This window comes from Thunnus albacares, chromosome 5 (assembly GCF_914725855.1).
Source record: "Thunnus albacares chromosome 5, fThuAlb1.1, whole genome shotgun sequence".
Taxonomy (NCBI): Eukaryota; Metazoa; Chordata; class Actinopteri; order Scombriformes; family Scombridae; genus Thunnus; species Thunnus albacares.
The window spans coordinates 25,726,408-25,778,894 of NC_058110.1; the positions used below are offsets into that span (position 1 = coordinate 25,726,408).

The 52,487-nt window shown below is 37.7% G+C and overlaps 5 protein-coding genes across 10 annotated transcripts; 2 read left to right on the forward strand and 3 right to left on the reverse strand.

Moving 5' to 3' along the window:
• Positions 1–4,047: 4,047 nt before the first annotated feature.
• Positions 4,048–9,227, forward strand: LOC122982587 (chitotriosidase-1-like). The gene is made up of 9 exons (XM_044351988.1): positions 4,048–4,120; positions 4,798–4,844; positions 6,527–6,558; positions 7,010–7,036; positions 7,168–7,372; positions 7,469–7,525; positions 8,357–8,522; positions 8,628–8,752; positions 8,840–9,227. The coding sequence occupies exons 3-9, from the start codon at positions 6,534–6,536 to the stop codon at positions 8,982–8,984; spliced, it is 750 nt and encodes a 249-aa protein (XP_044207923.1). The 5' UTR covers positions 4,048–4,120; positions 4,798–4,844; positions 6,527–6,533; the 3' UTR covers positions 8,985–9,227.
• Positions 9,228–16,203: 6,976 nt separating this feature from the next.
• Positions 16,204–21,006, reverse strand: pm20d1.2 (peptidase M20 domain containing 1, tandem duplicate 2). The gene is made up of 13 exons (XM_044351539.1): positions 20,706–21,006; positions 20,487–20,573; positions 18,994–19,229; positions 18,802–18,888; positions 18,558–18,691; positions 18,318–18,437; positions 18,091–18,166; positions 17,925–17,986; positions 17,763–17,841; positions 17,607–17,678; positions 17,352–17,517; positions 17,169–17,268; positions 16,204–16,779 (listed from the first exon to the last, which is right to left on the reverse strand). Exons 1-13 carry the CDS (start codon positions 20,923–20,925, stop codon positions 16,650–16,652), a joined length of 1,569 nt encoding a protein of 522 aa, XP_044207474.1. The 5' UTR covers positions 20,926–21,006; the 3' UTR covers positions 16,204–16,649.
• An 874-nt stretch (positions 21,007–21,880) lies between these two features.
• On the reverse strand, positions 21,881–28,795 carry lemd1 (LEM domain containing 1). Of its 4 annotated transcripts, none has more exons than XM_044351547.1 (11): positions 28,708–28,795; positions 25,027–25,135; positions 24,713–24,859; positions 24,562–24,626; positions 24,250–24,315; positions 23,982–24,137; positions 23,708–23,788; positions 23,492–23,584; positions 23,272–23,361; positions 22,873–22,946; positions 21,881–22,655 (listed from the first exon to the last, which is right to left on the reverse strand). In XM_044351547.1, exons 2-11 carry the CDS (start codon positions 25,106–25,108, stop codon positions 22,346–22,348), a joined length of 1,164 nt encoding a protein of 387 aa, XP_044207482.1. In that variant the 5' UTR covers positions 25,109–25,135; positions 28,708–28,795; the 3' UTR covers positions 21,881–22,345. The 4 variants fall into 4 exon arrangements, with proteins under 4 accessions (XP_044207482.1, XP_044207481.1, XP_044207479.1 ...); XM_044351546.1 differs by having other exon boundaries at positions 25,027–25,138; XM_044351544.1 differs by lacking the exon at positions 28,708–28,795 and adding an exon at positions 27,460–28,668.
• Positions 28,740–48,701, forward strand: mfsd4ab (major facilitator superfamily domain containing 4Ab). Of its 3 annotated transcripts, none has more exons than XM_044351541.1 (11): positions 28,740–28,827; positions 45,690–45,739; positions 45,852–46,050; positions 46,265–46,507; positions 46,658–46,820; positions 46,985–47,100; positions 47,229–47,402; positions 47,517–47,664; positions 47,758–47,828; positions 47,969–48,089; positions 48,215–48,701. In XM_044351541.1, the coding sequence occupies exons 1-11, from the start codon at positions 28,825–28,827 to the stop codon at positions 48,307–48,309; spliced, it is 1,383 nt and encodes a 460-aa protein (XP_044207476.1). In that variant the 5' UTR covers positions 28,740–28,824; the 3' UTR covers positions 48,310–48,701. The 3 variants fall into 3 exon arrangements, with proteins under 3 accessions (XP_044207476.1, XP_044207477.1, XP_044207475.1); XM_044351542.1 differs by having other exon boundaries at positions 45,693–45,739; XM_044351540.1 differs by lacking the exon at positions 28,740–28,827 and having other exon boundaries at positions 44,950–45,739.
• Positions 48,702–48,754: 53 nt separating this feature from the next.
• Positions 48,755–52,046, reverse strand: LOC122982514 (acidic mammalian chitinase-like). Its single transcript, XM_044351859.1, has 10 exons — positions 51,888–52,046; positions 51,568–51,769; positions 51,362–51,418; positions 51,118–51,283; positions 50,726–50,850; positions 50,444–50,567; positions 50,124–50,309; positions 49,814–49,933; positions 49,352–49,493; positions 48,755–49,253 (listed from the first exon to the last, which is right to left on the reverse strand). The coding sequence occupies exons 2-10, from the start codon at positions 51,699–51,701 to the stop codon at positions 48,961–48,963; spliced, it is 1,347 nt and encodes a 448-aa protein (XP_044207794.1). The 5' UTR covers positions 51,702–51,769; positions 51,888–52,046; the 3' UTR covers positions 48,755–48,960.
• Positions 52,047–52,487: the final 441 nt, after the last annotated feature.

The window sequence follows — 52,487 nt, forward strand, 5'->3', positions numbered from 1 at the left end:
GGTATGTGGAAACAAACATGAACGGCAACTCAATTAGAAAAGGAATGACCTAAATTATACCCTTGCAAAGGTATGTCACACTCACTGAGCAGAATGACCTAAATCTTCCTTATCTTGTGGTTTTCCTTGTATCACTTTTGCTGCACCTTTGATCTGCTTTTCCCTGTAACACAGTCACACAAGTGCTGAGCGATCAACACCCAACATTCGAGTTCAACAAGGACACTGAGAGGGAGAGAAGTGAAAGAGATAAATTTTATTCTTAATGTCTACACATTCCCTAATAGTTTCAGGTAAACACAAATAAGAAGCACTGAGTCCAATATATAAATTTGGTTTAACTGTATTTAACAGTGAAATACTACTCAAACTGTTTGGTACTTATTTTCCATGGGTATTTTGCACCCACTCAAATTATTAATTCTGTAAATTCTTTTTAAAATGCATGCATCCATGTACATAATGACACATCAGTACTGTATTAAGACAGATTTGAAAAAAAACAAACCTATCCTTTAATTATGACAGAAAGTCAGACTGATCTCATACAAAGGCCTTCAGGCTACTAATGATAGACAATATATAAAGATTGACATAGTGTGGTGTGATGTCACCCTTTGGTTTGTATTGGAGCCACTTTGGAGCCTGGAGTTGCAGCTTATGGTCACATCTTATCTTGCCTTTTACACTCTGGAAACACATCTCACTACCTCAGCACAAAGCTAACACTAGCTTACTGGAGACACCAAGCAGTGCACACTTGGGCTAACAGCTACTTTAGCTAAACTGTGTTCACAGGGCAGGGTATCGTAATCAAGTAACATGAAACTGAAATCTGTGACAATAGTCCGACTCAGTGCGAGTACCAGAGCTGGGGGGAGCAGCAGGTGAGTCAACTGTCAATCACAGCTGTCAATCAACACCCAAACGGCAGACATCAAAGCTGCTATAAGACTTCAAATCTTATTAACGGAGCAATAATTTTCTAAATGACCACCAGCACACTTTTTATGAGGGTCCAAATTTAGTTATTGAGACCATAATGACTCGTTGAAAAAAATTATTGGCGTAGCATTTCTAGAGAAAAGTTGATGCTTTTTGAATGGGAGTCAACTGGTGCCAGCATTGCACTTTAAGGTATTTCCACATTGGCTGTAGCCTCAGGCTGTGATAGTTACTGCTTGCTACTAATTAATCATTTAAAATCCAGGGCAGGTGTCTGTACCTATTTCATTCCTACAGTGGAAATACCTGTTCATGTCACTGCGTAAAATACCTTACAGGAGGAAATGTGTCTAATTTTCCTGGCCACATGACTCAGAGGAGTAATTTCCTAAGCTATGCTATTGAGCAAACTGCATAGAATGGACATCATACATGTGCATTTCCTGCTCTGACTTAGTTAGATTATTTCACACTGTAAATTATAGGTCCCCTTTTCTTAACTCAAATTAATCAAATTTAAGTTTCTCTCCATATGCTGTTAAAGCCACGATAGATAACCACCAGTGATCTACCATCAGCACCTCCACTGTGGATCCAAGAGGATGTAAACTGGATTTAATCCTAAAGGTATAACTGCATATTCAGTATGAATGCCAACTGCACCTCACAGTCATCAGCAGTGAATAAAGGTGACTCAGGTGACCTTTGAGTTATGATAATTTTACAACACTACTGATTCCAAGTTCAATAATGAACTTCTATGTTCAACACTACAGTTCATGTTACTGCTGTATATGGCTAAACCATTGTTATCATTTCTTCTTAGTCATATCTCGCACTGCACTGTAGCTGCACTGTAGCTTTTATTCTCCTTTTTTATTATTTATTCTATTTTAGCTTATTTTTATTTTCTATTTAATTCGTTTTAATTCCATTAAAATGTGTTTCTTTATAATGTAATGTGCTTCTTTTACATTTTGTCTTGACGCCTTTTATGTTTTATGTAAAGCACTTTGAGGTGCGCTGTTGAAATGTGACTACAGTGTAAAAATTAAATTCATAGACTTATTGCTTAGTCAAGTACTTGGCAGAATTCCAGATGTGAGGTATTGTTTGCAAGCTGAGGCTGCCAAAACACACAGGATTTCTAGTGCATCAGCAAGTAGGTCACAATACCTACAATACCTAGTCTACAACCACACTAGCTGTGCTTTGAGCAAAAACCAAACATCGGCATGCTAACGTGCTTACAATAGAGTTGTGAAGTGGGAGAGGCCACTGGTTCCCCAAGTGATTCTCGCCATTCTGTATTCCCCTTTCAGATTTTTCTTTAAACAATATTCTCAATGTTACCAAACACAGGACTATCCCAGTTGTTACTAATGTAACAATGCTATAGGTTTAAGCTATGGTCATCAGTTTTAATTATTAAAATACATATACAAACGTAGCATACACACACCTCTTCAACAGTCATTAAATAATAATTTTGGTCAGTTAAATCCGTACAGAAGCAGAATGCTGTACTGATTCATAAAGGAAAAGCAGCAACTTCATTTAATTCCAGTCAATGCTTGCCAATACATAATACTATTTAATATTGTATGTTAATGGAGAGTAATAACAACAAATATACTGAAAAGCTGTTGTTTGTCAGTGATGTTTGTTAACTGTGCAGTAGATGTTTCTAACCAGGGTGTGTGTGTGTGTGTGTGTGTGTGTGTGTTATTTGTGCAGTTTACACCATTGTTTCAGACCATATCTCATTTGATGACACCGTGACTGATTATATTAATGATCACTTTGTTTGTCTGAAGTTAACCTTTTGTGTGAGTGTGTTATTGTTAGTTTATTTTTAACCACTGTGTAATTAGATATATTATAAATATGCCTTACAGTACACGATGATGCTGCTGTAGCTTATTTCTTTTTTCTTTTTTTTGACATAAATGTAGAACAGGCTGGATTAATGGCTGCATCAGTTTATGTGAACCTACTGGTTATGTTTATTATTTTTGTTTGCAGAGCTGTAGACATCAGACTAGACTTGATTCAAACTTAAAGGTGCTCTGTGGAGTTTTCTTGTAAATAGAGCTGCATGGATTAGTTGATTAATCAATTAGTCAGTCGGCAAAAAACTACATTGCCAACTGTTTTGATAATCGATTAATCATTTTGAGTGATTTTTAAAAGACAAAATGCCAAAATTCGCTTGTCCCAGCTTCTCAAATGGAAACATTTTCAGTTTTTTTAGTCCTCTATGATAGCAAACTGAATATATTCCGATTGTGGACAATTAGACAGGAAAAAACAAGACATTCATAGAAAAAAAAAATGTTCCATAGTGTCTCTAGAAGTCAAAAACTGCACACAAAAATGAGGACTTAAGACTTGACTCCCTAAATCCATAACTTGATTTGAAAGTAAAAACATTCACGTCCACAGTTCTAACCTGTTAAAATACCTGAACCATAAAAAATAAATGAGACCGTCTCAGGCAGGCCTCGGATAGCCACATACCTTGAATATTTAATTAGGTCTATGCATTGACTCGATGTTAGCTATTGTATATATATAAAAAAAACAGCTTTGAAAGGAATATATTCTAAGACAATGAAGGTTTTGATGATCAGCAGTCAGAGACCTGAAAGACCTGCAGTTTGCATATGAAGATTTGAGACTTGACTTGGACCTGACCTCAAGGACATGCGACTCTTGAGACATGAAAGTTGACTTGAACTTGTCTCAAATGACTTGACCTAAACAGAATTAAAAACATCTCTGGCTGAGACAGGTCTTTTGTTTATCTTGATCTCACATTACTCTTTAATAGGCTTTATGATATCCTTTTTTCTATCATTATTATATTATTTTATCATAGTAGTTTGAATCAGGCTGTAGTGCTCATTAAATTGACATACCCCCTGTAAGAGATTCAGGACTTCCTTAACAGGCAGAAATTTGAAAATGTAGGCATTGTGCTGTTTCGTTGAATGAAATTTAAAGGGCCTTTAAAGTGCCCAATTGCTTTGCCCATTGCCACATTAATATTAATTATCCACACCCTATTTAATTGCCACACCCTGTCACCTGTCTTCGCAGTTTAAAACTACACAGCCAGTCATCCATTAGTCACAGTGGAGAGACAGTATATGCTTCATTCATCTTTATCTTTGTAAGTATAACATTTACTCTGATTTTATTAAAACACAGTTTGACTAATTTCTCAGATGCTGCTATATTGTATCTACTCCAACTCTCCAACTCGCTAGCTGAACTGGGCTATTTTAATTTTGTTGCTCCTGATGTTATGATTATTGTGTGTTATACCTATTACAAACATGTTGTGATTAATACCAGATCTAAAGCAATGTTGTTGTATGACATAGAGAGTCAATTGATCAAACTTTATTGATTATAAGCATTGAGTAAGCAACGTTTTCAACCAGATCAGACCTGACCTGATCAGATAATTTATAGGATTAAACACACACAATAAAACACAGGTTATCTCATATTAGAGCAAGAGTTTTACTGACAATATTACCAGAGCTGTAACCACGACTCACTTGGCTCATGTGGAAATGTTTGCCAAACTAGTTCTTCTTCTGCGTCTTCCAACTCATATCTACAGTTATGTATTGGTGGTTAGTCTGATACTGTGGGTGGTAGCTGAGCACCTTGTCATTTCCAGTCCTTACACTTTTGGCGTTTAATAGCTGCACTGTGTTACATTTTTCTCTAAGTTACTTATCTTTTTTTTGCCTTTTTCTTTTTTCACATCAATGTGATTTTAGTTTTTCATTGAATGTTGTAATAATACAATATGCTTTGTTTTTCTAATAATTTCAGATACTGTTTGGTCACTCATTGAATCTTTACTGATTACCCTGATAAAGGTAAGTGTCACAGGCCCAGTAAAAAGAGGATACAGAATATTTTTGAGGCAGTTGCTTGGTTTTGGCTAAGTGATGGAAAAATTGCATTTTACAAATGTACCTTCAAATTGGCATTATAGTTTAATAATCTATGTTGAGTAATTACCATCCTGCTATGCATTTTTTTTTCACAACTGAGTGGTTAGATTAGGCTTACAATCTAGATAAATACTGGTTGTATGCTGGGACAACTTCAATGGCTGTGGGCTACAACTTGAGTGCAAAAACACACTGCATCAAAATTATTGTTCCTTTTGTTTTCTTAGTTAACCCACACACTGGCAGCAACTAGGCGCTCAGTGGCACTGGTGGATAAAGTTCGCCATGGCAGATTATGAAACTGACCTACTTTCCAATAACGACGGCAGTCAATGCTCAGAAATGCTCCCTCAAATGGTAGTTCATGGGTACTACACTTCACCTTCTTGTCTGTCTTATACTGAGGTGTAGCTGTCACTCAGAACAAGGACAAAGTTATTGTTGAAGTAACAATATCCAGACCTCAACAAGTCACAGTCTCAGCACTAAAAGAAAAACATTTAAAAGGTGTTTCCTGGTAAGCCATAGCTGGCTTCAGGTGAGAAATTGTGAAATAATGCAAAGACTTAGTGTGCTATTTTAAATTCCATGCTATGCTGTGTACTCCTGTTGACATGGCACATTGCAGTGCATTAGGTTAGTGTTACAGACGTCAAAATCCACATCATGTTAAAGTGGCCAGTGTCTTTAAATTGCTCAAATGCTCAGGGAACCTTTTAGTAGCCAAGGACTGACTCTATTTGCCAGTGCCACTGTTCTTTGTGAGTGAGCCAACATAAACTGTGCCTGTACTACCAAACTACCAAACATTGTACAAACAATGTTTGTTTGTACAATTAAATCAAAAGCCAATATTACTTTTAAACTCAAAGTAAAGGGCCTGGCATGAGGTAACTTTGTCCTTTTGTCCCAGTTTTCTATCAGTGTCTAATTGCTTTGCCCAGTCAATGCACGTCAATACATGACTAGAGGTCAAGAGAGACCACATGGTTTAAAAAAATAATAATTAAATTAAATTGGTCTAACATCCAGTTTAAGCTGGAATTTAAAATGTTTATTTCTATGCTGTAATCTCACTAAACTAGACAGCAAACTTTGCATGGCAACATATAGTTCTTCATTAATAAGTATAAATATACAGTATTTAGTCAATAAGGAAAAAAATTATGATATGCCATCTCTTTTACAGTTTAGTCTATTTATAATCCATGACATGTCTAACTCTGACTACTAGTATAAAACATTGCAGTTTTCAGTTTTGATACTTACATGCACAAATGTTTTTTATATTCTCAAAGAAACCAAACATTAAGTCCTCCACAACTTCACAGAGCACAATCAAAAATAAACACCATGGTTTCCTAATACAGACATTATTCACGTGTTCATTTGGGAATTTGAAGGAAAGACTTGACCTTGCAAAAAAATGCAGAGACATCTTCGATGTTGGAATTAATTCATAAATTCATAAAATACCTTTTGAGAGGCAACAGTTTCATTACAACAGCTCAGAGTGAAGATTTGAGTGAAAATTGTGTTTATATTTTTCCAGCTGCAAATTAAACTAATTTAGTCATTTCTTCTTTTTTCGCTTATCTTCAAAGTAACAACATGAGGAAGTTAATTCTAACTGCAGGTAAGTCGCAGTGATTACATAAATGTTTCCTTAAAAGAACGGTTCACCCAAATTTTCTCTCTTCTAGTGGCCATGCATGCTTATCTAGCCATGCAGATAGTTTTGGCTTTGGTTTAAAATACACAGTTTTTTCTGAGGTTTTTTGTTGCCACCCCAATACAAAAAAGGGGCATGGAATTTTGTTTTAAAAAATTCAACAGCATACTCTCTTTTGAGAAAGTGTCCTGATTACACAAAACACGCAGTATTATCCAGAATATTGGGGACGCTGTTGATATTTCCAAATTCAGTAATGAATTTTTTAAATGTATGTTTCCAGTGCTTCGAGCAAAACACAAACAAACATAATTTCACCTCCAGTGTATTGGGGTGGTTTTAGAATCAAAATTGGGTGAACTGTCATGTTAAGCAATGTTTTTAACTTCATACTCAAAGGTCTCTCACTCTGAAGGTCTCTGTTTGATCATCGCCAGCTCGGGTAAGTTTATAAATTACACTGATCAATAATTGCATCAATCAAATCAACAATTCCTGATAAATAAAAGTGTTAATGTAATTGCTGCCTTCAAACACTACTTAAAAACATCATGATTTGCTTCAATGTCTCAGGCTCTTCCTCCAGGCTGGTGTGCTACTATAACAGCTTGTCCGAAAACAGAGCAGAGGGTGGGAAGTTTATGGTTTCAGATATTGATTCAACCAAGTGTACCCATCTTATCTTTGCCTTTTCTGATATTAACCACAAACAACAGCTGGTCCCCACCTGCGCAACTGACATACAGCGCTATCAGTCCTTCAGTGGACTCAAAACCAGGTCAGAGCTTTAGCCTACAAAAGTTTTGGAAATTGTCTTTGATGTTGAATTTTGTGTTAGTTAAATAATCATTACTGAACTTCTATGCTCCTACAGCAATCCTAAGCTCAAAACCCTTTTGGCAGTTGGTGGTTTCAACTTTGCCATAAAAAAGTAAGTTACATACAGAGCCAGTACAAAGACAAGTGGCACCATTACATGTTGGTATTTTTCTGACCATGAAACTTGCTTTGCCCATTCATGTAGTATTTTTGTGCTTTGAACAACGTGCATGCTACATGGTAATCAAGGTGCCAGTATTTTGTTGACATCATTCAGTTAATTTGATGATTACATCAGCAGACACAAACAAAATCTATGATGTAAATTTGCAGCAACAACATAATAGTGCAATGAAACCAGCAGACACGCTGTTGCCAGATACCTTCACTATATTATGTGCAAATACAACCAGTTGCTGGGCAATATTCATACAAATTAACATGATTATGCATACTTAAAACATGTCATTACAATTCTTGCATTATATGCAAACTCTCAATTGACTGGTATTTCCATCAGATGATGTAACTTAAATAGATTTCATTTTTTTTGCATGAAATGAAATTAATTTGTTTATGTTGCAAACCATTGGGTGTTTGCATTAAATTCTATGCAGTACAGCTTTACCTTTTGCTTTACTCACATTTATAGAGGCACATTTAAATATCAGAATCCAACCACATTAATCACTGAACACCTACAGACAAAACACCTTTAAAATTCATTTTTATTTATACTTATTTATATTGCAGTCTACTGCAGCAGCCAGTAGCTGCAAATTATAGTCAGTGAGGATCGTTTTCATCATTATTCATGATTACAAGTTAAAAAAAAAAAAAGGTAACCAGACCATTTGCCTAAGGTCAAATATTTGTCTTTGCACACATGATGAGCTTTGCACTGCTCATGATGAGAGTGCTGATTTGTTCATATGTTTATCAGATTCAGTACAATGGTGGCAACACAACAAAACAGAAAAAAGTTCATTCAGTCTGCTATCACACTACTGAGAACATACGGCTTTGATGGGCTAAACCTGGACTGGAGGTACCCCGGAGGAGCAGGAAGCCAACCGCAGGACAAGCAGAGATTCACAGCACTGTGCACGGTCAGATCCTTAATTTCTCTTCTGGGACAGACAGTGTACTGTATATGCAGACAATTTATGATGTTATACTTAACTGAGACTGAACCATGATTCTCTGTTGTATAGGAACTCAGAGATGCCTTTGAGGCTGAGGGAAAATCAACTGGCGGTGCCAGATTAATCATCACTGCAAGTGTCTCTGCTGAGAAAGCAACCATTGATGCCAGTTATGAAGTCAAACAGATTGCCATGTAAAACTAAATGCAATTTCAGACATTATCCCCATGATTAGCTGTCATCATGTTTTGGTGAATGTGATCTCCTCTGCATTTTATCAGGTACCTGGATTTCATAAATGTGTTGACATTTGACTTTCATGGCCCCTGGGAAAATGTCACAAGACATCACAGCCCGTTATTCCAGAGAAGTACCGACAGTGGAAATGAAATCTTTGCAAACACTGCAAGTACCAAGATTCAGTAGTGGCAGCCTGAACGCCTTTCTATTTAAAGGTCTCCTCTCATCCATTTTTTTTCTTCCACATTTTAGGACTATGCCATGAAGTATTGGCGGGACCAGGGAGCACCTACACAAAAGCTCAACTTGGGACTAGCTGCATATGGGCGAGCTTTTACCCTCTCTTCAGCATCCAGTGATGTTGGAGCACCAGCCAGTGGTCCTGGTGAAGAAGGCTGCTACACTGGTGAAGCAGGCTTCTGGGCCTTTTATGAGGTAAAGCTGTAGGCTGTGATTATTATAAATTCATATACAAACAACCTTTACTGTATTTTGCGTGACAAATTTCTATTTCTGTTAATACAGTACATCATAATATGACATTTGACCCTTCCTTTCAGACTTGCCTTTATCTTGAAGGGGTTACAATCCAGTGGATTGCTAATCAGAGCGTTCCATATGCCACCACTGAAAATCAGTGGGTTGGAAGTGACAACAGTGACAGCATTGGTGCTAAGGTAGTCTTCTGGTTTGTTAAAACTGTTGCTCAATAACTCCTTTGCAAATGATATTCCGTCGACATGAATTCAACTGTTGAGTTGTTTTCTTCCTCTTCCTTCCAGGTCAGCTACATAAAAACAAACAACTTTGGAGGAGCTGTTGTCTGGTCTCTGGACCTGGATGACTTTAGTGGACAATTCTGTAAACAAGGCAAATACCCCTTCATCTGTCAGGTGAATACTCTTCTGGCTCCAGGTAACCAAAATGAGAAAAGTTTCTGGTCTATTCTGTAGTGGGATGGTGGTTGTTGGTGTGCATTTTATTTAATACCATCAACAGTCATGTAATCACTTTTTACTTACTTAATCACTTTTTGTTATGCAGAATGCAAATGTGTGCTCTTTCTGTTAAGAAGTCTAAGCAGTCATGGTCAGTGATGTTAACATATCATGTGATGATCAAACAGAGTCAAAGAGAAATTAACACAGTATCTTACTCTCATTCTTTGTGGTTGTGGTGGTTGTAGGAGTTGTGGTTGTGGCTTGATGAAGAGCTATCAAGCCACAACCACAACTCCTACAACCACCACGACCACAACTCCCAAAACCTCTACAACTACAACTCCAACCAGCACAACTAAATCTCCTACCACCACCACAACTAAAACTCCTACCACCACAACTCCCACCAGCACCACAACCCCAACCACCACATCTTCTACCACCACCTCAATTCTCATCACCACAACTCCTACCACTACCACAACTCCCACTACCACCACATCTCCTACCACCACCACAGCTCCCACCACAACAACATCTACCACCACCTCAACTCTCACCACCACAACTCCCACTACCATTACGACTCCCACCACCACCACAACCCCTACCACCACATCTCCTACCACCACTACAACTCCCACCAGCACCACAACCCCTACCACCACATCTTCTACCACCACCACATCTCCTACCACCACCACAGCTCCCACCACAACAACATCTACCACCACCTCAACTCTCACCACCACAACTCCCACTACCATTACGACTCCCACCACCACCACAACCCCTACCACCGCATCTCCTACCACCACTACAACTCCCACCAGCACCACAACCCCTACCACCACATCTTCTACCACCACCACATCTCCTACCACCATCACAACTCCCACCACCACATCTTCTACCACCACCACAACTCCCACCACCACATCTCCTACCACCACCACAACTCCCACCACTACCACAACTCCCACCACTATAACACTTACCACCACCTCAACTCTCACCACCACAACTCCTACCACCACCACAACCTCTACAACCACATCTCTTACCACCATCACAACTCCCACCACCCACCATATCTCCTACCACCACCACAACTCCCACCACCACCACAACAACACCCACTACCACTACTACCAACTATGGAATATCCTCTGGAAACCCCTGTAATGCAACAAGTTATTGGGTTTCCACCAACCCTAATGACCCAAATTATTTTTACAACTGTGCCGGTGAGATATAAGATATCCAATACTGCCAGCCTAATTTTGTCTTTAATGAAAACTGCAAATGCTGTGACTATCCTTAAAGAACTGCATATGAATCATTTCACTGTCTATAAGTGGTAATTCTTATTATTCTTATCAACAAAAGCTGTCAAAAGCTTGATGATGTGTTATGTATGAAAAAAAGCCTCTTTCTAGGTTCACTAATCTACACAAAGGTGGATAATTTTTTTAAATGATTTTTTTAAATGGGAAACCTCTTTTCTTCTTTCCCATCTCAGTTCCCATCAGTGTTTTAGAAAAGACGTATCCACACTACCAGGTTATAACAGTGTTTTCAAATTTATCCATTCTAGAGAGAGTTTGAAAAGTACAGCAATGTAGAGCTGCAACAGAGAAAAGTTTTCATGCTATTCTTAAATTATTTAAGTGTATATCAATCAAATCACCTTGAACGCTAACTAGCAGAATTGTTTTTAGATATCTTCACCACTTTACATCTGCATGTGTCTGTTAAAAGTGTCAATGTCCTCCCATGCATGTCTGTCAATGCACAATATTACGTGTATCTAAACCAGTTGAGTGTGTATGTTCTTGTTTTGTTTTTTTTTCTTGCAATTATTTATTTATATACACTGTATGTTTGCTGCATATATAATTGTTGGTGTGTCTGTTGTGTGGGTGTCTTCTTGTTGATTTATATTTAGCCATTGCATGTCTTGATTTGTCTTGATGATACCAACTGTTGCATATAGCATATATTGTATTCCATGTAAATAGATACTAATAAATATGACTAAATTAATAAAATACCACAAGTTCTCCTGACAAATTTTGGCACATACATTATTGGTTGTTCTTTGTGTATCAGGCATTTGTGACATACAAAATGCAATATACTACAGAGACAAGCTGCCTAACTGGAACCCATGAAAAAGCCATTCAATTGAAGGTAAGAATTAGAAAGACACAGGAGCAAAAGTGGTCTGTCAAACATTTCTGATTGACATCAGAGCCACCTACTGCATTGTAAAAGGAACTACTCTGCAACATAAAAAAATAAAGATTTTTAGTCACTACTGAGGAAACTCTTCATTTGTTGTGAGACTTTTGGTCAAATGGTGTTTTTCAATTATTTTTGGGATAGTTGCACTGAGCCATGCCGGGAGATTTCCAGAGTGGAACAGTCGGTGGACTGTGCACAATGTGGGTACCCTGTATATTCTTCAGGGTTTTTTTTGGCGACTAGTTGAATAAATTGACTCCCTGTGATGTGAAAAGGCTAATACTGCCAGTCTCAGAGAATTAAGCAGCACTATGTTCAACTGTTTCCACTGCTGGACCATCAAACTAAAACATGCTGGTTCATATAAAACAGCTACTCATGAGCAACCATAAATAGTTTCCCTGTTTCCCTTCAGTTTCCCTTCCAGATGTGTGAAGATGCCTTTGGATGCAGTGCTCCACAGAGATTTCCATCCAAAGGAACATCCATTACATAAATAAAAAATGTGTGTAATAGGGATCAAAATTTGTAGTGTACACTACCACAGGAGCGTCAGTTGTATTTGCTTAAGTTTTACAATGTTTAATCTAGGACAGTGGTTCCCCAAGTGGGTGGATGGGCCAAGAGTGCTGCAAGATTAATCATATCATTTTTCATGTATTGTGTTTGTAATACATTTCACAACATTTTAAAAAAGAGCAATATTTACATTAAGTACGCTTAATGAGGCTATGTTTTAAAACATATCAAAACAGAATAAGAATAAAAAAGCATGATTTTTATTTCATTTTCATTGTTTAAAAAGTTCTGGGGAAAGTTCCCAAAATGAGTGGGATGATTGAATTCCATATTGTAAGACCTCTGTAAAAAATTATAAACAGGGCATTTGAAGTGGTTGAAAATGCAGGCCGAAGCTGATGACTTTCCCTATTTTGGCAGTGTGTTTTAAATAATGATGTATAAGCTGAAAAACTTGCAGCTCAGCAAAGTATGGCAGAATATGTGGGGAATCTGTGTGGTTCCTGTAACCTACACAAAATAGAATGATAACAAATTCCTCTGTAGCTGTTAAATCTTTACTCGCCAAAGCTATATGGTAGTAAATTATATACGGTTTAGTCATGTAGCAATATAAACATTATGTCGAACTGAAATTCAGCATGTGGTTTCCAGTTTAACTTGTTTTCTATCATTTTTCCAAGGATCTGTGTTGAAGTGGCTTTCTTCAAAAGCAAATTTATAGGTTTGGTGTCTGAGGTAGGTCTAAATAAAATGAAATTACCTTTCTTACCTTTTAGATTATATATTTTTTTGTTTGTTTGTTTTAACAAACATCCAACATAACCCCAACAATTGCAGTACAGCAGTCCAAAAATACAGACATAATCAAATATGCATCGCTTCACAGGAAAGAGTGAGTGATAGACAGGAAAAGTGAAAACTATCACTACTATCAATGTAGGAAAGACAGAGAAGAGAAGAGAGAATACTCAAGGAAACAATACACAAATTATAATCCAATTAGGCATAAATAATTGTATACAAAAGGAAACACCATCTGGTATTTCACATGTATATGTCAGCATCAATGCACAATTATAATCCTTTAAATTTCACAATGCATTCTAATAGTTTTAATACAGGCACCATAAAACGTGTCACATTTGGGTTTCATAAATGTGTGAAGTCCAGTGTCCAGTCGTTACCAAAGCCATTTTCCAATAGCAAAATTGAGTCTTTATTATCACAGTGAATAAAACACTGTTCCAGATACTTTTTGATTTAATGTATTTAAGGATCCGCAAAACACACAGTCTAAGGGATAACATGTCAGAGTGAGATGACTTATTTCCAACATGGCTCCAAGATGTTGGGCCATGATTAAAAGTCCAAATATCTAATTGTATAATTATGTATTGTTATCATTTTTGTCAGCTATCTTGTCATCTAATTGAGAATCCTGATGAAGGCCACAAGCTGAAACGCATTGGTCTCTCAATAAAGTTATGCTTCATACTACACTATACTACACTTATACTAATACTACTGGTGTTGCAGAAGTTTTGACCTCTTCGGACTATTTCCCTTCTCTTTGTACCTTGAAAGTGGTGAAGTTCTGCCAGAAATCCCCTCTCTATTCATCTCATAAAGACAAATATACTGAGGTTGCTAGTTTATACATCAAGAAGGATTAACGTTATGTTTCTAATACTTTCTGGACAATAATGGAATTCTGTGGCATGGAAGCATAAGTCTGGAGCTACAGAGATAGTACTTATTAGTCAGATAAATTAATTCCTGGTTAAGTAATTGTAGATAGTAAAAAGATAATATAATGCTAGCCTTAATCTTTTACGTGCTATATTTCTTTCTAAATCAATTACATACACCAGTTTTAAAACATGTAACTTTACAGTAAGCAGAAAAAACATGTACATGTTTTGTAAGACGCGCACGTGTAACCCTTACTTTTCACACATTGTCAGGTGTTGTGCACAGGACATGGGGCATTAATGTGTGCACTGGTAAACAACAGGACCAATAAATTGCATTATCAATTTAATTAGCCTATCTGTGATATGGCCATGACATGTGGTTGCTTTCTTTTAAGCCTTGTACTACAGCCAGGATGACATCTAGCAAAGCTTTTTCATTATGCAATGTTTATTCAAAGTTTGGTGATCAATCGTGATAGTTTATTATTTTGTCTTTTCTTTACATGTCAAGGACTGAGTAAACCTTAAGTATGGAGTACACATCAAGTACAACAGGACCATCACACAACCTCCAGACACAGAGAACATTATAATACATGTAATAATGTATAGTAGTAGTATAGTATAATGTCCATTTTCTATGTTTAGTCCTTTACATTGTCATTTACAGGTATCTGAATAGTTGGAAAAATGTAATCAAAATCTTGCTATGATTCTCAAATTGATTGACAGTTGTTTTTTTAATATAATGACAAGTAGTAAGTAGCAAGGTTTTTTTTAACTGTTTGAAAACTAAGTGCAATAAACCTCCATTTGAATTTACACTTGATTCTGAAACACAAGCTTTTCTATCAATTATATGAGTCAATATGCTTCAAAATTGTATTTAAAACATCTGTATCAATTTAAGTAACAAATGTCAATAACTATCAATAACCAGCATAATCAGCAGCATTGCATTTATTTTCCCCATCACCCTAAATCTGCCCCATCCCCTGTTGTTCTCTATTTTAAAGCCTCATTGTCACACATCCTCAATCGCAGTAGACAGACAGTGGTTGCCTCCATCTCCAGCAAACCTGTAAATATCAAACTAAATATCATTTTATTTTATTGTGTGCATTATTCTTAATTTGTTTTACTGTCTACTGTCTACATTTGTTCTTTTTATTGGCTTGTCAGTCATCTGTTAAAGCACTTTGAATTGCACTAACCTGTATGAAAGGTGCTACACAAATAAAGTTTGATTGAATGGATCAAAGTAATAATAATTAATAAAAAAATATTATCAAAAGCTGCTGTGTATTCTTTTATCATTTAATATCATTCATATTCTAGTTTGTTTGTTTTTCTTGCTGTAAGGTTGCTTTATTTAAATATCAAGCTCTTGTCATTTTAATTGAAATGTCCTACTTAGATAACACAAGTGTGAGAGTAAACTGTAACCTTTCATTTTGTTTTTCAATGTAACATAAATCATGGGGACACTGATTTCATTGTATAGTGTATTATGTTCAGAATGTAAAATATATCACACGACAAAAATCACATTATTAAAAATTATCCATTGTATTTTTAAACAATGTCTGTCTAAAGACTGTGCAAATCCAAATCACTTTTACAAGTCAGAATTTATTTAAACCGGTCATTCAGTCATAGTACAGAATTCTTTAGAAGATAAACTACTGTACTGGATTCAACAAGAACAAATAACAAAATATATCTTTAAATATTACAATCGAATCAGCATTTCCACAGTAAGCAGCATTTATGTTGAGCAGACAAAAAAAATATTTATTTGGTCATTTCATTAAAACTGTATGTTCATCATCACTTGAAATAGTACAGTATTATTAGCAGCCCAGCAAATATTTATTCAATTCAATTCAATTCAATTTTATTTATATAGCGCCAAATCACAACAAAAGTCATCTCAGTGCACTTTTCACATAGAGCAGGTCAAGACCGTACTCTTTAATTTACAGAGAGAGAGACCCAACAATTCCCCCATGAGCAAGTACCTGGCAACAGCAGTAAGGAAAAACTCCCCTTTAAACAGGAAGAAACCTCAAGCAGACCTGGTTGGGTATTCAGTCCTTTCATCAATTTATACCATTTCAGTTTCAAGTTTAAAAAAATCATCACAGCAGCATACCACAAAATCATAATCACAAATGCAAAGAAGCTCCACAAAGTTCATCTGTGAGTATTTTAGTGCAAGAGACCAACAAGAGTCCATTGTTTATTGTAAAGCTAAAATTACAGATCAGTGGAAAATTGTACCTTTTGGCTCTATAAGGCAGAATGGCCTCATTTTGGTTGTGAAATTGAGTGACCAAGGAATGAGTCCAGTAGTAGTCCTGTTCAGTGCTGTTTCAGTAATAATGTTGCTGTTGCAATACTTTTGTATTGCATTTGTTAGGCTTGTTACCAATATGATCCAATACTTAGAGTTCATGGACAGAGCTGTGAGGCTCAGGCAGCTTCTGAATGTCACAGTTTTGAATCAGACTGAAGAAAAATTGTATGATCTCCTCGTAGTTCTTTTTGGAAATCCTTTCATTGATGCCATGGAATCTGAGAAAAAAAGAAAAAAAAATACTTATGATATCCAAGAAGCAGAAATTACTTTTCCTTCATTTGAATCCCTCTCTCAGTTCTTGCTGAATAACAGCTTTCTATTACCAGAGCTGAGAAGTAAACTAGGCAAAAGGTTGGTCCAAAACATAAAACTCTTCCTGCTGTATTTGTTCAAGGGGAACTTTAGGTCTTAACAGCGCAACTAGGTCACACATCACATCACAAGTTTGTGATGTGATGTGTGAGCAACAGCAGAAAGCTCTCTTTTGTTCAAGAAGCCTGCCTTCTAGTTTTTCCACTTATTACTCAGCACAAGCATTTTATTAATGACTACAGTTTTGTTGAGACTATTTTTATTCAGTAAGCTAAACATTTTAGATTCTTACCTCTGAGCATCACCTGGTTTAAACCAGATAGGGATGAAGCGATAAATATCACTGGTCAGGTCTTTGAAGTGTCGACTGTCTGTGTTCCCAATACAAATACCTGCACATTCAAACATTATATTAAGACACTTAAGGAATACTTTGACCTAAATTTTTATGTAATAACATCAATCTGATTTCTACCTGGAGCAACCGTTATGGTTGGAAACATGTCCAACACAGTTTTTTTAATGATCTGGAAGCCAAAGGATATTTCATCAGAGGAGCTGACAGGGAGAGGATCAAACCCTTCAACAAGCTCTATCGTCACACGGTGATCCCCTACTGTTGACTCGATGAGGTCCAGGACCTAGAGACAGCAAACATCTTTTCAATTTAAAATATTCATGGTAATACATTGTGAATTCTCAAAAAGGAGTATCAAATTTCTGACTCTACCTCTTGTAATGACTGTGCAGAGTGGATTCGCAGATTTACATAAGCTTCAGCCAAGGAAGGGATGACATTCACCTGCAAAACGACATTACATTTGGGATTTTTCCAAGGCAAACTGATTTGCTATAAATTACCTTTTTATATACTTAACAACTGTACCTTAACTCCTGCATTAAACATGGTGACTGCTGTGGTTGTCCTTACAAAAGCATTAGTGTCTGATTTTCTTTCCAGTACCCTGCAACAAAAAAAAATTACTAATTTATCCCAAAGGACACAGTCAAAAGAAAACATGCTGAATTCATTTTGGGTTGCAATTACCTGCCAAGGAGTGGGGAAAACAGCCACAAATTCGACATTATGAACTTCACTGGGAGCCTGAACTGAGGTCAAAGAATGAGAAAGTGAAATACAGCAAGAAGAATATCTAACCTGCTATGAGTTGTAAGGAGTAGTGGAATAGTAGCTGGTTCCCCTGATGTCTTACCTTATGGGCCAGGTGTTCAAAGGTTCCACGTTCAGGCCCATGACCAAATAACCTCGGCATGGGGTTCTCTTCTAGTCTGAAATAGCATTACAGAGCCTTTTGGAAATGGAAGTGCAAAAAATGTAGTTGAAAATACAGCATAGTAAAGCATGTGAACAAATCAAAATACACACAAAGAAAATTAAACTGGCAAAAAAATCTGAATTTGGAGAAACTGTTCCTCTCACCTTTTGACTGCTGCAGCCAAGATCCCAATGCTGGTCTCTCTGGGAGGCATGGAGGAGTGACCAGGGAGCGTAGACACACTCAGCTTTACGGTGGCCGAGCCCTTTTCACTTATTCCAATTCTACAAAACACGTACACACATAAAACACTGAATTTATCTCTGATGTAGACAGCATTCTGTTCCGGTGTCAGGCTTGGCCAAATTGTTGAGTTGTTACACTAGAGTATGGTAGGTTCTCACAAGGCAGCAGGTCCCTCAAGACCACTGACGACTCCGTCAAGTACTGCTAGGCCCTCATCCAGGACAAACGACAGCTGCACACCACGCTGCTTCAGCAGACGCGCTATGTTCACTGCCCCCTTGTAACCACTGACCTTTAAAAAAAAAAGAAAAAAAAAAAAGAAATTGATGGACACTTTTAAATATGATCTGCAAATTCTCATCTACTTTAAAAAAAAGGCAAGGATACATATAGTTAGGGTACCTCTTCATCATGACCAAGGCCGATGTAAAATCCTCTGCGTGGTGCATAACCTTTAATCAGCAAGTACTCCAGGGCCTGAAGTATTCCCTGGAAGAAATAAAGTATATAATTTTAGCCACATACATTTAGTAAGAACTACTGGGCTAATGAAGTATGTAACTCAACGTTGTTTAATAGCAAGATCACTCTCACCATAAGAGCACCCTTGTCATCTATGGTCCCTCTACCATAGATGAAGCCATCTATCTCCTTGGCAGAAAATGGTGGGGCCTCCCAGCCATCCGACTCTGAGGCAGGTACTACATCGATATGGGCCAACAGCAGGTATGGCAACAGGTCAGGCTGTGATCCTTGCACCCAAAACAGGTGGCTGTAGTTTGCCACCAATTCATGACGAACCAAGTGTGAAGAGAAAACTGTTGGGAAGGCTGACACAGGAAGAAGCGTACAAGCTTAAAGGGGAACTCTGCCAATTTAACACATTAAGGTCAATTTAATATTATGATACTGTGAAAACTGTTGTGTAATGTCTCATGTGGCTCTAAAGGAACTCTAGAGGGGCTCTAGGGTCTGTGAAATTAACCCTGAAGACGCCATCAGGGTTATGTTTAACACAAAGCCTTTATTAGAAACTGAGGGTATGAAACACGTGGGTATTTCCCGGTCAGAGAGGGTCTAACAAGAGGATGCTATTGGTTTCATTACGGCAAATGTAAGATCTAGAGTCTTTGGAGCTTGACCCATACAAGGGACTAAATGTTAGGATATCTCTGCATCTGCTGCTTCAATTTGGACCACTAATTTTTAATCTGTCTCCTGTGAGTCCCCCAAACTTTATGAAAGAATAATACTAAATTTATAAAGTAATCTTTTAATACTAAAAGTAGTATCACACATATGACACTTTTGACATGTCTGACTTTGTAATACTATACAGAGAAGTGAAACTATTAGTCAACTGATCAATCAACAGAAGTTTAATCAACAACTATCCTGATATCTGATTCATGTTTTGAGTAATTTTTCCAGCAAAAATTCCAAACATTTACTGGTGGAGCTACTCAAATGTGAGGACTTGCCAATTTTCTTAGTCTTATGTGACAGTAGACTGAATATCTTTGGGTTTTGGACAGTTGTTACATGATTAATCGAGGAAATAATTGGCAGATTGATTGATAATGAAAATAATAGTTAGTTGCAGCTATTTGATTTGAAGAACAGCTTAAAGGATAGGTTCCCAGTTTTCCATGTTTGTCTTAAAACAATAGTGAGGTGCCCAAGACTTGAAATAGTGTGAACCCGTCCTTTAATAAGAAACCTTAATTTCAAAGGATCTCCTTTGCCCCTTAGTGCAAGAAGGCTGCTGACACCTGACACGTAGAGACACATAGACTGAGTAAGTTAAAGCACAGCACAAAACTAACCGTTACAACTAACTTCTTTAACGGTCGCTCAGGCCTGTAGCTAGTAATTAGTAGCTTTTACGTTGTTAGCATTAAAAGTTACTGTTAACCGTTTGCTAGCTAACAGAACAAGCTAACGTTAGTATTTCTCGGCTAGTCACGTTGCGTGTGTGTGAATGTGTGTGTTTGTGCGTGAATGAAACCATTGTTAACCATCCGATAAACACAAAAATAGACACAATTAACAAATCAGTCTCTCACATCTTTTAGAGCCAGCTTTACCTTTTCGGAGGAGCTTGTCATATTCAAGCAGCGCGGTGGTGTTGATCTCCGTCCCGGAGAATGACACAGTAGGGATCCGTATAGCTTCTGGATGAATCAACACACAGATACACCGCCTGTCACCGGTGCTTTCGACACATTTCTTACAGGTAACTACCTACTTTCTAACTACTAGCGTGTGTAAAACAAGAATAAACATGACAGCAAGCGAAAAATTACCTTTAAAATTAGCAAGAAGCTCCTGTCTCTGTTTGTGGTCTATGACAAGAGAGATGTTATTCGTCTTCTCCCAGTGTGCGAGTTGAAGTCCGACATTCACGTCCAGTGAAAAAGTCCTGATAGATGCTATAGTGCATAACACTAGAATTATAATGAGGAAGCTAACAAAAATAATCTTCAAAAACTTCAATATTTTGAACTTTTGCCCCGAGTCTGTCATGTTATAGTATCTATTGTGATGGCGGAACTTGTTCACTGTGACCGTCTGAAGGCTGACTGAGCAGGGGTTGTTTAATGAGAGCCACCTGCTGGCCTAAAAGCAGACAGTCACGCCTTTATGGCACAAAACAATGTTGGCAAACTGTGCCACAGTGTGTGGCAAGCTTTTTTACTTTATCACCCAGTTAAGTCATTCATTAACAGTGCCACCATTATAACATTATGACATGTAGCGAAAGTGGATTTTACTATATTAAAGATCCCAAGTGCAGGGATCAGTAATTAGGTTCAACCGTGGGCCATTAGGGGGCCGACACTGTACAGGCACAGAGAGGACATCCCAGTATGTTTTTTTAATACATTCATATGTTTTGTTTGTTTATTTATTTTAATTGAAATTGATGTATAATTAACATATACATATATATATATATCATTTATAGTTTTTGTACGTGAGGTAAATGATGGCTAACAGAATTACAGCATCTTAGGTTGACGCTCATTTGGGAAAAAAATGACTCATGAACATACATGAGACTAGAAATGTAATTGATATCCACACACAAACAGTGGCCTGCTTCACTTATGGCTGAAGCAAAGTACAGTCATTGACACAAATTTGTTCTGGTCAGATATGCCAAATTATGTTATGTACCTGTGTTGTGCAGTTTTTAAGAGGTTATAAGCTCATATTTATTGGGATTTACATGAGCCTTGTGTATCTACTGTGATTTATGATTTATGATTGATGTAAATGATTTGATGTAGCCTAATCTGTAAAAGGTTCAACTTTAGCTTTCGTTAGTGAGCCAAACATTTTTGTTAGAGGGCCGAATATGGCCCACAGGCCTCTATTTGCCTACCATTACCTTAGTGCATGCCTCTGCGTGCATAAAAAAAAAAAAAAAAAAGTAATTCTTTTTCACTTCAGCTAGTATCATCAGTTGCACAAAAACTATGAAGCAAGATATCCTTTATTGAAATATGTTTCAAATATTTAAAAAAAACAAAACAATAACACACAAGTACAGTGACACATTCATTGAAAAAGCACTGACACATTACACAATTTGAGTCAGGAAATAGCAAAAATAACAACATTCTTATTATTTTACATTTGAGAAACTATTCAAATCTTTAGTCTTGATTGCATCTCTGCTTTTGCCATTGTTTTGATTACAGGAACAACAGCACTTTTGGTAACATATCATAAGCAAAACATAAAACTGTAAAACTGGACTTTGAGGTATTCACCCCAAACAGACACACAAACACAGTCAACAAAAAAAGTGTTGAAATTAATATTCGCACCCTGAATATATCCCAAGGTCTTTACGGCTAGCTAGCTTGGTAAAAGCTGAAACAACAAAACAGCAACCTTCACATCTGTAGAGGGTTAAAAAAAAAAAAAAAAGAAAAAGTTACTCTTGTCCAGAGAGTGCTGGTGTGTCCTGTATCTCAACCTGAACCAAAAGTCCCTCATTTTCTGACTCCTGGCTTAGACTTTCCAGCAAGGCCACAAATGGACTGAATGAGTTGTCTTCAACACAAGCATAAATGAAGTATAAGAGGAACGCCACAATGAGGAAGACCAAAATTTGTATCTTGATGGGTACAAGGCGGCGCTCCACCTCTCGCCTCTCCAGGGTGGTGGGGCTGGCAGGAGTGTCTGGATATGCGTACTGGATAGGTCTCCCTGCTGCACCCTTGATTGGTCTCCGACGAGTTGCGCTGAAATATGAAGATATATGTGCTGAAAATCTAATCACAAAACTCCTACCAAGTGTGTCAGTACGTGCTGCTAAGCAAGTTGTCACTAACAACCAATTCAGATTCTTGTACTTTTCTCGTACTTGGAAGAAATCGAATTCTCACTCAACAACCGCTTAAAAAGCTTTGAAGAGTTTATAATTGTTGCAGTGTGTAATGGTGTTGGTACGGTACTTACTGGATCCCTGTGGGTGTGGTCTTAGTGTCTGGAAACAAGTCCTTCACAGTATCTTTCACAGGTTCCTCAGGAAGCTATAAAAGAAAAGCGGTAATTACTGACAAAGTGGACTAGAAAAAAAAAAAAAACAGAACATTTTCCCAAACACCTGTGTTCCACAGAGACAGAGGCCCAGCAAGTCAGGTAGAGATTAAAGGAAAGGGTGATTTTTAATGTAATGACCTGATTTCTGACACATACAGACAAAGAAACATTAAAGTAGAGCAACGATATTATTGTGTATATAATTTTCATATGAGAGGAAGTTATACATGAGCCATCAAATATAGTGCGCTCTTGTAGCCAAAGCACATGCTCCCATCAAGTGATATAGAACAAAAAACTAAAAAAAGGATGTGCCTTCATTTCCCATTCACAAGAGGAAGCCTTGGGAGTGTAGTACAGGGACTGGTCCTTCTTGGTGTTCTTGTCCACAACTGGCGTGTCCAGCTAAGACAAGGAGATGTAACAGATAATGATGCACATCTTCTTCCGCCCCTGATGAATCTCTCCAACACTTTAACCACCACCACCACTGTTTGAGCTTAAAGTGTGACTGAACAACGTGAGCACTACTGACCCTGTTGGACCGCGACCAATGCTCCTGCACATTGCTCCCATTCAACTCTCTCTTACTGTCTACGCTAGTAGAGAGTGATGTCCGACTCTCCATCTGTTGTTCAGAGTGAGAATGTTCATCAATGAGTGAGTGCTCCTGTGGTGATTACTCAAAAACACATCAATAAAATAAGATTAAAATGGTAATTTTTAAAGAAAACATGTCGGACTGACTTCCCTCCTCAACCAACCGGGTGATGCTGAAGGTCAAAGAGGAAAATGAACCATTAGACATGACTGATTGTGATCCAGATGGGACCTGCAAGGGTTATTATCATGTCAAGATCAGCACAAACATTTATCATTTGTCAACCAATCCATACACCAGTGTCAAAATTCAACTGAGAGAATGATGCCCAGTAACCCCTTGGTTGTGTGAGAGTAAAGTTATTCTAAGCAAGGAATGTGGAGAATTTAAAATCCACAAGAGAAGTGAAATAAGACCAGCCTACCCCTGATCCTAATCCTGAGCATTGATCAACAGAGGATGCTCTACTAATTCCAGCGGGAATCTGGGAGCAGCAAGACCGACTCTGCTCTGATGATTTTAACGCATTCCCTGAATTCCACTTGGGACTAGGTTCCCTGTGTCGAGAAGCACAAGCACGCTGCAAAAAGCCAACCCAATCAAAAACAAAAGACATCAGTTTCCCCAGTGGATTTGGTTTGACAAAAAAAAATAAAAAATGTGTAAACACTAAGGATATCTGTAGTATTTACCAGTCGTGATGAGGGTAAAAAGCACTGCGGGTAAACATAACCACCTTTCTGAAAAAGCAACTTTACCTGTGAAAAGTAAAAAACACATACACAAACACTCAAAATGCAAGTGCTTGTTCTAAACCATGAACACTTCCAGTTAAAAACAATACAGTTGCAGTCGGTAACCACTGAGTGGCACTGTAAGGATTGGCAAAAATGCAAAATAAGATCTATTAACTAGGCTCCCTTATGCCAGACAATTTAAGAAATACAATGTATTAACACAGAAACTCCTGATCATTTAACAAAAGATTTCAAATCTTTTCTCACCTGGCTGCTCTCCTCCTGGGCCTGCTCCGACTGTTCAGCCGTTTCTTGTTTTGCTCCTTCAGAGCCTGTGCAGATCACAGAAATCAGTATAAACCATATGATTATCTTATACCAGCCCTGTAAATTAATCTAAAACATATCAAGGTCATACCTGATTCTTCATCTTCCTCTTCCCCATTTTCCTCCTCTTCTTCACTGTCAGAGTACAGTACACCTTTCTCTATTCCATTCACTTTGTCATGTCCATCAGACTGAAGCAGTTTCCTGAGCTTCTGCTCATACAAGGCCCTGGTGGAGGCTAGCATAGATGGATAAACAATCCTATTGGAATTAGTTTGTAAGACAAAATAGAGTGAAGGTATGTCTTAAAACATTTAATAAAAACACAGAACTGCATTAATGATGACAGGAATCCCATTTCTACAATGAAAGACAAGTTTAAGACAGTATTAAGTGCAACCTCACCGACTATGGGCCCAGCTTTGAACCCGTGCATGAGCAATGCAGCCTTGAGGTCGTCATCAGTCAAACTGCTCGGGTCAGGCATCTCTGTAGTGTCTGTATCCTCCTCCTCCTCCTCACAAAACAAAATTTTTTCCAGTTACTGAATGCTGTTCAAGACACGACAAAGGCTGCAGCTTGAATGTCAGCAGTTTCCAGGTGTGGGATATAGAGCATAAAAAACAGCTGGAGGCTGCCCCTCTCAAATCTGTTCAATATCCACCAATTGTGGGTACTGCATTTACCTCACAAAAGAAAAAAAGTGAAAAAACGGTTTACTGTAGAGCCTACTCAATATATCAAAATGCCTGCATTATCAGTCGATAGTGCCTTAAAGACAGGACTGGCGTGTAGGAGTGCAACTAACAATTACTTTAGTAATTACAATCACTCAATTATTCTGTTGATTATTTTTTAAATTAATCGATCAGTCTATAAAACACAAGAAAACACTGACAAATGCTGGTCACAATCTCCAACTGTCCAAACCAAAAAATATTCAATCTACTACAACTTAGGCTGCAAATTCTTAAATTTGAGAACCTGGAACCATCAAAGGTTTGGCTTTTTGCCAACTAAATTAATTAATATTAAATTAGCAATTAGCAATAATTTAATTGACTTAACTTTCTTAAATTGAGGGGGGTCCATTGTATAAGGCTCTAGCTTCTGGACCTCCCCTGTCAAATCTGTTTTATTTCTACCATGAGGATTTTATGCTGTTGTATTTGTGCAAATAAAAATAAATCAAAAATAATCTTTGCAGCTCTACTGGCATATGTCTAAAATAGCTGATATGCCAAAAAAAAGACATAACACATTATACTGAAAAAAGCAGCTGCAGATATTTAGACCCTGTGTCATTACATTCCAGCACAATCCACTGTTTACATTATTCTACGAAACTGGCAAAGTAGCATATTGAAGCTGAACAGGTGGTGCAGAGTCTGGAAAGAGTAATAACATTAATATTCTTTAACCGTAAAGTATTCTGTTGTATATATCTTTGTCACAACTTGAATGATGCCTTCAGAAATCTTTCAGTTATTTTCTCAATTATTTAGTCTATCAAAGAATAGTGGGGAAATGCCCATCAAAGTTTCCCAGAGCACAGGTTCACATCTTCAAATGGCTTGTTTTGACTGACAAAGAGTCCAAATTCCCAAAATATTCAATCCATTTACAATTATACACACACACACACACACACACACACACACACACACACAGTAAAAAACAGAAAAAAAAAGAAAAAAAAACAGCTAGGGATGCAACTAACGATTATTTTCATTATGGATTAATCTGTCTGAATTATTATCTGAATTATTTATTTACTGAATTAGTTGTTTTGTCAATAAAATGTCAGAAAATGGTGAAAAATGTTAATAACTGTTTCCCACAACCCAAGGTGACGTCCTCAAATGTCTTGTTTTGTCCCAACTGTCAGTCCAACAGTCCACAACACAAAGATATTTAGTTTATTATCATAGAAGACTAAAGAAACCAGAAAATATTCACATTTGAGAAGCTGGAATCAGAGAATTTAGAATTTCTCATTTTTAAAAAAAATGACTCAAATCGATTATCAAAATAGTTGGAAAATAGTAGTTGCAGATTAATCTTCTGTCGATGAACTAATTGATTAACTGACTAATCGTTTCATCTCTATAATGTCATTAGTGGGTCTAGAGTGCAAATCTTGCAGCAATTTATAAATTTTACACTCTTCCCTGACTTAACAGTTAAGTTAATGTAATAGTGGGGGCTGTGCCCAAACAGACTAAACACACTACCCCATGACACAGTGCAGGAACAACTTCCAGACTTCAAGTGTCTGTGAAGCTCCTCTTCCTGACACACATAAATGAACGTGACAGGTGTTGCAAGCACATGCACACGACTGTAATGGTAGCCCCTCCAACTACAGAAACGTCTCTTGTAAATCTATACCAAACATACAGCTGGTGGCTTAAAGTCGTCAAGGACCCACAAGTGCTACAGCAAACTGAGAGCAGTGACCCAGATCTGCACCTCCTCCCCTCCACAGCTGCGTTAAATCAGTTCAAACCAATTATCAATCAGAGCAGCACTTATTACCACAAAAATGTCGACGTCCTTGAAGGGCAGCATTGTGGATAGGTCTCTTACCAGATATCACATTTGCAATGGTGACAACTTATTTTTTTTATATAACTATTAATTTTTTGATAATTTCTCAGACATGTGAAGTAAGTTGGAAAACACTCAAATTAGACTGACAGCCAATTTGTTATACTCAAGAGCATTATCATATTAAGCTTGTTGCATGTCGAGATTGAGAGCAATTTAACGCAAAACTCTGCAACAGTCAATTAAAAATATTCTTGAGAAAAACACCAAAGAGGTTGCTGAACTCACTGACACATCTTGCACTTGATCCTCCTCGTCGCTGGAGAAATCCGCTGCGTTTTTCTGATCAACATGTTTCATGTGCAACGCCACATAAACCTCCTTCTTGCTCTTGGAGGGTGGCAGCGCGACATTGTGGGCAATTAAATCTGACTTCAGTCGAGATTTAGAGAACTGAGCAGGATCCTCCACAAACACCGGCATGTCACAGGGCCGAAGCGGAAAATGAACAACTAGTTAAAACTTCAGTGCTTAGCCGTTTCTTAGAAACACTCTCTGAAGTGAGATGAAGCCGACAGAGCTGCTTCTCTGCCTGTGGTCTGAGACTCACACTGACTGAACTGAGAACAGCTGCAACTGACGACTTGACAGACAGCAAGTAGTTCTCTTTAAATACCAGCAGTAACTTAAACATACAACACTGCAGGCTGACAGTGTCTTTAGGTACATTTGAAGTATACTACATTTACATTAAACTAAGACCATTTTATTAAATTATGATGAACTAAAAAAAAAAAAGCAAAACACTGAAAAGGCATGTTGCTTTGATATTAGGTCTTTGTTTGAATTTTGGGTTAAACCCTTGTTATTCAATTGTATGGAAGTTCAGAGCTGCCATTATTAAAAATAAATCATTTTAATCAAATTAATTCATTTTTAATTTTTCTTCCCCTTTTCTGACAAATGCTGTATTCTTTTATTTAGTGTGGCACTTAAAAATAGATCTGTGGTTCAGTCCAAATAGCTATATGATAAATGTTTTTTGTCTAACTTATCAATTTTTTTTATTGTTTTTCTGTTTGTTTTGCTTTTTTATGCTATTTTATTGCTCTTTGTCTTCACTGGAAAGCAGTTTCTGAACTGAGTCAGGCCCACGAATTGTAATGTTTTACATTGCTCCACTATTTTTTTCTGCAAAAAAATAAAATAAGATTACAGTCTAATTAAATGATCTAATTTTAATATAGGCCTTTTTCACAAGAATTGTTTTGACTTGTTATAGTAGGAAAAACCACAGGTGTTATAACATTAATGATGGCTCTGTTATATTCAAATATCCCGGTAAGCCGTGACAGGGAGTCAGCGAGCACAATACCAGGACCTTAAAACCAAAGCCGCTAAATGGAATTCAGCCATCATTCATTGTATTATTTACACTTACTGTAACAAAATGTCTCTGTGAAAAAAGGTCACTACTTCATACAGTTGAATTTTTTCTCTCCTGCCAACCCAAACACCAATGAAGTGACTGTATACCTTTGACCTTCAGGTTTGAGCCGGCCTTTGGACACTGGTGTTGTGGTGTCTTTGGTGCACACTGCTGCAGCATTTTTACTGGAGTGATGCATCCACCTAGTGCAGCATGTAGAAGACATGGTAAGTGGTTCCTTTTGTAACACCTGTTAAAAGATAAGAAAAACACTTGTTCAGGTGATTGTCAAGCAGGGGGTGCCTTTGCATTATGTGCCAAGGAGGACTACTGTATGTTCCAGCCAAACAACTTCACCAGACACCTTTTTCAACAAACAGGTTCACTGGATTATCCGAAAAACTTTGCTGAGTAAATAAGCAATCATTTATCAAGATAATTCGGTCAACCTGCTTTGTAACAGGCACCTGGTTCAGCAGAACTTCAACACAAAAGATCCAATCAGCATGAAATTAGTGAAATCACCTGGTAGATTTTGGTTAGAATGAAAACCTGGGACATGGTTACCTACACTAGGGGACTGTCTCAGGAAGCACAGTTAATTAACTTTGATGAGTAACCTCAACAGCCCCCCACCCTTAATATCTGGAACTGAAGGCTTCCCAGCAGTTATCCTGCTTCATGAAACAGTCAGTGCTACAAATAATAATAATATAATGGGGGACTTTTTTATAGCAAATGGCTCCCTCCTGGTTTTTAAGTGATGCCAAAAAAAGAGGGAAAAAAAATAATTGAAACAACTAACAATGTTTCCACAAGACTGTATTAATCTGACATCGCCTTATGCCAGTCAAAACAAAAGATGAAGCAAAATTGATCCCGTGAACAATAAATGATCGTAGATGTTTGTCGTCTCTTTAAATTTTACAAAACAGCTAACTATATTTAATTAGATGGCAACTTTAATATTTTGCTCTTGCTGCTCTGCTCTGCTCATATGAAATGACAAGACAGCAGGGGTTTCTGTTGCGTTGCAGTGATATTTGAGTTTGAGTTTAACAGATTTGATCACCTGCTGTGTTGTTTACTGTTGTGAACTTGAAGTGAACCATTTTTAGATTAGACCATCACACACTGTGATGTGAGGAAAACAACATTTGTTTTCAGTGGGGATTTCTAGGGAGCTGAGGGGACTGGAATGGGATCCATCAATTGTGAGCATGTATACAGTTTTATTATTAGATAAAAAATATTAGCCTACTTGGACTTTTATTCTTATTTTGATAGATTTTACCACTGAGCCTTTTTATATTGGTCCACAGTGTTGTACTTGTTGGCCAGCAACTTTGGGGAATGATTCAGAACAGGGAGGTCAGGAAACTGCTGCTTGGTACATAAATTCACCCAACCAGTACATCACTGCTAAAATTAGTGAAATATTGTTATGCCCTTTGTTGGTCTTGAGGAATGTTTGGTTATTAAACATACCATATCAAAGCAAAAGATAAGATCATGGCATTGAACATTAAGACACAGTCAGAGATTGCATTTTAAAGGCATACAAAAAGGTTTATGGGTATTTATGGACATCTTTCATGTCCAGGTGCTGAGTCCATAAAAATGTAGTAGATATACTTTCTGTTTCTCAAGGACTCGCAGCACTGTGAAATGCTCCCTCAAAAATATTTATCTTTATTGCATTTACAAAGAGTACAACGTTTCAAGCCCAAATTGGCTCTTCATGAGGTACAGATGCCTCTGTTTCGAGTCCTTGGGAAACAGATAATATAAAAAGTCTCAAATCAAAAGCCCTGAGGTGAAGTGAGACTTGACTTGCTCATACTTGCTTTGCACAGAGAATAACTAAGACTTGATTCAAGAAGTCTGATGCATACTTCCAAGTTCAAAGTCAGGAGATATTCAAGAGTTTTTGGGATCAGAACTCTGAATGCGCTTGGAATGCTTTTGAAAAATATTCTTGACAGGGAGGGGGTATGAACCATGAGAGGCCACATTTGAAGGGCTTTGTACAAACATTATGATGGTTCAGTTGGCCTTCTGGCCTCCATTAAAAATTAACAATAATGATATTAAAAATAAAATCAAAATTGCCATTAAACAGCCAGCTGTAGCAGTAAATCAGGCCAAAATACTAAAGTGAAGAAGAGTGGGAATTCATAAAGGTCCATTTTTGCGTTGAACAAATGATACAATTTAGACTGATATTATGCATTTTAGTACTAATACAATTCAGTACACATTCTTTGCTTGAATTTGGAGGCCAGTTCACTTTCATTAATGATAAACATGATGAATACTGAATAGACAATAATTCTTTCTCTGTGGTCACTGAAAATGGATCACCACAACATGGCGACTAAGTTATGGAGAGGTTCATTAAGTGTCCTTGGTTGGAATAGCCAGCGGCAAACACAGTTTGCCCCCAGGAACTTTCATATTTCTCTTAAAGTGATGTAAAATGATCTTTTTCACCTCTTAGTATGAAAGTTTTTTATTCCTACATACTAGTTTTCACACTTTGCTGTCTTGTCATCACTGTAAAATAATTATTTTTTCTAATTATATTTCTCTTATAACCACTGAAATTCTATCTGGCCAATAGGCAACAACATAAGCAAGATTTCGCAGTCAGTTCATATTGTATTTCTGGTAACAAACTCCTGAAGTGTTAGGCCTATTAAAAGTAACTATAAGAGAGTTAATAATGTTACCCCATTATTTTGTTAATAGGAAAACATTTATGATGCATGTCTAATTCTGTACAAGTGTGAATCAGTGGCAATACTTAAATGCTGTTATTAGTGGGTTCCATTTTTTTTAGAGCTTGATCTTTTTAGAGCTCGATTAGACAGTAATGATGTCATACCAAATACACTTTAACTAACCTCGGTAGAACCAGACAAGTGTCATTTCCTAAGGTAATGGTGTGCAAACATTTTAATGTCCTCACAGGGGAGACATTGGTAAACAAGGCTTAAACAATCCTGAACTTCCATCATTAGATTAAAGGCATCTCTCAATGCAATGAGTTGTGACTTAATCAGTAAACTAAAAATCTTTAAGCTGTTTATGGAAATTATAGAAAGTCTGACAGCAATTAATTTTCTTGAACATCTGTTAAGTCACAACTTTCATGAAAACCAGGCAGTCATTTCCCAAAACATCTCCAAGAGAAACACAAATGTTAGCTCTAACTCAGAATATCTGTATTTGCCCCACAACTCCAAAGGTTTGATGCAAGGAAAGATGCATGATGTGGATGCTGTTGGCCAAAACTTTTGTTGATATCATTACTAACGTTTTTAGATGCTACAAATAGCTGGTTCAACAAAATGCAACAGAAGCTAAACTTATATTAATAATGCCAAATAATTATTTTACCTCATTTGGCATCTGTTATTCATTGAATAGTTTGGGCAGGCATAAACAACGTTGGCAAATAATACAAAATCATTGCAAAGAAGTCTTAAAAGTCATGTAACAGAGGGCCTCAGTTGACTGTCCACTGTGTATCCAATGGCTTTAAACCCTACATGACATGTTAGAAAGAACTCACATAGGAATAGAAAGCCATAAGACACAGTTGTGGTTTGATTTGGAAGACAATAAGACAAAATCAGTTACTTAGATGCAGAGAACTCATGCAGTTTGGGTCTGAAAGCTTGGAAACATGAAGAGGAAAAAAACAGGGGCAGGTTGCAGACAGCATTCAGGATTTAAAACTCACATCCGCATGAATAATTAACCAAAGAAACTGCAAGTATTCATCTGAGGCCCGGGGGAGTAAAATGAAACTGTCTTGTGATTCTTTATACTGTAGGAATTGTATTTTTCACAGTAAAAACTCAAATAAATTGACCCCTACCCGATGCTTGAACCTTACAGCAATATGCCGCAAGCTATTCAATCCCTTTGGGGGGTTTGAAGAATAATCTTTGATAAAAAATGCAGTTTTAAATGTCTACAGGGAAAAGGTGCAATGTTAATCAAAAGGATTTTGTCACTGAATTCAAAACAGATTACATAAAATCTTTCTGTATTCTGTAGCAAACTCCTTGACTTCCTTAAGCACAAAGGAGATCATTACCTCAGTATTTTAATTCCACCACTGGGCACAGAAAGCTAGCAGTGTTTATTCATTACCAAAATATTTTTGCAGATATAAACTTAGCATTTCCCCGCAGTAGCTCCTGTGCTGCTTGAATCAAAGCCATCATTCTAATGAGCCAAGCATCAGTCATGCACAAAAACACTACCTGAAAGAGGGTTTTACTAGTACGCTTGATTCATACTCCCATGACCTTTAGGAAGTCAATAATAAAAAAGGCATCTTAAATTTATGCAGAATCAGTTGTGTTCTCTGACCTGAAACACCAGGCTGTTTACCACAATTTTAAGCACTAAACTGTCAGACGTTCTTTGGACCATTTTCAACCTCTCAGTGAGTAGAGACTCAGCACTCAAGCTATGCAGGCCGAAACTGCTCACCCAGATGTCTGCTCAGAAAACAGTAGCCTTTATAAAAACATGAAAAAATTTTGTGGACAGAGAGGAAACGGGCTACTATGGAGGACAGAGGAGGCATTTGTTGACATTGTATCAAGTGCAACGCTGAGGTATTTGAGGCACAGAGGGGCCAGGTATTTGTCAGTCAGTGTTTCTTGTGCTTTTGCTGTCTCCAACTCAAACAACAAAAGCCCCATTGAGGCAGCCTCCTTTTTTATCTGAACAAGCACACAAAGCTTCCTGTACTAGGCTGCAACTGTCCAGTACTGAGAGAACCACTTCTACTCGCCTTTTTATGCACCTGTTTCAAGTTGTTCCGGCAGTGCAAGAGTAAAAACACTTTGTTAGATAGTTTCACATCTTTTCACATGGCTTTTCCACATTTAACTTTCACATAGTTGCAAGATGAACCAACTTTATCCTAAGATATCCTAACTTTATTCTATAGAGATAGAAACATAATGAGGCCCAATATGATTTTGAGGTGTCAGCCTACCTAAACACCAAACACTGAGATAATTCTCATTGGCTTTACATATGCTGGATATTCATGTGACCTCTGAAAGAGAGCATTATGTACTGATTGAGGAAAGGTGTTTACTCAATCAGCCTTTTCCAGGTTCGAAAAAGACCACTGCCACTGAGCTCCAGGGAGCCTGTGCTCATGCATGTCTCAGCATAAATTAGTAAAGCCCCTGTGTCAGACTCTGTCCAGACAAGAAGGTGAATCTCAGCCACAGGGAGGATTAGCTTTAATCCCTAAACATCGTACATGGTCCCTCTCTGCTGGGAGCCAATTCAGACAATCGTCAGTAGCCAGATGTTTTTAATGGCTTATTATGATTATGGCTATGTTTAATGTTTTTTTAATAAATGCATTCCTCTGCTCTTATGACAGTGAAGTATGAATAGTGAGGAAAATGTCTCTGAGAAATGCAGATACAACACAACAATACAGCAAATGAGTAATATCCCGTAATTTAACATTTACTGGTTTTGAATATAAAGATAAAGGTGAAGATAAAGATAAAGGGGTGGCGCCTGATTTTTTTTTATCCTATGCAGTACTCCCTTTTCATTTATTAAAAACACAAAAGCACCTTTCACTGGCAGACAAGACTACCAAAACACACTGAAACACTGCATACAACACATGAAAGCCTCAGAGCATCAGTTAAGCTGCTTCTTTTTCCTCACTGTCAGTCTTGACGGAAACACAAACAGCTATTTTGACCAACACACTAAACACTTCTGAAAGTAACAGTGACAGACATGCATTTATTACTAGGTTGCATTCTTATGATATAAATCTGACTCTTACCTCCGTCTCCCTCTCCTGCGTCCCTCGCTGAAACAAGTATGGCATCCCCTCACCCTAATACTGTATGGAGAGACAATGGGTAGTGGGGGGGAGGAGTTACTATGTGAGCAGCAGAGAGAGTGGGGAGACAGAGGGAGTAAAAGCAGAATGAGAACTGAGAGAGAGAGAGAGAGAGAGAGAGAGAGCGTGAGAGGGAGAAAGGGGGCTCAGAAGAGAGATCACTTGCCCACGAATCTGACGAAACGTTACATGAATGGCAATTCTAGAAACCCCCCTCTTCCTCCTCCCTAGACGCAATGTCAGAGAAAACATCAACCAGAAATCTCTCTTCACGTGGGAAATGTAAGGAAAAACAAGAGACTGTGAGAGAATGGGTCCTGGTTTTAAACAAGTCCCTTTCTTTGGCTTTCTTTGAATGAGTTCTTAAGACTCCAAGTTGGCAGAGTGCCCATGGGTCCTGGATGGAAAAGGATAAAAGAGGGGCTGAGGTAGGGGGGCTTTCTATTGTGTTTGTTCCCTTCCTTTCAGTCCTGGCACTCTAGTTGATCTTTGCAGCCAGTTGCTGAATATTCCAGTCACTTATCCCTCGATTGTAAACAGAAACTCACATTTCCATCATTGATGCTCGTGTTGTTTCCCCCCAACGATGACACAAACTTGTCCTGTCCTCCTGCACATACAGTTTGGGTGTAAGGTTTAAAATGGAACCCAGGGACCAAAATAATTTTCCAAATTAACAATTGCTCCAAGTCAGCACTGATCTGAAGATCCCAAGTCTCTTATTGAAAAGTCTTTGTTTGGGCCTCTTTCTCCTTTCTTTGTCCTCCTAACAGTCCATCACTAGTAGAGGGATAATGCTGTTTGCCTGGTGAATCTGGGATGAAGACAGCAGGTGCTGTTGCCCCTCTCTGAGCCACATTCACTCACAGCTTTCTCCCCCCTCCATCCGTTTCCTCTACTAATACACCCTCCTCCCCCTGTCAATGTGAGGAGGAGAGGGGGGGGTGGTTAGATAGGGAGAATGAGCTACTGTATAATGAAGAAGCACACCCAGAGAAAAGATACAGTTTGCTGAAGGTTTTAATGAGTGACGTCATGTCGGTCTGATCAGAATGACTGATGAGATACGTGACACAGAGCCAAGGTAAAGGGTGCAAGGGATTAATCCAACTGCATCTCTTGTTAGTCACCACTGTGCTTCTCACCGCTGCTTGTGCTGCATCAGTGCCGCAAGAGAAGCCCTGTTTTCACTCACAGCCTACCCCCCTTCCTCCTCCTTCTCTTCCTCCTCCTCCTCCTTCCCCACAAACCCTTCCCTACCCTCTTTCTGTCTTCCTCTTGCTTTCCCTCAAATAGACACACAGGCTCGGTTCATTACTATTCACCAGGTTTCACTAAGACACGCATCATTGCTCCACTCTCTACAACTGTGTCGGGAGAGGCGGGGGGAGAGGAGGACAGGGAGAAGCAGAGGAAGGGGAAAAGCAAGAGACATCTTATGATAGAAATGGATAAATCACCATTGTGTTTTCTGTGTCCGGATGTGTGTACAAACATATATTACCAGACAGCTGTATGCATGAGTTGTTCTCTCACTGACTCTGACAGAAAAATCTTCAGAAGATCAAAGCTAGTTCAGTCCTCAATACAGAAATCTGTTATCCTTTGTGGGGTTTTGAATTCATCACTTGCCTTTCATTAAAACCACTGAGGTCGTACACTCTATCACAGCATTCAAATTATTATCTGTGCTGATTCACTGACAAAGCATTTCATCCATGAAACCGGGCACAATGCTTGATTTCTATTCCTGTGTTGGCTCAGTCTAAGCCCTCTATAGTCTGGAACACTTTGTCACATCCATTTCAGGAAAACTATACTTCACTATGAAACTAATCCTTTGTTATACTACTTTTAATTTCACTCTTTAGTCAGCCATTCTCAATAGATTACATTGATTCCTAGAACTGCAGCAAGAGGAGAAATTATGCTGTGGTGTTAAGCTCCACAAAAAATCATACGCATTTGATCTGGATTTGTATAAGGTGGGCTCTGACAGGAGATGATATCAATCGCAAAAGCTGTGTGGCTGCGTATCCACCGTCCACTGTCTGGCTGCGGTAAGGCATACATTTATAATATCTGGTATAAAAGACTTTAGACTTTCTCTTATCTTACAACCTCATTTTTTTCTTAGTTCATATCAATTTATTTAGATTTATATGTGTTTTTGTGTACAGCAGACTGCACTCAATAGTTAAGTAATAACGCTGTCTCTTTCTCAAGGTTTCAAACAACAAATTAATCATCTCCTTCAGGATTTGAGAATAGTGAGGATGCATTTCCTCTTTTCTTTCCTGCATAACATCACCAGACAAAGCAATTTGCAAACGGAAGAAGGTAAAAGGATGATTTACTGTAAACCTCATGAACCGGATCTGAGTGACATCTGAGGAATAGTATTTGGTAGTTTAATTTGGAGGACTTGTTGGAGCAATAATATGTTGCAGGATTTGCCGTAACATTTTAAAGCAGAGGCCACCCTACACCCTAAAATCCCACTGAATGGATTTAATACCAGCTTTACTGCATCAAAAGAGCAAATTAGAACAGTTTTCAAACCAAAAACATAAAGATGACATCTGAGTGCAAATTGATGTGAAATGGTGAGCAACATGAAACAATGTACTGTTACCATTTTAATTTATATACTTGAGGACATTATATCACTTACTTAAATTCAGTAGCAGTCAATTTATAGAGGACAAGAATTAAAACTAGTAGCAGTTTAAGATTTCAGATGATCCTAACAACAAAGGTTATCATGATGCAAGTTGAAGCGTTGATGTGACACAAATTATTAATTGGCCACTAACACACAATTTATATTAAGGCCAATAATAACCATCACTAACAGCATGGTGCATTGAAGTATAATTAGCCAATATAACATGGATCAACACATACGGCATCGCTCCAGAGTACAGAGTGGGGATTGGCTGGCAGAAGTCATTATCTTCAGAGGGCTTCAGATGTGATCGGCTGCTGAGCTTTTAGGAATCCTGGGTGGAAATTCCTGATTGAAGTCTTTGGATAAGCATCAACGCTCCACTGGACTTAAACTGCTATTCACATAATATTAAAGCCCGGACTGTTTGAGAAAAGGCCTTTGTACTGAGTCCAGTAAACTACAAGAGTAATGCGGACACATCAGAATACAAGAACAGCACTCTTTTAAGATTCAAAATAGTTCTGGAGTTATATTAAAAGATCTCTCCTTCGAGATCAGGCTTTTCTCTCCTGCTGTCCAACCCTTTCTCCTAGAAATTATCTTTACATAACACTAATTATCAACACCAAAATACATTTTGTTGGAAACATAATGCTGCCTGTATTATTCTTTTTTATCAACAAGATTAAGAAATGTTGGTAATGAATGTATTTGCCAAGTCGCAAAATGTTTGAACTGAAAGCATCTAAATGTACACTGACAACATATTTCAATTTATTTCCTCTTCCATCTTGGGAGATAATATCGGTTCGGAGCAACTACAGCATGATAAAACTTTTTTCATTGTTATGTTTAGGCACAACACTGCAGAACTGCAGAACACAGTTTCACTACCATTTTCATTAGCTTGTTGTGCTACATATCACGACCTTTTGACTTATACTAAAGTTCTTTACAATGTGATTAAATGATGTTATGTAGCACAACAAGCTAGCGAAGCACTATAAATAGAACTGTAAAACGGCATCTGCCTTACACAGAACTACTCTCTGGAGACTGAAACGTGGTCATTGTTATTAGTCTTTGGAGCCATTTCTAAACAAGCTGACATGCCCATAGTCTTCCAGGCCAAGGAACATGTCACCCAGTGCAGCGATGTGGCTAATTGATGTGCTTTTAATAGTTTTTGGACAACAACGGAGGTCTACGGCACAGAAGAATATGAAATATCAGGCTTTGGATACACACACTTAATACTTATAAGTTCATTGATGATTTGGCTCTACACATGAGATTTGTTTACACTAAGAAAAATGTAGAAAATGGCCAGCCATATCCTTTAAGGTAAAAGGAGGATCATGGTTAAATATTGAAAAACTTAACAGCAAATTGAAGCGCAAGACAAAACAGGTTCACTTTTTAACATATAAACAAAACCACGATTTTTCCAAACCATAACCAAACCCTAACCACATGCAGGACATAGGGTGCGAATCCTGATCTCCAGTGTCAGATTCCTGTGGTCTGTGCATCCACCAGCCACCCCAACTCTAATATGACTTGTGTTCCTTGCAGTTCCTTTGGGAAAAGCTTTTTCCAGTAAATATTATACAGGCAGCAATTACATCCCCCATCAAAACATAACTGGCAAAACAAACTAATAGAAGCCTGTATAGGCTTAACAGGGCTGTGCTGTTCTACATAACAATTTAGTTTTAGTCTATCCCATGTAAGAACAGTGGTTAAGATGTTAGTCAGTGCTAAAATTTCAGTCACTTTAGTCCCATTCTTAGCATCTTTGCATGGGTTTTGTCCTCTAAAAAGTTTGCCAAGAGAATGTTTTATAGAAATTATTTCACATCATACTTCTTCAACTCAAATTTCTCTGAATACTTATACCCAAATAACTTTTACGATCCACCCATGTACTAGCTTTCACAAGTGCTTTATGTTTTAACTGCTTCACCAGCAGCTAGTGTGAAAGTACAGAGCTTCGCAGAATAGCACTGTTTTGCCCTGCAGACATGTCTGTTTGCATACCACATATCGCTGGCTCTATTTTGGGCCTGAGGAGAGGTGCAGGGGGTGCACTGCAGGGCATTTCTATCCAGGGCTGCGGGGACTGACTGGAGAAATGTGGATAGGTGACAGATACATTTCCTGTGTCATGTCTACTTGAGCTAATCCCCTCACTTGTGTTAATGCATATACTGAATCATGTGTGTGTGCCTGGCTTGACAAGTAATAATACACAAACACACTGTGACTTCCTCCTAGTCATAGACATTCAAATGTTTATTTTGCTCATTCACATTATTAGATTCACATCAACAAGCTTATGTGTAAAGATATCAAGCTTTAGGGTCATTACCATGCAATTTTATCATATATTGCATATGTGTTTTGCTCCACTGGACCCTAAAGGAACAGAATACAGTAGATAAAGCAAATAGAGGAAGAGCAAAGAGGCAGGATTGCTCTACCTAGGATTATGATTCCTATCACATTGTCCTGGTGCTGTCTCAGGCCTCTGATTGAGAGTTGGCTAAATGTCAGCCTATGGAGATGAGACAGAAAGGAGAAAAGCAACACTGCCTTTGTTCATTTTAAACCTTGTTACCGATGTGCTGTCTCTTTATGCGGCTGCCATCCGCAAACCATGTGTCTGACCAAAAAAGAGATACCGTGATTTATGTCTGTGTGTGTGTGTGTGTGTGTGTGTGTGTGTGTGAGAGAGAGAGAGAGAGAGAGGGAGAGAGAGAGAGAGCGATAATAAGAATGTTTGTGAACTATTCAACAACAGGGATAATTTTGTACTACAATTAATACTCTATGCATTTGTTGTTTCCTTTCCTTTCTAAAAAACACATACATTGTTATATTTCTAAAGAGACAAACCTCAGTTGCTTTCAACTTGACTTGTGGATGAATGCAGTCCTTTTACACCATCTAGTGTTCATTCAGTCAATCAGTTTTTATTTTGAACATGTAAAAATAAAAAACAGATAAAAACAAGACAAGAATAGCAATAAAATGAAATAAACGATAAACCTTGTACAACAAATTTTCATAAACAACACAAATTAAATTTTACATGTTCAAAAAGGAGTAGGAAGAAGTATACACTTATTTACTACTACTCATGCATAAATTCATATATACAATTTATAAACAACTATCCCAATTCTATGTACAACCAAAATATCCACTCAGTGTCCATCCTCATCCATATACCTCTTAAAAATATTTTTTTGTGTTTCTTCTTTAACTGATTTTGTACTTTGTTTTAGCTCCACATCCTGACCGTTCCACAAATTCACCCCACAGATTCAAATACATAGTGACACGAACACAGAGTTTATTTAAATTAAACTCCCCTCTCAAATTATAACCACCCTGTGTTAAATTCTAACAGATTCATGAACTTCAAGTTATATGACTTTAAAAACAGCATGTTGGTGTGTTCTCTATATCCTGCATTGTTTACTGTCCTCATGACTCTTTTTTTGTAATATGCATAATGGCTGTAGGGTGTTTTTGTAGATGTTACCCCATACCACACATGTGATCCACAATGTGCCTTGTTTTTCCTAGTATTGCAATGCTCCTTTCCAGCTTTGCTCACACTTATCTTATATGAGGTTTACAGCAGATTTTGTGGACTAATATCACACCTAGAAATGTATTTTCATATACTCTTCCTATATTGGCATCTATTTTCACTTGTACTTGAGTATTTATTTTACAATTTCCAAACAGCATAATCTTTGTTTTGTTCAAATATATTGACAATTTGTTTATGTCAAACCACCGTTTTAATTTTATCCTTTCTGATGTGATCACATCCAAAAGCTGCTGTAAATTCTCCCCAGAACAACAAATATTTGTCGTCCACAAATAAAACAAATTTCAATATTTTTGATACACTACATATGTCATTTATGTACAAAATTAACAATTTCTGGCTTAATACTGACCCCTGAGGTACTCCACAAGTAATATCTATTCATGTTGATTTATGCTCACCCATCTTAACAAATTGTTGCCTGTTTAGTCATAGTAATATATAGTAATATATATCTAGTAATATATTGTAGTCAATGGAATCAAAAGCTTTTTGTAGGTCTATAAAAACTCCCATTGCATACTTTTTTTTTTGTCTATACAATTAGTAATTTCTTCAATTAATTCAATTAGTGCCAAAGAGGCTGGTCTGTTTGTTCTGAATCCATACTGACTGTCAGTCAGCACTTAATGCTTCTCTATTAATTTGTCTAGTCTTTAAGTAAAGACTTTTTCTGATATCTTGAAGAATTGAGAAACTAAAGAAACAGGCCTATAATTTGTAAAGTGGTTTCTAACCCCAGTTTTATATAAACTATTATTACTTTTATAAACTAGTATTACTTTTGCAGTTTTCATTTTGCTTGGAAATTTACCAGTTTGAAAGTTTGACTCGGATTTCTACCCCCATAATCAACATCACTCCCCTCTTTGAGTGTTTCTGGGTCATTGATTTTTTTCTGCCAACTTTGGTCCCACACTTAAAAAGAATTTATTAAAACCACTAACCACATCACCCTTATAATTTATGGTCTTATCGTTGTCAATAAAATAGTGAGGGTAACTTGAGTTTCTAGATCCTTTTCTAATAACGCTGTTTAACATGCTCCCTATACCTTGGATGTTGTTTTTGTTATTCTCTAATATTTTATTATTAGTATTCCTTCTTACATATCCTCATAATATTACTTATATATAATATAATATTAACTTATTTTTATATTTCTTTCTGCCTCTATGGATATATTTAATTAGATATGTATATTTTATGAATTCTCTATATGATGTATTTTTCTTTTTGCAGGCATCTTTAATCCCTTTGTGATCCATGGACTGTCTGTAAATTTTTTAGTTTTCTACTGTATTGTTTTATCAGACAATTTTTGTCATACAATGATTTGAATATTTTTAGGAATGTTTCATGTGCTTTGTCGATATGTTCTTCTTCATATATAATTTTCCAATTTTGTGTTTGTAATTCATAATTTACAAGAAAACACACATGACTTAAAAGTCCCCTTCTAGTCAAAAATGTGATTTGCTTATTGTTACTTTACTTGGATGTTTGAGCTTCACTGTGAAGAATGATGCATCTACAGAGTTCAACACTAGAAGCCTGTTTTCACATTCATCTGTTGAAGGGGGAAAGTTTCTCATACGTATGATTATGTGACATCACAACCAGTTTGGAGGCCAGTCGAAGTTCAGTCAATATGCAGCTCATACAAGATGTGAGACCTTGAAGCCTCCAGTACACAGACACTGAGAATGAACTCTTCAGTGCAGTAGGAGACATCTTTTATCTAGCAGTTAAACATTCAAAATGAACAATATTTGCATATTCATAGATTGAGTTTTTTTCTATGAGGGAGAAAGAGGAGATGTATTTTTAAGAATTTTAAACTAGGTTAACTGAACTTTTTTAATGGAAAAAAACATCAGACACAAATATTATTCCAAGTAGAGTATTTTTATATATCTGAAAACATGTCTGGAGGGAATCTTTAAATGTTTTATTTAAAATGGACAGTCAGTGCTGTTTTAGATATTAAATTAATAAACAGTGAGTGAGCATGCCTCAAATACTCATCAAAATTACAATTAAAGAAATTTAGATTTCACATACTTTACATAGAATTTGCTGTAACTGTATTCTTATTCTCCAATTACACAGATTTTGAGGACCCTTGTTTTAGCAGATAGCAGCAACATATTGTACCGTTTCCTAATCTAACCTGTGTAAATAAGTTCATTCAAAAACAGATGTCCTACTTCAGTAACTAGAAATGGCTGTTGATTTTTAACCCCCCTTACACACATCTAAGACTACGTTAGTTGACAATTACCTGAGAAAGTCATCTTGGGTTGCTACATCTCCAGAAGCGGAAGTGTGGGGGATGATAGATGTTAATGAATGCCTTTTGTATAAACACACATACGTATTTCTCAAGGGTTAGTAGCAGACCAGCATCTCCACCTTGCAGGAGATGTTGACAAATCAGTTACACAGCTTTGTAGGGCTTTGTATCCTGTGTGATTCTGGCATATAACACAGACACAGTCACTGGACAAAGTGTCATATTGTGCAACAATTTCAAATGCAATGAATGCTGAAATCAGTAGAGATAGAAGTAAAACAGCTAACATAGATATGCAGCATAGTTCTGTATTTAGGAACAAATTCATTTATGAAGTAGCAAATGTGTTACTGCAGCAGCAAAATATAAGAAGTAAATGACATGTGCTGCATTCAAGATAATTCACTCATTTCTGACAGCATAAAATCACTAATTAAAAATAATTCAACAAGACAAAACATATGAAAGGTTTTGGTCATAACCATGCATAAATTCACATTTTTCATAAGCCACTATTGGGATTTCTCTCATGTCCTCTGTTTCAACCTTGCCGGAAGCCCATATTTGGCCTCAACCAGTAGCTTTTGTTCTCCAGTGCAATCATTAAAGGGATTAGGTATTAAGTCCTTTCTCTTATTCATTCCACTTTTGGTCAAGTAATGCCAGTTTTGGTCAAGTAATCACCATCATCCATCATAGAATACAATTTTATTTCATTCGAAGAACCGTTAACTGTAAGCCTTCCAAATATCTAAATCCTGCAGAAGCCTTGAGATGTACCGCGTCTGCTAGTTTCTTGGCAGGTTTACATCCAGTCTGAAATGGGGTCAAGCTAAACATTTAAAGTGTCATATTGTACATCCTCAGTTGCCCTCCTAAGCTTTAGATTGATCCACATGTACATGCTGGCAGGAAAAAAATCAACAGTTGAAGGAAAGTTAAAGTAAGAATATATAAATACAATAAGTTATCACTTAAACTATATGCTGTTTCTCAGATTGACTTTCTCAGATACTGTAAAAAGACAGACACACAACTTGACTGATCCCAAAGAGAAATTGTGTTGTTACAGCAGTCCAAATGTCATAAATAAAGAATGAGAAAAGTTAAACAAGAATAAGAGTGTACAGCCATGCTAGCTGAGGTTTAGCAGGTACAGTATAATATTTACCATGTTCCCCATTTAATGTAGTATGTTAGCATGCCAATATTAGTATACTAATTAGCACTAAACAAAAATTGCAGCTGGGGCTAATGGGAATGTCATTAGTTTTGTAGTTATTTGGTCGTAGACCACAGAATTGGACAATTAAAATTTTGATGTGAGGGTGATGCTAGAAGCATGTAAAGTTAAAATTTATCTCTGGGGGAACATGAATGTATTTAGCAAATTTCATGACAATCCTTCTAATAGTTGTTGAGATATTTCACTCAAAATCACAAATGTCAACCTCATGATGGCACCGAAGGAAGAGTCAGTGAGTCACCAAAGCCAGTAGGGTTCATTCTCTGTGAATAATGAATGTCTGTACCAAAGTTCATGGCAATACATCCTGTAGTTGTTGAGATATTTCAGTCTGGACCAAACCAGTGGATTGACCCACCAACATTGTCCTTGTGTGCTAAAAAGAAAGAATAAAGAAACAGGAAGATTATGGACACATCATATACTGCACACTGCATATATTCAGTAGTGATATACTTTAAACTATTCTACGCAAAGAATGACAACAGTAGATTTCTTGCTAAAAAAAAAAAGCTAGGATAAGACTGTATGAGAAGAAAGTGGGAGTGATGATGTCTTCATAAATTACATATATAAATATTGTAACAATCAAAATGACTAAATAATGATGTTACAGCTATAATCACAGATGAACATGAAGTAGATTCTTGAATAGAAAATAAAAACTGTTTTTATGTCTATATTTTATTGACATTTTATAACACATTGTGCCATTTTTATCGCCCAAACTTCTCTCATAATAAACGTTGCAGGGTTTTCCAAGTATGAAAGAAAAGACATCTAGTCCATGATACATCTATGCGTCATTGTTTCCTGATCGATACATTTTCCATTGATAGGGTTGGAAGTGCTATGACATGTAAATGCACACTTTCTGGTAGCACTTCAACTGAGACTCTTTTTCATTGCAAATCATTGACACAATTCAAATAGGCATATTTTTGTAAGAAGAATCTCCACTTCACTCATTAACTCAAGAGGACATCCTTTTTAGTGAAGCAATCCAAAGAGGAGGGAGCTAAAAGCTTTAAAAGACATCAAGAAACTCATTATACTACAACAAGCATCCACACAACGCCACAGCGTTACTGTCACATATTTAATAGTAAAAAATCCTTTGCATTTTGTTTCACTGAGGTACATCTATCTGTATTGTGGCTAAAATGTTTGTGGATGAGCGGATTGTAACTCTGTTCAAAAGGAATGCCCATCACACACTTACTTACTGGAGTGTTTTCTTCAGCTTTGGACTCTGCATTGCTTTCCTTGGACCTACGATTTTGGATTTGCAATGTCAAACAAACTCAACACTTAGTCAGATTACCTGGGTGTTTTTTTCCCAGCAGTTCTGCTTGCTGATCGGCAGCTCCATCGGTGGTGTTTTCAAGAGGACGTAAGTATCATGAACTCACAGTTGGAGAGTTATCCAAAGAGAGTTTTTCATTGTGGATAAATAATCAGTTGACCATCATTGTAACTGTGTTTGTCTTGTTTCTTTCTTAAAGGTTGTTCAGTGCTCTGTCTGCCTTATTTGTCTCTGCTCTCATCATCTCTGTAATATTTGCCATCATCCCTCTGTGCCATAATGTTCTGTTGCTCGCCATTGCCATGGCCGTGTCTGGTTTTGCGATGGGCATTATTGACACCATCGCTAACATCCAACTGGTGACCATCTATCAGAGGGACTCAGCTGTTTTCTTACAGGTGACAAAGCTTTGACCTACATCTTATCTGTAGAAATACTAACATGATAGCCTTCATATTCAGTGAATAACTGTGAATAGCTGAGTCAGGTATAATACAAAGATAAGTTTAGAATACATTTTAACTAGAATTTTGTATACGGTATGGTCAGTAGGAGTATACTGTCAAATTAGGAGCCAATTATATACTGTATTCTGTCTTCTACATTTTGCAGGCTCTTCATTTCTTCATTGGCTTTGGAGCCCTGGTGAGCCCACTGATTGCAGATCCTTTCCTCTCAGAGACAGGCTGTGGGAATCACACAGGGAATGGGACTGAGATCATACATCATTTCAGGAACATGCTGAGAAACAGTCCAATTGCAGAGCACAACATAACTCAGAGCCACCTGCCCCATGAGGGAGGGGAAGAGGAGTCCATTGTACATTATGCTTTCTGGATCATGGCACTTATCAATGTAAGACACTGAACAGATTCACATTAGATGCAAGGGCTGAGTTATTTTTTTCATAGCTTCTTAATCTGATATTTCAGATATCTGATATTTCAGTTAATGGTTGGAAATTACAACAAATGAAAAAGCTGAATATTATTTATGCACCCTCAGCTGCCCGTGCCCATTGCAGTCCTGTTCCTGATGTATCGGGAGCAGCTGATCCCATGCTGCCCTAGCGGCACTCCTCGTCTTCTGGACAAAGATGAACTAGCAATGGAGAACCAGCAGGGGGCGGAGGGCACAGACGTGGAGCAGAAAGAACATGAAGCTGGAGGTAAAGATATGGAAGAAGTGATTTTTATACAGGACTCCTATTTTAAAATGAATAATGCATACTTTTCTCCCTAGATTTCCTGTCAGCTTAGAGGGGAAAAAAAAACAATAACTGCCATTTTCTGAGCCACAATCTGTCATATGTGACTTTTCGCTCTGTTACAGGTCATGGGGATATCTTTAGCTGCTGTCAGAATGATAACCTGCGCGGGCTGCCAGTATCATTCTTTATGATTCATGTCCTTGGTGGGATGGTGCTCTTCATGACCGATGGTATTGTGGTGAGTGAGGGGTGCAGATAAATAATACTGTATGACATGTATTTCACAAATGGTGTTACAAATGCAACTGTAAACTTCACATTAAACACAGAGAGTAGAATAAATTAAAGGATCTTTTTGTTTTTCAGGGTGCATATGCCGGCTTTGTGTACACATATGCTGTTGCACCGCCTATGTTATTACCTCACAAGACAGCAGGTTACCTGGCCAGTATCTTCTGGGCAGCGATCACTGCTGGACGTCTGTTGTCCATACCTCTTTCGTACCGTTTCCAGCCTGTGAGACTGCTAATGTTCAACCTGGTAATAAAATATTAAGTGCATCATCACATTATGAGACATACACAATGACACTTAAAGGTCAAACACTTGGTGATATGAACACTTACTGATTGTACTCTCTCTTTGCTCTTACAGGCAGGTGCTATTGTTACTGTGTTGATGCTGCTTATTTTCTACACCAGCAACACATTTCTTTTTATTGGAACATGTTTATGCGGGCTTTTCCTCAGCAGCATCTTCCCCTGTATGCTGGCCTACACTGAAGACATCCTTGATTACCAGGGTATAATTAAGTACTTATAGTACAAATATAATAACAACACAGTAATGGAATCAAATCACGGAGAGGAAATAAACCATAAGTTTCTTTTTGCAGGATGTGCAACCTCAGTCCTGGTGACAAGTGCAGGGATGGGAGAGATGGTAATGCAGGTTCTGGTTGGCTCAGTAAGTCTTATGAGTATCTTTATGAATATAGAAATAGTGTGCAGAAGTAGATAATTAGGTTTACTGTATAATTGCAAAAACAAGCCCAGAGGAGATTTAGATTCATGTTCAGTACTTTAATGTTGCCGTCTCATCCCCAGATTATCCAGACTGAAGGCAGCTACAGCTTCCTGCTGTGTGGAATGATAATCGCCTGCATCGGTTTTATCCTCTTCATTGGTCTCCTGCTGTTCCATCGGATGCACAGAAATTACCTCACAGGTACAATATCAACCAGCATCCTTGTACAATGCCTAGTAATCAGTGATTGTAGAATTGCTGAATGTTTATTTCCGTTCATTTTATTCTCCTCATCACTCACTCCAATTCCCCCTTCATCCCAACAGGGATAACAAAAATGTCTACCATGGTGGAGGAACCAACACCTGAACAGAATGGATCTTCCAAAACTGAACAGAAAGAGGAAAAAGACAGCAGCTGAGAGCGGCTATGATTAAATTAACAACTATGCATTTGCCTCAGAGACTGTAAATGTTTTACTAAGGCCCACCAAATGAATATTGTGCAGATATACTTTTATTGTGCTGGAAATTACATTATATTTGCAAAGTAGACAGTGTTCATCAAATTGTAGATTGGTGTTCTGTTTATGTTTCATCAGGGTTTGAAATACTAGGATTATAATTATATCAGCAGTTCTCCACTGAAAATATACCTGTAGTGCACTTGACAAATTTATGTTGGGGCTTCAGTTCAGTTTCAATTATAATCTTTTGTTTTCTTGATGTTTTGTGTTTTTTTTGCATATCTTTTGGGTAATGTATATGGAAAAATGTATAATATGAGTATTAAAACAATTGTACTGACACAGAGGACATGGTGTGGTTGTGATTGACACATGATATAGTCAATACCAAAGACGAGAATGTGGATACATACAACACGCCTGCAGCGAGTCATGTTTATTTTCTTTGCTTTCAAAATGGACTTCTCAGGTTTTACATTGTTGAACATCAGATGTGCAATGAAGGACTTCGTACTCAGAGTAGTTAACCTCTGAGAACTAAGAACAAATGTAAAACAGAGTCATCCAGCCTTTCAGCAGTTAACCAGTCAATTTGTAACTTCAGCTTTAGGCCCAGTTGCAACAAGAACAGGAGCTGTCAAAGACCAGACCATTGGCACAGTTCTCGAAGTAGGTCTTTCCGTTGCTGCAGTTGTAGAACTGGTTCTTGTTTGTTGGGTCGGCGTACATGCCGTTGGTCTTTCCAGCGCAGAATCCACTGTCCATGCCGCTGGTGCCAGAGCCCCCACCGGAGGAGCTGCCACCACTGGAGCCTCCGCTGGAGCTTCCTCCAGAGCTGCCCCCAGTAGTTGTGCTCACTCCTGCGATTGGTGGAAGTTGAGTGGCAGGAGGGGCACAAGCTGGAAAACACCACAAATTAATTGTTGAATACATTTTTCTGAAAACACCATGTGAATTTCACATTTATCATCAGTGATAAGGATATTAAAAGTCTTACATGCTTGTTCCAGATTAAGACCCTTTTTGAGAACATTAATCAGTGGATATTTTCCTTGGTTACAGAAAGTGCCCAAGTAGTCATCCATGTCAAGGGTCCACACCATGGCACCTCCGAAGTTACTCTTGGTCAGCCACTCAACCTACAAAACAGCCAGAAGGGGGCATTGTTGACAGCATTTTAATAGAGGTCAAAAACTTTATCAGAAGACCTTGATACATTGATTCCTGATACCTACCAACAGCATGGACCCACACACAGAAAAAAGAGGCATCAAATGCAGAAAGCTCTTGCACATTTGCTCCTGTCACATTACTTTTACAAATTTTGAACATCGGAGACAGTATATGTCTTGGCAGGTAATGGAGATTGGGAAACATTTTTAGCTTGGAAGTAATTCACCACAGCCAAACAGACTGTCCTGTAAAATGTTTAAAGAGGTATTCTTTGCATGTGTGTTACCTTGAACTGGAAGCTCTTGATGTTGTCATAGCCCACCCACTGGTTTCCCTTGTAGGCATATGGCACATCCTGGGCCTGGTCCCAAACCTCAGTTGCTCCAGATTTCAAAAAGCCACAGATCTGTAATTTCACAAAGAAGTGCATTAATGAAAGCCTAGAAACTCACCCATTTTTGCATCTGGTGTCTGTAATACTATGATAAACTGACTATTATCAAGCACACAGATGGATACTGACTAACAAACAGTATAACCACCATAAACATTCAAGCCTATTCTTATTACTCCATTACAGTAATAAGAAAGATTACCTCAAAGTAGGCTAGTTCTCCGGCCTCTTGGGTGTACTTTCCTGGAGTTCCAGCACCAGCAATAGGTGCTCCAAGACCGTGGTCAGCAGGGTTCCTAAGAGTGAATGTGTTGCCATATGTAGGAAAACCAACAATCAGCTTTTCAGCTGGGGCTCCCTGGCTCCTCCAGTAGTTCATAGCATAGTCCTGGAACAGAGGATTTGGAAATAAACACAGATCTGGAACTAGATAGCTTGAATGTAAAGATAAGCTGCAGGTCTATATTTATTTACACAAGGCCAATTTTAATACACTGTCTATAAGGATGTTCGGGTACTTACCACATTGAAATAGATGAAGTCACCCTGGTCCTTAGGGCCTCTGAACAGGGGACTGCACTCACCAGTCATGGGGTCCCAGGAGCCATGGAAGTCATATGTCATGACATTGATCATATCCAGAGACCTGGGTGTTGAAAACAAGAAGGGAAGAGGTTATCACAACAATCTTAACAAGCTTAATGATTTTAGAGTACAAGGGAGAGATTCAGAGTTGTTCCATTCACCCATTATGTTGCTATGAATAAGACATAAGATGCCACAAATATTGCTTCAAATGCTTACTGGCCAAGCTTGGGAATCTGATAAGCGGAATCAATGGTGTCCTTTCCAGCCGACACAGCAGCAGACATCAGAAGACGAGCCTTGTTGCTCTGCTTGGCCTCATTCTCAAAGGCAGCTCTCATCTCCTGTTGAATGTCAACAGATATAAAATATTTAGTATCAACTGAACTTCAGGATTCATAAATCCATGATTTGTGACATGGTCATGTTTGAGTTGTTTTGCTTTTATGTGTCTTTTATTCAGTGAGGCCCAGCAGAAACACCATAGGGATTTATTGTGGCCCTCCAAAAAAATAACAGTTATATTTGCTATCAGGTAAGAAATTATTTAAACCATACTGAGAAAAAGTAAAACCAGAAACTGAAGAGAAAACCAAACATGGCAAACAAACCTCCAGGAAAACCGAGTAGTTCTCCTTATCATCAGCAGAGCCTCCTCTGTTGGCTGGATACTCCCAGTCAATGTCAAGCCCATCAAACTCATACTTTCTCAGGAATGAAATGACTGAGGTGATGAAGGTCTGACGGTTGGCAGGGCTCGATACCATTTGCGAGAAACTAATGTGGGAACAGAAAATCAGAAGAATCCCCACTGTTTAGAGTGCCAAGTCTGCAATTACCTGTGGATTATCTCACCCTGTAGAGCCAAAGTTCCATCCTCCGACAGACAGAAGAGTCTTCAGGTTGCCATTCCTGCCAAGAAATCAGACATTTTATGCTACAGTGACAGTTAAAAGCACTCCTACTTTTCTAACTGTTGAATATTAGTGAAATGTCATTGTTCTTTATAGGGATTTTTTCCTTTTACACAAGGGAAACAGACATGATATTTAGTGACTTACTGGTTTTTCAGGGCGTTGAACTGACTGTAAAGCTCCACATCATTCCACTCATAGGTGGCCAGTTGATTGTTCTTTATGGTGGCGAAGGCATACAGGAGATGGGTACACAGGCATGGGTCGATGTCATTGGGCATGTAAATAGTTGGAGGTGGTCTGTACTGCGCCCAGTTAGTGAAGTAGCATGACAGTATGAAGGATGAGCCTTTGATAGGAAAGAAGTCTATTATTTATGGATAAAACACATGCAATGCAATTTTATTTTTGCATAAAAAGAAAAATTAACATACACGCACTGTATCCAATATTCATAAATTGCTTACCAAGCTGCGCATGCAGCAGCAGGGCCAGAGCTGTATAATTAACAGTCACATGGTTATTATTGAGAGGGGAAAAAAAGAAATAAGTGATAAACAAGAAATATATTAAGAGGAAAAACTGCTCAGAATGGCATCCTAGAGATGGATGCAATATACAGAATATTCAAATTCTGGAAATACCAAGTACCAGGAGACCATTCAACACACAGCTGCTCTGACTTACCCATCACAAACAGTACTTTGCCCATGACTACCTTGTACAGAGAAGTCATCTAAGTGGTGCACTCACTTTTATACCCACCCAATTCGCTCAAACTTGAACAAAAACAGGAAATCTGCCAAAAAGGTGTTTATTTGCAAAAGATTATTTGATAAGAGATTATCAAATTTTCCCACTTAAGTAGTTATATGTGATTACTTATCACACTTTCAGGCATATTCTCCACAGGCGCACTTTCTCCTTGTGTGAAGGACTTGTTTCTCTGAAGCGGATCCAATTCCAAGTTCTGCTGCAACTACACCAACAGCTTGTTAAGAAAAATGCACAAACCCCCCCAAAGAACATTCAAGAATTTGTCATAAATGTTTGTTCGAAATGTAGAT

Bases quoted from the DNA above. Each gene is read 5' to 3' on its own strand.
- mfsd4ab (XM_044351540.1), top strand. From the start codon at position 45,510: ATGTTTGTGGATGAGCGGATTGTAACTCTGTTCAAAAGGAATGCCCAT. The intron at 47,101-47,228 runs GTGAGTGAGGGG...TTTGTTTTTCAG, and splicing joins TCATGACCGATGGTATTGTG to GGTGCATATGCCGGCTTTGT. The intron at 47,665-47,757 runs GTATAATTAAGT...TTCTTTTTGCAG, and splicing joins AGACATCCTTGATTACCAGG to GATGTGCAACCTCAGTCCTG.
- pm20d1.2 (XM_044351539.1), bottom strand. From the start codon at position 20,925: ATGACAGACTCGGGGCAAAAGTTCAAAATATTGAAGTTTTTGAAGATT. The intron at 18,692-18,801 runs GTACCCTAACTA...TTTTTTTTAAAG, and splicing joins GCCTTGGTCATGATGAAGAG to GTCAGTGGTTACAAGGGGGC. The intron at 18,438-18,557 runs GTGAGAACCTAC...CGTGTTTTGTAG, and splicing joins CTTGAGGGACCTGCTGCCTT to AATTGGAATAAGTGAAAAGG.
- LOC122982514 (XM_044351859.1), bottom strand. From the start codon at position 51,701: ATGCCCAATGACATCGACCCATGCCTGTGTACCCATCTCCTGTATGCC. The intron at 49,934-50,123 runs GTAATCTTTCTT...GTGAAATTACAG, and splicing joins GAGAACTAGCCTACTTTGAG to ATCTGTGGCTTTTTGAAATC. The intron at 49,494-49,813 runs GTAACACACATG...GCTGTTTTGTAG, and splicing joins TCAAGAGCTTCCAGTTCAAG to GTTGAGTGGCTGACCAAGAG.
- lemd1 (XM_044351543.1), bottom strand. From the start codon at position 27,654: ATGCCGGTGTTTGTGGAGGATCCTGCTCAGTTCTCTAAATCTCGACTG. The intron at 23,585-23,707 runs GGAAGTCAGTCC...TCTGAACAACAG, and splicing joins TCACCCGGTTGGTTGAGGAG to ATGGAGAGTCGGACATCACT. The intron at 22,656-22,872 runs GTAAGTACCGTA...TTCATATTTCAG, and splicing joins ACCACACCCACAGGGATCCA to CGCAACTCGTCGGAGACCAA.
- LOC122982587 (XM_044351988.1), top strand. From the start codon at position 6,534: ATGAGGAAGTTAATTCTAACTGCAG. The intron at 6,559-7,009 runs GTAAGTCGCAGT...CTCACTCTGAAG, and splicing joins GAAGTTAATTCTAACTGCAG to GTCTCTGTTTGATCATCGCC. The intron at 8,523-8,627 runs GTCAGATCCTTA...TCTGTTGTATAG, and splicing joins GATTCACAGCACTGTGCACG to GAACTCAGAGATGCCTTTGA.